Source organism: Phodopus roborovskii, unplaced genomic scaffold (genome assembly GCF_943737965.1).
Source record: "Phodopus roborovskii unplaced genomic scaffold, PHOROB, whole genome shotgun sequence".
Classification (NCBI taxonomy): domain Eukaryota; kingdom Metazoa; phylum Chordata; class Mammalia; order Rodentia; family Cricetidae; genus Phodopus; species Phodopus roborovskii.
This window is the reverse complement of record NW_026126605.1, coordinates 1,762,197-1,834,285: the sequence shown is the minus strand read 5'-3', so window position 1 is coordinate 1,834,285 and position 72,089 is coordinate 1,762,197. Positions and strand designations below refer to the sequence as shown.

The 72,089-nt window shown below is 37.6% G+C and overlaps 1 pseudogene; it reads right to left on the bottom strand.

Annotated features, from left to right (window-relative positions):
* Positions 1-37,647: 37,647 nt before the first annotated feature.
* On the bottom strand, positions 37,648-38,933 carry LOC127237560 (cytochrome b-c1 complex subunit 2, mitochondrial-like; annotated as a pseudogene).
* Positions 38,934-72,089: the final 33,156 nt, after the last annotated feature.

The window sequence follows — 72,089 nt, the reverse complement described above, 5'->3', positions numbered from 1 at the left end:
TTATTTAAGAAACTAGGGACTAGACACATACAAGCACTACTCATTGTAGACATATAGTAAGGGAAGGAAGTAAAGTAGGAATTGTAGGATATCACTTCAAATGAGTTAAGAAAGTTTCAGAAGGAAGCCAGAGAGATGACTCAGTGGTCAAGAGTACTTGCTGTCGTCCCAGAAGATCTTGTTTGGTTGCCAGCACTCTTGGGTTGACTGCCAACCATCTTTACCTCTACTTCCTAGAAATCTGACACCCTCTTCTGGCTTCCGTGGGCAATGGATACACATGATACTCAGGCATGGCACACATTAACACAAAAACCTATACAAATAAAAATAGATATTCAAAAAAGAAAGCTTTAAAAAAGTGTGAGGACTTGCCAAACCTCTGATATGTCCTGTGCATTCTTGCATCTCTTGAGGGCTTATAAAAGTCCCAATTAAAGTGAAAGCTACATGATCTTTTCCTGATCAACATCCTTGGTTGTTTTAATCTAATCAGTTCTCTGTAAACTGCTGTTTATTGAAATTTGCTTCTACTAAAAAATCTCCTGTGTTTATATTGAGTCAGGAATGACATATATAATTTATTATGTTTCATTTTTAAGGAGGTTTTAAACTTTTGATAGAGACCAGTGACTCTTTTGACCAAACAGACAATTATATAAAAATTAAAATGTGCATGTGTGTTATGATACCCTTTTCTGACTTAAATTTACATTTTTGCCTTTCTATAAGACATTCAGACTTAAATTTACATTTTTGCCTTTCTATAAGACATTCAGCCTATGATTTTATGAATAAATTGAAGCAACTTATGATTCTATAAATAAACTGAAGTAAATAAAACAAGTCCTTCTGAAGTCTCAAAATAAAATTCTTGTGTAACTCATCATAGATGACTATTGAATTGACATTAAGAAAGTTGGAAATATGAAATCTTTTGGTTTATTTGAATGGCAAGATTAAACTAATTAGTTTTTTAAATAATAGTTTTGAGAAATAAATCATCAGGTGAGTCTCAAGTCTCCCCATCATTTATTAAAGACTATCACAACAGAAATACCATGGAAGAGCTGAGGGTCTCTGCAGGCTGGTCACTTCCTGTCTCACACTTTCATTTACTTTGCAGTTTTGAAACATAGTCCTTAATAACACGTTTTAGATTTTCTTTTAATTTTCTTACATTTTCTTTTTCTTTTTATATCTGCCATTCACAAATAGAATTTCATTTTTAGTTTTCTTTTTAATAAGGAAGCCAATGTTCTTGTGAGAAACGAGGGACAAGAATGAACCCATTAGCCTTCTGATGTGCTCATTGTACGCAATAAAGCTTCACTGAGAAGGAACCAGTTAATTCAAGTCCCTCTCTATGCAGTGCAATCACTTCCTCATCTCTCTCTGATAAAGTGACAAGATGTGATCTTAACACAGAAAAGTGAGCCCATAAAAATGATTTGCTTTCCTCTTTGTATCATTAACCAATATGATCAGTGTGTACTCTTCTTAGATAAATATTGTTTTAACCTCCATCCAATTTCTAGCTGACAGGATGTTTTATGATTGGAGAAGCATCGCATTGACAAGGTCTTCCCATTTGCCTCATGAATCTGCTCAGAGCCTATCTGGGTCATCAGAAATATTTAAGGATTATTACATGGTAAGTGCTTTTAAACATGGACATAGACTTTACTTGCTGGTTGTTTCCCAGCAAAATATTAGGGCAATTTTGATCAGAAATATGAAATTTTACTGGGAACCTATTTCTTTCCTAAATTCTCCACTGAAATCTATCCTTTTAGCCAAGTGTGCAGATTCGTGTCTGCAATCCTAGCACCTATGAGGCTAAAGCACAAGAATGGCCATGTGTTTAGGACCAGGCTAGGCACCAGTTTTTAGATACTGTCTGAAAATCAAAAGCAACTCCCTCTCCTCCATACAATACTTTCCCTCAGAAGCAAAACTTGAGCACTTTTTACCATGTTTTATGTAAAATTTAATAATCACCTTGACCCATAATATATGTGTTATATTTTATTTGAAAAGCACTTAGCCAAAGGGTCATACATGTGATTATATAGTTACCTTTTTTAAAAAATTATATAAAGAAGTCAAGTAGAGATGGAGGATGAAGACATCTATGTGAAGTATGATAATAGAAGGACTGAGAAAATTCAATTGCAATTTCATGACTACCCACTTAGGGCTTTTAGAACAAAGACTCTAATTCAAATTCACAGCATGTGCATCTCTGATCCAACAGTCAAGGGCTCCTTCTATCAGACCAAGTCCTCAGATGCTGCTATGTGAATAAGACAGGAAAGTCATGTTTCCACATCTTTGTCACCAGTTCTTTAAAGGATATCACAGATCTACAAACCCATGTCTCAGAGTGTCAGTGCCTCCACCAGGATCTACCCTGTGTATGAATATGCATGACCCATCTTTTATCCTTTATTTTATTGTTGTTGTTGCGTTGTTTTTTTTTGAGACAGAGTTTCTCTGTATAATAGCCCTGCCTATCCTGGAACTCACTTTGTGGACCAGGTAGGCTCAAACTCACAGAGATCTTCTTGCCTCTGTCTCTGCCTCCAGAGTACTGGTATTAAAGGCATGAACTACTGCCTGGCTGTCCTTTATCTTTTTATTTCAATGATTTATTTAATTTTCTTGACTCCCCATTTGCTATCATAACAAGAAATTACAGTGAATGGTGGGTGCTAGGTCGATTAAAGATCAAAAGTCAGCTCTTCTCCTAGTTCTGGAGCCCAGAAGTTGCCATCAGGGTGCTGGCAGGCCTATTTCCTCTAAATTTCACTTTTGACTTCAAGGCAGCTGCCTTCTCCATGTGTCTTCCCCTGACCTCTCCTCTCTTTACATGGATCCTGGGGTCTCCTGTCTTTTTATTTAATTTAACTTTAGTTAGCTTCCTAAGAGCTGTGTATCCAAAGATTGTCACATTGAGGTCTGAGCACAATATAATTAATAATTTTGTTAGACAAATGAAATCTATTTGAAATATTTCCTTATATTGAATAGCTCTGATTCACTCTAATGTAGCCCTGGGTGTCCTTGAACTCCAAGAGATCCATCTGCCTCTGTTTTCTGAGTCCTGGGGTTAAAGGTGTGTGCCACTACTGTCCAGCTTCTATGGCTAACTTGTGTCTGTCTTTGCACTCTGATCCTCCAGACAGACTTTATTAAGTCATAAATAATGTATCAATTCAAGGAACATATACATATATATTCCCCCTTGTACACAAAGAGATTAATGCCATTAAATAGTAACTGTAAAGTTTAAAGGAAAAGAAAATGTGCTTTGAGGGTACACCAGACTGTAAAGCAGAAAAACAGAAAAACAAAAACAAAAACAAAAAAAAAACCAATTCATTTGAAAGAGAATGACCTAAAGAAATAGAGGTTTCACTGTGAAAATGGTGGTGTAGGAAAGTATTTAACCAAATTCTGCCATGTCCAAATATGAAAGCTATTACAGAAGGCAGAACTGTAGGAACAGAGTCTCCCAAGTCTAATAAAGGACAGAGATGTGATCAATAGACCCAGATGCTGGGCAAGAAGCATCTTGGTTTAATGTTTTCTCTTCTGGGTTTCCATTTGTTTTGGTCCAGTCATTCCTTCCTATACTCCATCTCCCCCTGTGAAATTGGAGTATTTACTCTACCACTATACAGTGGAAGTATGTAACTTTGTTTTTGGTACTCCGGGCACTCTGTTATGACTACTTTTAGTCTCAGAACTTTTGAATAGTATTGCCACTGTAAGACCTTGAATTTGTTTAAGTGTATTTTTCACTGTGGGAAGGCCATCAGCCTATGAGGTTGAGGATGGGAATGTTGTATAGATGTTGAGATGCCTCACAGTGGCTCAAATGTTTGAACTCTTAGTCCCTTCTGAAGACAGTGTTTCTGGAGATCATGGGGCCATTAGGAGCAGAGCTTTTTTGGGAAGTGGTTATATAGGGTATACTATGTTCCAGACCTAGTTTTCTCTACTTGCCAACTGCCAAGGCAATGTAGCTAGTGTCCTCACATGTCTGAAGATGCAGCTATGAGCCATTATCACTGCCATGTCTTCCTGTCATAATGGTCTGCACTTTACATGAACAAATGCAAATCTTTCTTCTTATAAGTGACTTTCAGATTTTTTACTATAGTGATGATAAAAGTAAACAACAACCATTATTTTTAAAAATGCATTAGTCATAGTATGTTTATACTGTCCTTGCTAGCTAAGAGGATATATATTCAATGCTTATATATCCTTATCAAATAATATCCCTAGAAAGCTATTTTCATTGTGTTCTGTGAAAGATGAAAGGGTGAGCTGTCATTTCTTACTTCTCTGCCTGCCCTATTTTAAACAACACTTTAGATACTGCTCATAGCTATATGAAGTACACAAAAATTTCAGGATGGGGGGAGAAACCCCTCTGTCAAGATTATATCATACTTGATTATAGAATGCTAGCCTGCCAAGCAGTGTTTATCCCTTACTGGAGAGCATGAAAGTCTTGTGACCATGGCTGTGACATAATAGCTGGTGCTTCTGAATGATGCACCTGGTTAAGGTGGTGGAGGGCCAATGAACTAGAAGCAGTGTGAGAAAACATAGCTTTTGTATAAGTGATTAGAAGTAACTAAGACTGTATCTTATCTTGGCATACAAGCTACATGGTGTGTATGTGTGTGTGTGTGTGCACGCGTGTGTGTGCGCGCGCGCGCATGTGTCTGTGCGATTGAGACTATGGTTTAAGAGTTAAGCTTTGAGATTTGTTTCAGTTTTCATCATCACAAGTCTAAATGCCTATCCTACAAATCACCAACATTCCATGTATAGATAAAAGAACAAGTTCTAAGTTTATTTCATATTTTAAATAATTAAGATGATTAATAAATTGTTTTAATAATTAAAAAATGTATATACTAAAGTTTCCTGTTTTAACTATTTGTAAGGCTTTGGCTGTATACTATTATACAAACACTGCTGCTACTGTCCATCTTTAGAACACTTTTGTTATATCCAACTATAAAACTCTATCCCTGTTAAATGCTAATTCTCCCATAGCTCCTTCTCTGAGCTCCCAGATGCCAACATTTTGCTTGCTGCCTCTGTGACTCTGATGACTATAGGTACCTCACATAACCAGAGTTTTATAGTATGGTTGTTTTTCTTGGTGGCTGGTTTATTTCATCTACAGAATGTCTTAAAAGATCATTCTGGATTGTATTGTGTGTCAGAACATATTTGTTTATTAGGATGAATGATATCCCATGTCATCATGGATATCTATCAATTGATGCTTGAGTAGTTTTCACCCTTTGAATATTTCTGAATAATACCACTGTGAGCATGAAGGTTTACATATTACTGAATCTTTGCTTTTATTCCTTTGGAATACATGTCCAGAAGAGAGACTGCTGATTCACATTGCTTTCTACATTTGTTTGGGGAATCATATTACTGTCTTCCCAGAATGGCTGTAACACTCTAGTTACATATTAAACGCTGAATTGTGGAGAAGCTGGGATCTCCACAATCTTACCACACTTCCTATATCTTCTGTGTTTCCCATCCTGATGGTGTTAAGTTGTAAATCTTATTGATGTCAAGTTGTTTCATCAGTTGAATATCCAAAAGGGAACTGGGAAGACAGATTGAAGGCCGTTGTATTGTTAAAGTACAGTGGAGACAAGGACATTACAATTCAGCGTTTAATTTTCTTGTGGGGAGAGGTGAATATAACATATTATTTTGCTTTGAAATATTTTGTAGAGCTTTTCCAATCTCTTGGCATTTCAAACTGACATTGTCATCTTCAAATATGCTGGATCATATTCATAGATATCCTGGGACTTACGTGACACATGGGCTGCAGATTAGGTTGCTAGATACAAGCAGCCTGTTTTTATTCAACCTCACTTGATTAAAATAAGAGAGGATATGCTTCCTTTAGGTTTCTGTAAAACACAATTTGTATCCTTATACTTCTAATCTAATAATTCAATAATGATTTACATCATTTGTACTTAATGGTTTACTGTATTAGCAGTGTAGTAGAAGTAGTTGTTCTAAACAATGACTCATGGCTTCCTAAAAATTCTTTGTAATGTGTAAATAAGACTCTGTATCCTTGAGACATAGCTAGTTGGGTTACCTGTCTTATACCTCTCTGAAAAATGGAGATATGGGCCCTAATTATCTTGAAAGATATTATCTAAGGTAAGTGAAACCTGTATATCCTCATGTAAACATAAAAATGTTAAATTACTTTATAATCAGATGTGCAAATCTATAGTCTCCAATTTCCCCTTCAATTTCATGTTATAACTCTGAGGATACATGAGGCCATCTTACAGAATACAGACCTGGGTGTTGTAGCTAAAATGGGTAAAGCAAAGCAAAGCAAACCTTTGATACTCATCAGTATTCAGAGATATAATGTTTAATGTATGAATCTATAGCATTGTTTCTATTTCATGACTATTTGCCTATATGTATATATACACATCGCTTGAATGGCCAGTGGCACTACAACATCAAGAAAAAGAGTATGGGTCCCTGGAACCAGAGTTACAGATGGCTGTGAGCTGACTGTTGAGTGTTGAGAACTGAAATGGGTTCCTCTGCAAGAGCAGTATGTGCTCCTAAACATTAAGGAATCTTTCTGTTCCCAAACTATACATGATAAGAATTTAAACAAATATTGGCAGACATTTCTAGGTAATAATTGGAAACAGAAGACAATGAGGGAACAAACTTATTCATTGTCAGTCATGCAAGACTTTCCTCTTGATTCCTTTTTTCATACTGTTGCAGTGGCTCTAGGAATCAGAAAGCTTTGTCTGAAAGAAATGTATTCATTTTGTTATCACTTAGAATGAGGGATGGAAGTGACCCTTTGTATATGTGCCTTAGAAGAAAGATGTCAAGAAATGAAGATGAGATGCACAGATGACATTATAGAGCTGTGAGGTCCTCCAGCAACCCCATGCCAGAGGGACAGGAAGAAACCACTGTTGACATTGATTTGGAAGTAGAGAATTAGAGCAAATCAGACTTTGTTATGAGTTGTTTTTCCCCACTGGCCTGGACCCACAGCTGCACCAGCTCCAAATAACACACAGAGACTCTGTATTTGATATAAAGCTGTTGGCCAGTTACTAGTTTCTTATAGGCTAGCTCTGTCTTAAATATTAACCCATTTCTATTAATCTGAGTACTTCCATGTAGTCTTATTTTACCAGAGGGAGGGGCTGGTGTTCTCTCTCCTTCCTCCATCTTGGAACTGATCCCTACTACTTCCTCTCTCCTCCTTGTCTCCTAGTCCCGCCTATCTTGCTTTCCTATTGGCCAACAGTGACTTATTCATTAACCAATAAAAGAAACATATTTATAGAATGACATCTCCCATTACCTTTTTTTATGTCTAAAATAAAAGGGTTTTAACCTTAACATAGCAAAATATATAACACAACAGTTATCAAATAAGTATCACAGTTAACAATATTTAGTTCCTTAACATTTAGTAAGATTTAAAGAAAATATTCTATTATCTTATCTTTGTGAGTCTAAAGTCTTATGTGTAGCTTATCTTTAATCTTAACTAAGGAAAACTATAACCATAACTATTTGTCTTTAACTCCCTCAAAAACCACAAAAGGATAAACTATATAAACTCTAGAAATGACAGAGACAACGTGCCTGGTCAGACACCCAAAGTTCTTTTGTAATGTTTCATCTTTAGCCTATAGGCCATAGTGTGTCTGGCAGACTCAACAAAGTAGGGAACTTTAAACTTTTATTGGCAGTTTGTCAGTCACTTTTCTCTGTGTCTTGCAGACTGTCTGACAGACTCTTCTATGATGTGGGAACCCTGTAGCAATGTCCATCACATATTAGCATTCACTTTCCTGGGGTCCTGCATGTCTAGCTTATACAACATGGAGTCAAACACTTCAGACAAGAGCAGTATCTTGTCCAAATGGCTAGTCTTGCCATATTGGAGGCAAACTCCATAACATGTTTCTTTGATGTCCATCTACCTTTCTGATGCAGGTGGTGTTGCCAGGAGCAGTTATGTCTCACTGTTAAGAAAAATCCTAAACCATTTTAAAATGCCATATTCTGTAGGTCTTTGAAAGGTTTAAAGAATGCCTATCCATATCAAATATATCAATATATATCTAGAAAACCTAACTCACCTAAGTTTTGACTATTATAAGTAACTATCTATAATCTGTACTAAATTATACATTACATTCCTAAATGAGCTACATAAGCACAACACCTAAACGAGAAGAGAAATATACATATCACAAAATTGACCTTAAATTTGTTTTTTGGTTGTTTTTTATATAACCAAGTCAATTTAAATGAAAACAAATATTTATAGACTATATTTGGGAATTTGGGCATTGTTCTTTCCAAACTACTTCCTGCTGGTAAGGGGCGCTGTCATGGGGGATTCGAAGAAGATTAAGAAATCATGGCTGTAGTCTGTCAGGCTGCTTATTCCAGCTGTTTTGAATGTAGGATCAGCTTGTACTCTGTTTCAGGTGGTCTGGCTTGATCAAACCACATTAGTCTGGAAGGAATCCAATCTTTTCATTTTCTGTGGAAACAAAAATAGAAATCCTTTTCCCCAGTAACTTGTCCTTGAACTTAAATTTTGGAGTCAAAGCATTTTTTTAATTTAATTTATTATTTTACATGTCAATCCCAGTTCCCTCTCCCTCCCTCCCTCTCTGCCCTCTCACATGCACTCTAACCACCCTCCCATCCCCAAACCCCAATTTCATATGTAGGGGAATGTCATCCAGTAGGGGTCATGTAGATCTGACAGGTCATGTGAAGTAGGGACTAGGGCTTCTCTCCCTTCTCTAAATTAAGGCAGTTATCCTTCCATGGGGAATGTCTGCACAAAGTCCTTTTGTGCTCCAGGGATACATCCTGTCTCCACTGTCTGAGGTCCCTTAGACTGCTCAGTCCTTCTGGCTGAGACACATATTCGGGGGGGGGGCCTGAGTCAGTCCCATACTGGCTTCCCAGCTATCAGTCTTGTGGCCCGTTAGCTCCTCCTTGTTCAGGTAAGCTGTCTCTATGTGTTTCTGCCACCTGGTCTTGTCCTCTCCTTCTGCATCTGAGTTCTATTTCAACTCAGTGTTTATGTATGGGTGTTTGATCATGTTTGCAACAGGCATTAGTTGAGGGCTCCATGGAGAAGTTAGTTGTTGATCTAACTCTCCGGGAAGGGCATTTATGATAGCCTTTCCAGGGAAGCTCAAATTGTTAGTTCGCAGCAGTCTTGTAGTTCTCTAGACCTTTCTTTGTGTTTAATTTTATCTTCAAGCCAATATTGGCTCCCTCTTTTATGTTCTCTCTCTCTGTCTCTGTTTCTCTCTCTCTCTCTTTCCTGTCTTCTATTCCTAACCAGGCTAAATCTTCCTGATCGCACATGTTTTCTTTTCCTCCCCCTCGTTTTCTCCTACTTCTCTCTCCATTTGCTGCCCCCCCCACTTCCCCTGAGGTCTGGGAGACTTGTCCATTACCAGTTCTTTGAGGGACTTTACATGAATCTCTTAGAATACACCTTGTATCCTAGTTCCTCTGGTGGTGTCCTTGATCTAGGTCTAAAATCCATATATGAGTGAGTACTTACTGTGTTCCTCTTTTTGTGACTGGGTTACCATATTCAGGAGGGTTTCTTCAAGTGCCATCCACTTGCCTGCGAATTTCAAGATACCATTATTTTTTTCTGCAGAGTAGTATTCCATTGTGTAGATGTGCACCATCTACATTAACCATTCTTCAATTGAGGGGCATGTAGGTTGCTTCCAGGTTCTTGCTATTACAAATAGTGCTGCTATGAACATAGTTGAACAGATGTCTTTGTTGCATGGATGTGAATCCTTTGGGTATATACCTAAGAGGGGGGTTGCCGGGTCCTGTGATAAACTAATTCCCATGTTCCTAAGGAACCGCCATACTGATCTCCAAAATGACTGTATGAGTTTGCACTCCCACCAGCAGTGGAGGAGTGTTCCCCTTTCTCCACATCCTCTCCAACATGAGTCATCATTGGTGTTACTAATTTTAGCCATTCTGGCAGGAGTAAGATGGTATCTCAAAGTTGTTTTGATTTGCATTTCCCTGATAGCTAAGGATGTGGAGCATTTTGTTAAGTGTCTTTCAGTCTTTTTGACTTCCTCTATTAAGAATTCTTTCTTCAGTTCTGTACCCCATTTTTAAATAGGGTTATTTGGTGTAGTGTTGACTATTTTGTTGAGTTCTTTATACATTTTGGAAATCAGCCCTTTGTCAGATATAGGATTGGTGAAAATCTTTTCCCAGTCTGTGGGCTACCGTTTGGTCTTGTCTACTGTGTCCTTCTCCTTACAGAAGCTTCTAAGTTTGAAGAGGTCCCATTTATTAATTGTTTCTCTCAGTGTCTATGTCCCTGGAGTTATGTTCAGGAAGCTGTCTCCTATACCAATTTGTTCAAGGGTACTTCCTACTTTCTCTTCTAAGAGGTTCAGTGTGGCTGGATTGATGTTGAGGTCTTTAGTCCATTTGGACTTGAGTTTTGTGCATGGTGACAGACATGGGTCTACCAGCAGTCTTCTACATACCCTCATCCATTTGTGCCTGCACCATTTGTTGAAGATGCTGTCCTTGCCCCATTGTATAATTTAGCTGTTTTGTCGAAAATCAGGTGTTCATAGGTGTGTGGGTTAATATCAGGATTTTCAATTCGATTCCATTGGTCTACCTGTCTATTTTTATGCCAATAGCAGGCTGTTTTCAGAACTATAGCTCTGTAGAAGAGCTTAAAATCAGGAATGGTGATGCCTCCTGAAGTTCTTTTATTGTATAGGGTTGTTTTGGCTATCCTGGGTCTTTTGTTTTTCCATACAAAGTTGATTATTATCCTTTCAAGGTCAGTGAAGAATTGCGGTGGGATTTTAATGGGGACTGCATTGAATCTGTAGATTGCTTTTGGCAAGATTGCTATTTTTACTATGTTTATCCTACCTATCCAAAAGCATGGGAAATCTTTCTGTTTTCTGGTATCTTCTTTAATTTCTTTCTTTAGAGCCACAAAGTTCCTATTACACAGGTCTTTTACTTGTTTGTTAAGCATTACACCAAGATACTTTATGTTGCTTGTGTCTATTGTAAAGGGTGATGTTTATCTGATTTTTTTCTATTTCTCTTTATCCTCTGAAAAAAGTAGGGGTACTGATTTTTTTTATTTTATCTTGTATCCTGGTAGTTTGCTGAAGGTGTTTATCAGCTGTAGGTGTTCCTTGGTAGAGTTTATTGGGTCGCTTATGTAAACTATCATATCATCTGCAAATAGAGACAGTTTGACTTCTTCCTGTCAAATTTGGATCCCTTAATCTCCTTTTGTTGTTTTATAGCGTTAGCTAGAACTTCTAGAACAATATTGAAGAGATATGGAGAGAGAGGGCAGCCTTGTCTTGTTCCTGATTTTAGAGGAATTGGCATAAGTTTCTCTCCATTCAGTTTGATGTTGGCAGTTTGTTTGCTGTATATTGCTCTTATTATGTTTAGGTATGTTCCTGTTATCCCTGACCTCTCCAAGACCTTTATCATGAAAGGGTGTTGAATTTTGTGGAAGCCTTTTTCCGTATCTAGGGAGATAATCATATGGTTTTTCTTTTTCTGTTTGTTTATATGGTGGATCACGTTGACAGATTTTCTTATGTTAAACCATCCCTGCATTCCAGGGATGACGCCTACTTGGTCATGATAGATGATTTCTCTGATGTATTCTTGAATTCGGTTTGCCAGTATTTTAATGAGTATTTTTGCATCGATGTTCATCAGGGATATTGGTCTGTAGTTTTCTTTCTTAGTTGTGTCTTTGTGAGGCTTGGGTACCAAGGTTATTGTGGCCTCTTAAAAAGAGGTTGGCTATGAACCTTCTTTGTCTATCTTGTGGAACAGTTTGAGGAGTAGTGGTATTAGTTCTTCTTTGAATGTGTGGTAGAATTCTGCATTGAATCCATCTGGCCCTGAACTTTTTTTGATTGGAAGGCTTTCGATGACTGCATCTATTTCATTGTGGGTTATAGGTTTATTTAGGTTTTTTTGTCTGTTCTTGATTTAATTTTGGTAAGTGATAGTTATCCAGGAATCTGTCCATTTCCTTTGAATTTTCAATTTTTGTGGAATACAGATTTTCAAAGTATGACCTGAAAATTGTCTGGATTTCCTCTCTGTCTATTGTTATGTTCCCCTTTTTGTTTCTGATTTTGTTAATTTCATGTTCTCTCTCTGCTTTTTCATTAATTTGGATAAAGGTTTGTCTATGTTGTTGATTTTCTCAAAAAACCAACTCGTTGTTGCATTGATTTTTTGTATTGTTTTCCTGGTTTCTATTTTGTTTATTTCGGCCCTCAAGTTGATTATTTCCTGGTGTCTACTCCAAAGGGGTGAATTTTTTTCTCTCTGTTCTAAGGCTTTTAATTGTGCTGTTAATTCTCTTATGTGACTATCCTCTGTTTCCTTCATATGGGCACTTAGTGCAATAAACTTCCCTCGTAGCACTGCTTTCAAAGTGTCCCATAAGTTTAGGTGTGTTGTGTCCTCATTCTCGTTGAATATTAGAAAGTCCTTAATTTCTTTATTTTTTTTCTTTGACCCAGGAGTGGTGCTATTGCACATTGTTCAGTTTCCATGAGTTTGCAGGTTTTCTGCTATTTGTGTTGTTATTGAATTCCAATTTTAAAACGTGGTGGTCTGATAAGATACAGGGGACTATTCCTATTCTCTTGTATCCGTTGAGGTTTGTTATTCTACCTAGTATGTGGTCGATTTTAGAGAAGGTTCCATGTGGAGCAGAGAAGCAGATATATTCTTTTGTCTTTGGATGGAATGTTCTATAGATGTCTGTTAACCCCAGTTGAGACATAACTTCTGTTAATTCTTTTGTTTCTTTGTTGAGTTTCTGATTTGTGTTCCTGTCTAGTGTTGATAGTGGTGTATTGAAGTCTCCCACTATAAGTGTGTGAGGTTTTATATGAGCTTTGTGTTTTAGTAGTGTTTCTTTTACCAATGTGGGTGACTTTGTATCAGGGGCATAGATGTTCAGAACTGAAACTTTGTGTTGATAGATTTCTCCTGCGATGAATATGAAATGACCGTATTCATCTCTTTTGATTAATTTTAGTTTGAAATCTAACTTGTTAGATATTAGGATAGGTATGCATGCTTGCTTCTTATTTCCATTTGATTGGAAAATCTTTTCCCAACCCTTTACCCTGAGGTAATGTCTATGTTTGAAGCTTAGATGTGTTTCTTGTATGCAGCAGAAGGATGGATTCTGTCTTCGTGTCCATTCTGTTAGCCTGTGTCTTTTTATAGGTGAGTTAAGACCATTAATGTTGAGGTGAATAAGGACCATGGATTGTTAATGCTTGTTTGATTTAGGTTTGTTGTTGGCAGTGGTATTGTGAATATATTAGTTCTGCTTTACGGTTGGTTTCTGGTGTAGTTAGATTATCTGTTGCCTACATGTTTGTGGGCGTAATTACCTTCCTTGGGTTGGAGTTTTCCTTTCAATACTTTCTGTAGGGCCGGATTTGTAGATACGTATTTGGAAAATCTGGTTTTGTCATTAAATATCTTGTTTTCTGTTTGGCTCCACCCTCTGTCCCAGTGCTCAACTAGAGTGGCAGGAATGTGGGCAGGGTAGAGCACAGGGTAGGGGGGGCAGTCTCTGGGTGGGGATGGGTGGGGGTGTATCAGAGCTCCAAGGGTGTTCTCGATGGGGACAGGAGACAGGAGCCTTGACCTTAAATTTGTATCAATAAATGAAAATCCATTCCAAAACAAAGTATTCATATCTATACCATAATCCCCTTTTTACCTTTAAAACATTGTTTTTGGTCATTAACCATTTATAACCAACTCTATTTAAAAAGTAAACATTTATAAACAATATTTGGGAATTTGGGCATCATTCTTTCCAAACTGCTTCCTGCTTGTGGGGGGGGGGCTGTCATGTCTCTGTTCTTTCATTACCAAAGCCCCTTCTTAAGCGTTTGTTAAGGTTTAAGTGGAAGTTCTTCAGTCTACGTTTGATGCCAATATGTTAAGAGTATGTTTCCCCCCAGCTGCTGTGCTTCCACCGCCGTGCCAGCACCAAATAACACATAGAGATGCTGTATTAGATACATGCCTACAGAAATTGGTAGGTTTAAGGCCAACCTTACTTGCAGGGAAGCCTGATCAATAAGTGAGATTCTTTATGGTATTACAGGAGTGAGCTGAACATCTAACTAAAAAGAAATAAATCTTAGTATATAAGTCTTAATTTTTTCATTATGAAAGACCCTTTGTATAGTCATTCCACACCATTTTATTTCTTTGGAAACTAATATATCCTATTAGATTTCTCAATAATAATTGCCCAGTTGTTCTGAAATACCCTCAGGTGGGAAGGACATTTGAGAAGCATGAGGCTCCTGGGTGTCAGTAATGGCGTTGGCAGTGCTTCTACTTATGTGGCTGCCAGTCAAGTTATGCCATGATTATTAGTGTGTGTATAAGCTAGTATGTGGTTGTTTCAAGCATTGGGAGGATGGCACTGGAAGTTGTGTACAGAGAACATTTGAGCAGTTATTAGGTGAAGGAAAGGAACAGGTTGTGCATGCCCTGGGGAGTCACTGCCTTCCCCCACCTCCTGGGGAGCTAGGTACACTTGTTCTCTAGTAAAGGAACATTAACTAAATTTCTTAAAAAGTAATGAAAGAGAACAAACTGTAAAAAGGCAGCCAAAAAAGGCAAACATCTGTTACTGAGCATGTCTCTCTTGACTTCCTTTTAATGTTCTTAGGAATAAATTCATGAACCAGGGAAGGTTGAGCGCTAATTAGCTTGTTTTCATCAAACAAAATGCACCAGACATGGATGTTGAATATGAATGAAAACTTTAGTAGTAATAGTAAGTAGCTAAAGTGTTGGCAGAATGGGTGAGGGCTGCAGGAGGCTTGCAGGAGGTCAGGGTGGGGGCTGCAGGAGGCTTGGGTGAGGGCTGCAAGAGGATTGCAGGAGGTCAGGGTGAGGGCTGCAGGAAGCCAGGGTGAGGACTACAGGATTTTGATTTATAGCTGTGAAGCTGTGTGTCGATTTAAATGGTTGTGATTTACTTTTTTTAATGGCCAGAAAAACAATCTCTAAAAAGTTGTATATTTGATGAACAATGGATGATTAGGAAAAGACCTTTCTTCAGTCATGCACCTGCAGGCTCCAGAGATTTTAGAGTGATTTGGAACTATAAAAGGAGAGAAGTTTGTAGCACAAATGGCAACAGCAGTAATAAGAGTGTCTTTTGGTAGTTATACAGATACTTCAGCCCAAAAATTTTCAGGGATTAAGAAAATTTTGAGTTTTAGAAAGGTAGAAAAGTGAGTGGCTCAGAAAATTTGTATCAGTTGTGCAGATATTTGCAGTATGGCTCCGGGCTATTCTCAGTGCAGAGGGGGCAGAGGCCAACACAATGGCCTGGGCTGATTGAAGTAGTTCCAGTAAGACATCAAAATTCAAATGGCTGAGGGTTTGTTCTCATATGTGCTAACAAAAATGTGTTGGTTTTGTGAACTTTTCAAATTTCAGTCTCAGATGAGAAAATATTTACATATTTATAGTAATAGTGGTAAAAGGAGTAATAGTGGTAAAAGGAGTTCATGGAGGATGGAGAAAATAAGATATACACTACACATATATACTTATATACACACTCATGTACCCTTGCATATATACACACACACATACACACATATACACATATTCCCCCTGCACATACACACATCTGTGTACACTCATCATATGAATATATATAAATACATACACAAAACCCTTACATACATACACACATATGCATACATACACATATGCATACACATATACAGATATACTCCCGGCATATCTACACATGTGGACACATGCATTATATATAATATACATATGTAACACATACAAACATATATGCACATATACCACCTTCATAAATATGCACATGTCCACATATATATATATACACATCTGCACAATACACACACATATATGTGTATATATGTGCATACACATATACACACATATGCAGAAATTTCTACATATTACATATCTATGTACTCATAGCTACATATATTCACAAACATATACATAGAAACATATGCAGATATACACATGTACACACATATGCATTCATATGTATATACACAAACACATATACAAACACACACATGGAGCAGCAACATTGTAAAGCACAGCTATGATACTGATACTAAAAAAAAAGAAAATGGGAAGAAACTGGTTTAAGTATGTCACAAGTGTTTACCTGAAAAACTCTTTTTTCCATATTAGCCAAAATGATGCAAATGCCCCTAAATATTTGTAATCTGGAATGGACTTACTCTCATTCCTGTTCTGTGGAGCCAGCACTCATTCTCCTTTTGCCAAGTGATTCTCACTTGGCCACACTTCTGGTTCCCTGACGTTATCTAGACCTCATTAGAAAATGTCTTGGACTTAGCACGGGGCATGCTGTTAGAACTCTCACATTTGGTTTGGAGCACAAATCCAAAACCTTGAGTCTGAGAAAATCCTAATAGCAAAGAATAGATCACAGTGAGACCCAGCTAGAAGTAGGGAACTATATTCTATTTGTTGCTGGGATCTTCAAGCAGTGGAGGTGGTATTCAAAAGAAAGTACTGCTTTGGTTACAGTATTCAGTCTCAGTGAAAGATTCAAGTGTTATTCTTGTATCATGAAGAATATTTTGTTTTTTGTTTGTTTATTTGGGTTTTTTTGTTTATTTGTTTTTTTTTTTTTTTTTTTTTTTTTTTTTTTTTTGAGACAGGGTTTCTGTGCGGAACCCTAGCTATCCTGGAACTCACTCTGTAGACTGGCTGGCCTCAAACTCAGAGATCCACCTGCCTCTGCCTCCTGAGTGCTGGGATTAAAGGCATGTGCCACACATGGCATGAGATAACGTTTAACTTCAGCTTAGTTCAATGCTTTCTTTCATGTCTATTCCTACACCTATTACCAAATCTTTACCCGTTTTTAAAGTTTTTAAAGGCTTCTGACACTTGCCATTTATCATGTTAGGATAATTTTGTACATCATGCTTTCAATGCATATATTTTGAATAAAATTCAAGTGAGCCAAAAAATAAGGGTTGTGTTTATTATAATATAATATAAATGTCTTATAGCCTTATTTTCTTACATAAATACTTCCTGAATAATATCTTTCACAGGAATATGTTCTATTTACTTATGAAAATCAACAGCAGCAGTACTGCATTTATGGATGGAAATTATTAAAAATTTTATCATTATAGCATTTTAATGGAACTAAAAACTTAAGATTAAGTTTTAGCGATTTCTAGTTTTTTTTTTTTTTTTTAGAAGAAATTGGTGTACTTTGCTCTATTTTATATTTCTCTTCATCATATAATGTTGAGTCACTATTTAAAGAAGAATTGGTTTTGGATTTTTGAAAGTATTCATTGCTTCAGTTTAAGAAACAAAATCAGAAAAGAAAAATGAATAGCCAACTAGAAGAAGACAATCACATGTGAAATAACAGAGTATTGCAGTAAGGACTTGATGAATAATAGCTGCTATTAATGTCATTAATTTGTTCAAGGATTTCTTAATTCCTTTTGTAGAGAATTTAGCATGGCATATAAAAATATTTAACATGACATATGTAAGTAAAGATATGAGAGTAATTGAGAAATTAATAGTTCATTAAATATACAGATTCACAATTTGATAAATTAAAAGATAATTGTACCAGAAATTTAGTTTTTCATATCCACACTTTATCATCAAATAAGAGGCAATCTTATTGGTCACTCACTTGAGTGATTATATAAAATGAGAGCAAATCAGAAGTCCCCGATGTAGCTCATAATGAAGGTCTTGTGATGTGACATTATTGGATAGTGTACTCACAGCACATTTGTGATCCTACCTTATCATAAAACAAGAACACTCGCTGACAGAAGTTTCTGTCCTGCCCATTCCCACTGCTACTTAGTACCAAATAATCATACAAAGACTTATATTAATTACAAACTCTTTGGCAATCATAAGACTTCTTATTGGCTAGCTTTCTCTTAATTATTAACCCATTTTTTTATTGATCTGTGTATCCCCACATGATCTTGGCTTACTTTTGGTGCCCAGGCCTCTTTCTTGGTTGACAGCTACATGCCTGCTTTCTCTTGACCCACTTTCTGTGTTCCTCTTCCCAACCTTCTCCTAGTCCGTTAGTCATTCCATTCTTAACTGGTCTAAGTAATAGAACCCAGAGTCATATATAGAGAAAAATGCTGAGAGATTAGAGAGAAGGAGCAAACCATGGCCACACATTACCTCCTTATGTCTCAGCAGACAACAGAGGGAGATCCTGTTTCTTTTTGTTTATATTCTGTTTCTGCCCAGCTAATCTCACTTCCTGTCTGTCTGTACAGACCTTCAGACCTCTATGGTTAGCTAATGGCAAGCTCCATTCTCTGGCCTTCATACAGGCTTTTTGTGTGTGTGTGTTTGTGTGCAAGAAAAATATCATTCCATATCCCCCTTTTTTGTCTAAAAATAAAAAATATAACTAATATAAGAATGTATATACAGAAGTACAATAAGTATGTACAGTATATACAGGTAATAAGTATATTAACAATGTCTAGTCCATTAGCATTTGACAAATTCAGAGAAAATATTCCATATCTATTCTTTCTTGATGAGTCCAAAGTCTTATACCTAATTTACTTTCTATTCTAATTTGTATTATCAAATTATCTTTTAATGTCTTTCAAACATATCACACTAACACATCTTTAGTGAGTTTCTTTAATGAATCTGGTAAACAAGGGAAACTATAACTATACTATCTAGTCTTCAATTCCCTCAGAGACCGGAGAAGGAAATAATATTAACCAAGTAAGCAGGAAGTGTGAGCAAGCAACTTCCGAAAAAATGTGAGAAGTAAGGTTGCTCTGTATTGTTGGGGCATCCATTTTCAAGTATAGTGTCTGGCAAACTTTTAAATGAAGTAGGAAATTTGAAGATCTGTTCTGTCTTGTATTGTTAAAGTTTGTCAGTTGTTTTCTTCTGTAAAGCAGGAACCCTGAGGAACCATCCAGTCTCTTGACAAGGTCAGCAGTCACTTTCCTTTGTAACCTGCTTGTCCAATTTGGACAGCATGCTTACTGTCAGCAGTTGAGGTTAGGGCAGTTCTTTATCTAATAGGCCAGTTTCAAGTTTCTTCCATGCCCATCTTCCTCTCTGATGTAATTGGTGTTGCTAGGAGCAGTTGGGTCTCATTGTCAAGAAAAACCCTAATAAATCATTTTGAATGCCATATTCTTTGAAAGGGTTTGAAGAATACCTATTAATTTGGAAATATATCTCTGTATAGCTAGAAAAACTAAGTAATATGACTATAAGTTTTGACTAATATAGATGACTATCTGTAATCTGTATTTAATTATATATTGCATTTTAAAAGAGCCGTATAAACACAACACCTAAACATGAGTAGAAATATGCATATAACAAAATTGACCTTAAATTTGTATCAATAAACCAATAAATAGCAATGCAAAGTATTTATTTCTATATCATTTTTTTTTGTTCTTTAGAAAGATATTGATTGGGATCATTAACCATTTATAATCAACCACATTTAAATGAAAACATTTATAAAGGATATTTGGGAATTTGAGTGTAGTTCTTTTCAAACTACTTCATGCTCTTTGTGGGTGCTGTAAATTCCATGGGGATCCCAAGAAAACCCAGAAAGCTGTCTAAGTCCTGGCTGCATGGTCTCAGCTGTTTTGTATATTGGATCACTTGGACAACTGCTTCAGGGGGTCTTGTATGATCAAACTGTATTTGTCTGGGAGGAATCCACAGCTTTTCATTTTCTGTGGAAACAAAAGAAGAACATTTTTTTTTCTAAATTAACATGTCTTTAGACTTAAATTTTGAAGTCAAAGCATTTTCAAAATAAATATGTACGATTAATCCAGAAGCATTTATAATCAAATCTCTGTTAGCAGCTGTTGCTCCTTCCTCAGCAGTCAAGTGATTAAAAGATAACACAATAACTTACAGTATCCAGACTCTGTATATTTTCCATCTTTACACAGCTTTTTTCCTCTATTTCTTTTATTTTTAATTTATTTTTTATTTTTTTGAGACAGAATTTCTTTGTGTATTTTTGGCTGTCTTAGACTCACACTATATACCAAGATGGCCTAGAAATCATCGAGATCCTTACCTCCAGAGTGTTGGGATTAAAGGTGTGTGTACTACACGCAGCTACTCTGTTTCTTTTGTACAGACTTTCTCTATCCTTTTTCTGTTTCTCTCCCAAGCCTACATATATTTTTAAACACACTGTATACTACTTAGAGGTTTTGTTTCTCTGAATCTGTGTTTACTATATATCTCTATCTTTTTCTGACCATGTGAGTCTTTAATCTGTTAAACAGCATGAATAAGATTAAAGCAGCAGATGGCCCCACTCTATTCTTTGGCTTTCTGAGAGTCTAGAGTCATTTTGGAGGTACTGGTGGGAGCCATGCTTATTGCCACAACTTTGTGGAGTTTCTAGGTCCTTGTTACCACCAAGAAACATGACATTGGCTGCTCATAAACTTACTTAATTGTTTGGTAGCAGGACCTCTAAAAAGAGTTGTGCAGTTTCTGCCACTAACACAGTCAGGAAGCCTCTCTTAAAGCATCTGTGCCTTTGTTTGCCTCTAGCAAACAGAGACCGCCAGAGAAAATGATGCCTCCAAGAAGCCATGCTTGCCTCTGTTTAAAATCCCTTCCCAAGCTCTCTCAGGATTTATGTGGATATAGTTGCTAAACCTGGGCATAATTTGTGGATGGAAGTTTCTGTCCCACCCAGTCTCACAGTTGTTTAGTCCCAAATAAACACAGAGGCTTATGTTAATTATAAACTGTTTAGCAGAAGGCTCAGGTTTCTTATTGGCTAGCTCTCTTTTAATTATTTACCCATTTCTATTAATCTGTGTATCTCCACATGGTCTTGGCTTACCGGTGATGGCTGAGTGTCTTGCTTTCCTGGCAGCTACATAGCATCTCCTCTCGACTTCTCTCTATGTTCCTCTTCCAGCATACCCACAGTCTGGCAGCCCCACCTATACTTTCTGCCGGGCTATTGTAAGAACAAGGTAAACTGGAGAGGATGGAGTTAACTTCATCCTCAGAAAAAGCCACCTTGAGAAATTTCCTGCATGGCACAGAACTGATTCAGCTTCAGTCAAGGAACCATAAACAATTCCAAATAGCACCAAAACTGTGCCCACCCCAGTCAACGTGAGCCTATCCAGGTAGTCAAGCATTGACTAATTTTGGTAAATAATATCTTCTGACAAACTGTCCTTGTGGCAACTGTTAGTAACAATTTTGAAATTCCCCTAGCCCCCAAGTCAGTAAATCCAATGGTCACGTACTCTTATCCAATCCTGAACAGCCAAGGCACGTACCACCCTGCTTTCATTCTTTTCCTTTACAAACCCCTTGCAATTGAGGCCAGGCACCTTTTCCTGCAGCTGCTGTGCCAGTTTGTTGGATAGGGTCCCTGCTGAGGCTTGTGGCTTAATAAAGCTTGTGCATTTGCACCAGTGAGACAGCTCCTTGATGATTATTTTTGGGGTCGCATGAACTTGGCATAACAGCTACATCCTCCTGTCCCATTGGTCGAAATAGCTTTATTCATTAACTAATAAGGGGAATATATATTCACAGCATACAGAAGGACATCCCCCCATCAAGTAAACTTTGGTGAAAACACTTTTATATGGCAGATAGCCTGGGATCATGGAACATGGTGGAGATGCTGTGAAAGGAGTATGTCCCCTGTACTCATCTTTCTGTGACTTCTCTTTAAATAAATACATTTTAAGTATCCTAAAGAGTGTAGAAATATCTTCCCAGCCCTTCTCTCTTTGAGGCCCATGTGTCCCAAGCACTGTTAGCATATGGAAATGTAGATTCTCCAATAACAACCCCAGATTTATTGAAGAAGAACATGTATAGATATTTATCAGCATATTAGTATGTGATGTTAGTTTTTGTGAGTTTTTGAGACAGTGGTGATGCATGCAGACTGTTTTCTGACAGATACTGAAATGTACTATTCTATTCTGATTTAGTTGTGTGGTGGCATAGGAATGCATTTTCTTTTAAAAGTTGATGAGTGGGGTTATCTCTCATCAAATGTGTCAAACCCTATTGTTAGATAATGACATATAATTGTAATGAGTGTCAAAGTTTATCTGGAAAATATGCTAATTGCTTTGGTATAGCAGTGTTTTTACTTGTGTGTTATCCTCGACAGAGTCAATAAGATGATGTATCCACCCAGGTAAGCATGTCTATGTCTTGAAACAAATCCATAGTGATTTATAAACATGTTAAAATTTGAAGAGCCCTTTTCCAGATCATTTCTTATCAATGTCCTCCAAAATGATAGCTCAGTTGATATAATTTCCAGTTTGAAATTCCAATGTGGCTAAGTCTTGGAGACTTGTAAACAAACTAAAGATGGACAAAAATAAAACTACTTAGTACAGATAAATTTAAAATCTAATACAAACAATAATATAATGCCCCTTTGAAAGATGTTCTGACTTAGTGTCATAAACTAAACTTAGATTGGAAAAGAACTCTAAAGCTATTCCTTTCTTCAGATGACAGTATTCTGTACCTTAAAATCCTCATGGGATTCATCCCAAACCCCATACAAAATTAACTGGTTGCCTTTATGTACAGCAAGAACAAACTTGCTGAGAAATAAAACAGGAAAACATATCCAATTCACAGTAGCTTTACCCTGAACAAAAATCAATTTCAAACTGGATTCCACACCTTAATTTAAAATCGGTATCACTGAAACTGCTAAAGGAAAACATAGAGGGAAAACTTTTGGACATAGCTATAGGCAACACATTTCTAAATAAAACCACAATAGGAAAGGAAACAGAATTGACATATGGGATAGCATGAAATTAAAAACCTGTACAGTGAAAAAACTGCCAACCAAATCAACAGCCTACAGAATAGGGGAAAATCTTTTCCAGAGGTTAATAATAATATCTATAATAAACAAAGGGTAGCAGAAATTAAACATCAGGAGAGAAAATCTGTCAACCAATAAAAGAGCCAATGATCTTGAGAGAGATTGATCAGTAGGTGCAAGAATAGCATTCTGATATGTTACTACTGCACAGTATGCTGTATTTAGGTAATAGTGATAAATTGTGTACTTCAAGAAGCTAGGAGAAAGGATTTTGAATGTTATACATTATAATAATGATAGATGTGTGAGGAAACAGATGCATTTTCTCTCACTTAGAGACTAGTGTTGAATCGTCATGTAGCATCCCACAAATGTATGCAATTCTTATCCTTTATGTATCAGTTAAAAATAACTACAGTTTAGAAAAAGCTAAGAGAGTAACACATTAACTCAAGGTTTTAAAAGAAATTAATAGATTAGAAACAAAACAGGAAGACAAGACTCTAGGGACCAGAGCAACAGCAGTGGTCTCAGGATGACTGTGTTAGTCACCTTCCTCACATCTGTGACATGACTGAAACGACTTTACAGAGGAAGGCTATTTTTTTTTTTCATTTTTGCTCACAGATTTAGAGGGTTCAGTCTCTTGTATGAAGAAAGGTACAATAGAGCACAGTAGTTCACATCAGAGAAACAAGAAAGGGTCAAGTCAGAATATAGCTGCAAGAATGTCTTCAGTGGCCCATGTCTTCCAACAAGGCCATATTCTCCTCTTACATTTTACTGTTCCACTGATACCATCCAATTATGAATCCATCAAGGGACTAATTCCATTCATATTTCAGAGTCATTCAGAATCATATAATCTCTGGTCGCTGAAAGCCCATCATAGACTCAGAAATATGCCTCTTAATCTCCTAAGTATTTCTCAGTTCAATCAGGTTTATAATCAAAATTAACTCACAAGCTTCCAAAGAGACAGGCTCCAAACTCATAAATCACCATTTTGTTGCTTTTAATTAGAATGAAATTCTGTTGCTTTTCCATCAGCTTAGTCATGTATTAAAAATATAGTTCAGTTTTATGTTTTTAAAATCATTTTTGTATGGTGCTAGGGTTTATTATTATATACACACTCCTGGAAATGGCAGTCCCCTTATCTTTTTTACAGATAACAAAGTCCTTTGAAGAATTTAGTTGGGAAGCAGTCACTTCTTCTCCCTTTCAGCCTTTGTATCTAAGTACTCTGTTTAAAACCTGTGCTAGAGAGGTGTGGCTTGGTGATAGAGTACTTTCCCGGTAGTGCAAGACCCTGGCTCAGTCTCCAGAATGGCAAAATAAACAAGCAAAAATCCCATGTAAAGGAGTAAATTCCTACTTTTGATTCTTCAGGGAGGTTAAAGTGATACTTTGCTGGGTCATCTTATATAATTTTCCGTGTTCTGAAAGACAAATAACTCCTGCAGAATTATCAGCTTCCTGTAAGGTGTACAGTTTTTCTGCCTGCAGCCGCTGGTCTTGTCCCGCCGCCGCACCAGCCCCAAATAACACACTGAGACTCTGTATTAGATATAATTCTGTTGGCCCGGTTACTTGTTTCTTATTGGCTAGCTCTGCCTTAATTATTAACCCATTTCTATGTATTTCCACATGGTCTCCTTACCGGGGAGTGAGGCAGGCGTCTGGTCACCCTGATCTCTCCATGCTGTCTCCTCCTTACTACTTCCTCTTTCCTCCTTGTCTCCTAGTCCCTTCTATCTTCCTTTCCTATTGGCCAACAGTGCTTTATTTATTAACCAGTACGAGAAACATGTACAGAATGACATCTCCCATCAGCTTCCTCTTTGGCAATGGTGCTTTTCTGGAAAAATGCAAAGAGGAAATGCTGAAATTGAGACTACCTTTAGTACAGAGACTACCTTTAGTACAGTGGGCTCTCTGGGCAGGTTTTCTGTGGGGACATGTGGTCTTGAGTACTGTAGCCCATTGAAGGTGCTTGTATACTTTCAAAGCTCTTCTGTTGTTTGCATGAATTCTGAGACACTCTTAAGTTCAAGAATTCAAAGAGAATGGCATATAAAAATTGCCCAAAATACATTTGGTAACTTTTGATTCTACATGTGTGTCAACGATTGGCATTTCTTACTGTCCTAGTCATTTCTCAGATTGAAAACAGTAGTGGCATAAGAACTGCTCACTGCTTCTCACGCTGCTAGAGGCATGGCTGACTTCCACAGAACAAGCTCTGCTTTTAATAGTCCAGCCTGGCAGGAAATCTTTGCAGTTGATTTCACATGTTTTAATGTGTAACTTTTGATGTCATATGTATATACTAGAAATGATCTCCTTTAACACTTGCTTCTTTGAAGACTGATCATTTTACCTTTGATATACCATGTTATATATGTACTCTGGCAGTGACACAAGACTGTTTAAAACTATGAGAATTTTTTTATGACTTATAGAATACCTCTTTAACCACATTTGGGGGTGCAAGGGAATAGCATGTTTGAAAGACAAAAAAGTAAAGTTAAAGAAACCCCCCCCCACTTGAAATGAAGGACAGACTAACCTGGAAAGCTAACCCAGACCAATATCAGTTCCTTGGAATTTGCTAACTTCCCCTCATAAGGCCCTGAGATAACAAGATACCAAGAATTCACACTGCCCTTCCTTTCTTGTGAGTCAGCAGGTGGTGAATAAAGTCCTTAAGAAACAAAGAGATAACTGTACTTCTGGTTTGCCCAGACAAGATTAATTAGCACACCCTGAGGCCCTAAGGTCTATTGACCCTAATAGACTATCTGGCCTCAAAGGGTCATGTACTAAATGGACAGAGGGTCCCACCCCCTCCCTAAGCTTGTGGGTTTTGCCTTTAAAAACACCTGTGCCCAGGAGATGGGGCTTCTCTCTAGCCTGCCTGCTGAGGGAGCCCATTTGCGCAAATGTTCCCTGTGCATTAAAGCCTCTTGCGTGTTGCAGCAACTGGACTGGACATTGAGTTCTTGGGGGTACTGACCGAAACTGGGAGACTCCTCATTCTGAGGGTCTTACAGGTAATTATAGAGTACCTTTTTATGGGAAATATATTTCAGAAAGTCACAGCAGTAGAGTGAAATAGCAATCTGTCTAGCAATAACATGCAAAATGAAAGGCTTGAGAAGTTCTATAGTTAATCAGTGTAAGAGTTTAATTATTATACTATGAGGATCTGTCAGAAAGGAAAAAAATAACAAATTTGGAAAGAGGATGGGGATTAATGGATTAGACAGCTGTTTTTCTAAAATGAAGACTGGGGTGTAATAATATTGTGTAAATTCCAGAAGCGAGTCCCTAGTTAATTCTGATATTCGAAAGAATATGTGGGGGAAGGAGTCTGGGAAGTGATGTGAGATAAATCTATTCAGGTTGTTAAAAAAAAAATAATTGAAAATGTGTCAGGAGAGTTTTATTAGTAGTTTATATATTCTTCAGCCAAATGTTTGGGGAACAGAAAAACTGTTTCTAGGCAGAAAGACGGAACTCATGGAAGTTGGAAGAAGGTAGCAGCTGTGTAAAAAAGAAACATTTTAGGACAAAATGCAGTTGAAATATAAAGGTACAGTGGACTTGAGAATTGAACATAGAAGTCTGTAGAAAGCTAAGTTTAAGGGGAAATACCTTTTAAATGAAAAGTGGCATTCACTTTGCAAAATGCAAACCATAACAAACAACAAATATATGAGAAAACAAAATAAAATCCCAAATCTATTCTGGCTAAGTTAGTAAGGAAGGGGTAGCAGTGGAGAAAGGGACCCCAGTGAGTTTGCAGAAGATGAAAGGGAAAGAAGGAGAAGATTTCATCTGAGAGAAATATAATATAATCAAAGCTCAGCTTGGTAAATAACAGCTATGATTTTAAAGAAACAGCCTATGTCTTAAATTGAGTACTTTTTTTTGCAGCACATCTTTACATTTCATCTTATGTTGTTTTTTATATTTTCAGAGAATTTATATAAGATATGTTTGGCTTCTGTAAATATGAAGAGAAAGGACACATTTTCTGAGCGATGTGCATGTGCCATATTATCACATACCACAAAAACTTCCATTACCTGACTTCATTGAATCTGAAAGAGACAACTATCCACACTCCTTTTTATTTTCACTAAGTTATCAGAAAGATTTAAAATTGCTTATCCTTATTTTTCCAAAAGCTATTTTGTACAAAGGGATCATCATGAAAGATTATAAAGTGGATGAAATGGATCAGCTTCACCTTTGGCTCACATTACTCAGAGAGGCAACGGCCAGTTATTCAGAGCTATTATGCAATTATCTTCCCATATAGTCTCATCATTGATTAGTACTAAGGCATGTATAAGAAAAAAGTGCATAAGAAAACATGGTTGTATAATCGTTGAGAACAGTGCAGGCATTTTACACCAGGGTTGTTCTGAATGACATATGGAAGACATTTTTCCCTGAATGTAAGTTGGTTTCTCCTATTGAACTCTTTTCGTAAGTGTTTTTACATCAGTCTTCTAGGGTTCTAGTATCAAAACACAGCAATGTATTTGACCTAACCAGCAGAATTAATTATCTCATAATTCTGGAGGTTCAAAGTCCAAGCTTAAGCTGCCAGCAAGAGGATTTTTTCCTCCTTAGTTTGAGATTCTATTTCTTTTTGGCCTTGTTCTGGAGTCTCTTCCTATTTATATGAGTGGCAGAATCCTGCTGGCCTGGCGCCAGAGTGATCACAACTAGCCTTAATTCCAGCTGGGCTAAACCTGGCCTTGCTCAGCTGACCCAGCACCTAGTCCTAATCCATCCTTTGTTGAGCACATACTTTTTGTCCCCAATGTGAACCATGTCTGTGAGTTCCCCAAGGATACAAAGTTCTATGCAACACTTGGTTTGGGAAACTCAGAAAACTTGATGGTCGACATTTTACACTTGGCATTGAGTTTTTGGAAGCTTCATTCAACTTGTTCTGAGCATATGGTGATCAACTAGCTAAAGTGTAAGTATAGAGAAAAATAAAAATGCCCTGGACATAGAGAACGTGCTTCAGTCCCAAGGGTGAACACACCTGCAGTGGATAAAGGATAAGTTCATTCTTAAAAGTGTCTCTGAGTCTTCTTTTGGGAGACCCACATAAACCCACACCCTCACTGTAACATCAGTGTGACATGCGAGAGCATTGTCCTGTTGGATTAGGGCCTCACCTTTGAACCTCACACTTATCTGGAAGCCTTTGCTAAAAATATAAACACACTGGGGATTAAGCTTTCAGAATTTGATGAGAGTGTATTTTAGTCCATAAGTTTTTGACAGCTAGGAATTTGATAACCAATTCTGATAGACATACCAAGTCACACCAGGATATATTCCACAACATTCTTCTATTTACATTTTCCCATTAACCTGATTTAAAGTTATTTTCACTTTTCATAGATGGTGTTATTTTGTGAAATGTTACATCAGTTTTTTTGTAAGGCACACCCAAATAAATAAATTCTTATCTATATTAAATTTATTAAAAAAAACTTTTTCACTAGAATTATTACTTGGAGTTATATTTCCAGGTACAAAAAATACTGAAGAAGACTTACTTTTGAGCATACCTACATATTCATATGGATATCTTGGTTTATGATATGTATTATGAATACAAATATACATTTTCTTTGTAAAGATTTAGTGTCTATTTGAAAATATAACAGAACACAATTTAAAATTGTACAGGTAGTCATTATTTTCTTTTTAACTCTTTCCAGAAACCCTATAAGAAGAAAGAACTACAACCTATCAAGCCAGAACAAAAGCCAGAAAAAAGGTAGATATTTTATACAACAGAAGAAAAACATAAATCAGCATGTTTATTTTGTTTTTGGCAACATACCTTCTGACTTTCATACTGAAGTATAAAAAAAGCATAGATTGTTGAGAACTTAAATGTATGTTTTAAATGCATGTGAGTATGTGAATCTGTATGTATGCATACTGAGGCCAGATTAGGATGTTTCAACTGGACTTGTTGGGGGTGTCTTTCTGTATATGCTTCTACTAGTGGTTGATGAATAAAACACTGATTGACCTAAGTAGTCAGGCAGGGAGTATAGGTGGGGCTACCAGACAAAGAGAATTCTGAGGAGAGGACTCAGAAAGAGGTGGCCAGAGAGATTCCAGGAAGACAGAATGCTGGGTATTCTCTGGTAAGATAAGGCCATGTATAAATACATAAATTAATAGTAATAGGTTAATAATTAAGAGAGAGCTAGCCAATGAGAAGCCCAAGCCATTGGGCAAACAGTTTATAATTAATATAAGCATCAGTGGGTTTATTTAGGACTGAAGGGCTGTGTGTGGGACCAGGTGGAACAAGAAACTCCATCTACATAGACTGGCTGACCAGTGAGCTACCTGTTTCTGTGTCACAATGTGACATGTGACTTTTTATATGGGTGCTGGGGGATTTGAAATCATGTCCTTTGGCTTACAGAGCAAATTTTCTGAAAACGTCAGTTTCCTTAGTATGATATATATGGATCACATTCATTCATTCATTTATTAGCATTATTGGAGAATCTGGGGCTGTGGAGTAACTGGAAACTGATTATGGAATCCTCTAAAAGAGAAAAGTCCAGAGAAGGAGTTCTGGGTCTGAATGTAAACTCTTCTCAGATACCTAGCTGGCCTCTAAACTGTGCACATGCAACATGCAGAACAAACCATGGAGTCCAGTTAAGAGCAACTTGCCCAATTAGTTTTTAATTGGTTACCTTAAAAGGAGAGGATCAGAGCTGAGAAATTGCTCAGTGGTCATGATCATATATTGCTCTTGAGAGAATATTGGTTCAGTTCCTAACACTCATGTCTTGTGGATTAGAATTGCCTGTAACTCCAGCTCCAGGGGATCTGATGTCCTCTTCTGGCCTCCATGGGTAACAAGCCACATATGCACAACCCCTTCCCTATACACATATTTAAAGATAAAAAAGTTAAAGGACTATTGTGTGTATGAAGAAGATGTTTATAAATATAGGCCTCTCCAATGTAGAAAGGGAAGTTATTAAAAATAATGAACAAAATTCTAGACATAAAAGATTTAAAGAGAAACCATCAATTGATTTGACCAGTGGAGGTATATACAAGGTCACATCGAACAGCTGTATAAAACACATTCTTAGGAAAAAAAAAACCAAACAAACAAAACAAACACAAGCCGCATACATTATTAAAAAAAACCCAAACGAAAATATGAAATTTAATATTAACAATAAAGCAATAAAGAAATCCAAAATTTAGTTCTTTGAAAAGACAAATGAAACCTGTAAGCTACTATCATATTTGGTTTTTCAAAAAGAGAGAGGAAACAAATTGACATCAAGAATGAAAGAAAGGGTATCATTCTATATCGTGTGGACACGAATAGGAAAATAAAGCAATGTGTAAAAAACTTCATGACAGTTACATTCAGCTAAGAGACAAGAATTAAATTTTGCATTGAAGAAATTGTGACATAATTGAAACAAGAAGAAATAGAAAATCTAAACAACCCACACCTGTTAATTGGATGCTATTTCAACTTCCCATAAACTTGTTTTAAAAATAATAAATTTTAACTTTCACAAGTTAATTATTTCTCACAAATATTCTTCAGCTGGTTACTTTGATTGTAAAATCCCTTTTCTTTGTGTTACTAAATTAAAATTGTTGTAACTCTATTAATAATAAGGAACTATACATTCTCATATATTACCACTTGTACATCTTTGCCTAGCTAATATGAATTCTCAACTTGTGGGTTATGACACCACAGGGGTCATGTATAGGTATCCTGCATATCAGATATTCATGACAATAGCAAGAAGAATGGTTACGAAGTAGAAATAAGTTTATGGTGGGGGTCCATACAACATGAGGAACGCTATTAAAGGATAACAGCATTAGAAAGGTTGAGATCCACTATGCTAGAGATATAAAGAACAGTGACAGTGTTGTGGGAAACTCTGGCTGCTTTATTGATAGCATTTCTTACATAATTTATAGGATGATGACAGAAAGGAATTTTGGACATAAATTGTACCGTTGCGTTTGCTAATGAAAAAAAATCAAGATTTAAGAAGCTTAGGGAATTTTACAGGCTCACAAAGGGAAACAGTTTACGAGTAGATAAGACTCTTAAAGTTCCTGGCATGCTGTTGTTAAATGTCAATTGTATTTTAAATTTTAAGTCACTCTGATAATTCTGAAAGCTAGCAAACCAGCAAGTTTAATGACTACAGTGATTTTAAAATATATAATTTAACTGAGTCATAGAGAAACACTAAAAGGTGAAACAATGTAAAACATGCACATGTATGTTTGCATATGTATACACACAATATATATGCTCACAGACAAGTATGAAATATATTTAATTTAATCAATACCAAAGTCCTATAATTATTTCAAATTCTTTACTTTTATCTGAAAAATTCCATGAAAATTTCAAATCCTTATTCCAGGACCCTTTATAACTGGGCTCAGAGGTTTTATTCTTCTTAGAAGTTTTCCCTTATTTTCAGTAAGTCATTTTCTTTCAGTGAGCATGAGTTAGAGTGCATTATATACAGTTCATTACAACTTCCCACCAGATGTCAATTAAATTCAACAAAGTATTTGCCTGTCTATAGTACTTTTACATTTCAAGGTAAAAATATGTCACACACATGCATTGCTACTGCCATCATCCAGTAAATAACAAGTGTCTGTTACTCTTAACTTCTTTTTTTTTCCCCACTTATTCAACATTTTATTTTAAAGTCAAACATGACAAAAATTACACACTCAAATATTTAGAGTGAAAAGGAAATTCTGAATTTTCAACAACTGGTGTTGTATTATATAAATAAAGCAAAAGATGGTTAACTTATTACAAAATATACAGAAAAATTAAATACAATATCTTATTTGTGAAATATCTGCCTTGAAATACAGTACTTTATTCTAGTGAACATCTGCTTTTTGCATTTTAGTAATTATGAAAAATTTGATCAACAGCAAATAATGATCATCTTTATTTTAAAATTAAAATAATAATCACTTTGGAAATGAAAAGGGGGACATAACAAGAGGTACTGAGGACATCCAGAGAATCAACAGATTGTACTTTGAAAACCTGTATGCCCTTAGCATCTTAATTATAGAAAAAAAGATATTTATAAACATCCACAAGTTGGAACCCTCTGCGTTCACTCTGATGTATTTTGTGAGGAGACAAGTCACTTGGCTGTGAGGAGATGGGAGTGAGGAAACTAAGCAAATAGACAGCAAGGCTGCAGGGCTTGGGTAGGAATTCCTGCTGATGTGAAACCCACTCCTGTCTAGTAGAGTGGTTGGGACCCTGTACCTTATATGCTGTGATGGCAGCCCTGTTTGTTATGTCTGGTCGCTGATCAAAATCACAAAAGGCAAATCTTCATATTCATGTTGCTGTTGTTGTTCAAATTCTTGATTTTTTTAGACTTCAATGTCTTCATTATTTAGAAAGGGAAGGAAAAAGGTGCTATATTGCATAGGAACATGTGTACAGTTATGCAAAAATATTCATGGACAGCTTCATCATCACATTGTTAAATATCTAAAATCCCACACATTTGGGGTGACTTAACTAGGCTATAGATATTTGCACAGACTAAGCACTAAACTGCACAGTAGATATTTGATTTGATTTTGGCATTCATATATATATATATATATATATATATATGCACATGTATATATGCATATGTGCATATATACTTATATCTAATATTTATTTAAAATACATTTCATTGATGAAATTTTACAGGATCAAAATGTTTAATATGTAAACAGAAGTTTAAAAATGTATGTCTGTATGTATCTATGTATGAGTGTGCATGAGTATGAAGTTGCTTGCAGAAGCCAGAGGAGGGCATCAGATCCCATGTAGCTATAGTTATAGGAGGTTATAAGTCACTTGACATGGATGCTGAGCACTCAATTTCAGTCCTTTGAAGACAAGCAATTTTACTTAAATTTCTGAGCCATCTATTTTTCTTTACAAATTTACAATATTTTTATATAATACATTTTTGTTATGGTTCCCACTCTCCTTTCCAGCTAGTTTATGCTCTTTCTCTCTCTTGTGAAAACAAAACAAAAATATAGAAAAATGAAAATCAAAGCAAACAAACAAAAATGCAGTAATACATAATGTGCCCAATCAAAACAAAATAAAAGAAAGAGGAGTTTGATTTTGTGTTGTTCAACTTCTGGACACAGGGGCTGTCCTCTGTCCTCTAGTGTTGTTGATATATCTTTTTTTAAATTTTTATATGTATTAATTATTTTTCTTATTTTACATATCAATCCCAGTTCCCTCTCCCTCCCTCCCACCCAAGCTACCCGCCCCTTCCCATCTCACTCCCCACCCCACTCCACAGGGAGGGTGATGCCTTCCAGGAGGGATCATCATCAAAATCTGTCAAGTCATTTGAAGTAAGGACTAGGCCCTCCCTCCTGCCTCTAGGCTAAGGGAGTATCCCTCCATGGGAAATGTGCCCCCAAAGTCCTTTCCTGCACCATGAATACATCCTGATTCCACTTTCAGAGGTACCATAGACTGCCCAGTCTAACTGAGACCCATGTTCAGGGGTTCTGAGTTGGTCCAATGCTGGTTTTGTAGTTATCAGTCGGGGGGGTCCATAAGCTCCCCCTTGTTCAGGTAAGCTGTCTCTGTGGATTTCTGTAGCCTTGTCTTGACCCCTTTTCTTATCACTCCACCCTCTCTGCAACTGGATTCCAGGAGTTCAGTTCAGTGTTGAGCTGTGGGTGTCTGCTACTGTTTCCATCAGCTATCCATCAGATGAGGACTCTAAGCTGACATACACTAGTTATCAATCTCATTATCAGGGAAGGGCATTTAAGTTAGTCTTTCCACTGTTGTTCAGATTGTTAGTTGGGGTCATCCTTGTAGGTCTCTGGACATTTCCCTAAAGTCAGTTTTCTCTTCAAACCTATAATGGCTCCTTCTATTATGGTATCTCTTTCTTTTGCTCTCATCTTTTCATCCCCAGACACAATCTTCCTAGTCCCACATGTTCTCCTCTCCTCCCGTTCTCTTTCTCCTAACTCCCTCTCCATTCACCCCCCTCCCAAAATGCTCAAGAGATCTTGTTCCATTCCCCTTCTGTGAGGGACCTTGTATAGAATTTCTTAGGTTCCTCCTTGTATCCAAGTTTCTCTGGCAGTGAGAATTATAGGCTGATGATCCTTTGCTCTATGTCTAAAATCCATATATGAATGAATACATACTATGTTCCTCTTATTGTGACCAGTTACTTCACTCAGGATGGTTTCTTCAAGTTCCATCCATTTGCCTGCTTATTTCAAGATTCCATTGTTTTTTATTGCTGAGTAGTATTCCATTGTGTAATCTTTTTTTATCCATTCTTCACTTGAGGGGCATATAGGTTGCTTCCAGGTTCTTGCTATTACAAATAATGCTGCTATGAACATGGTTGAACAGATGTCTTTGTTTCATGGATGTGGATCATTTGGGTTTATGCCTAATAGTGGAAATGCTGTGTCCTGTGGTAAATTGATTCCTATTTTCCTGAAGAACCACCAAACTGATCTCCAAAATGGCTGTACAAGTTTGCAGTCCCCTTTCTCCATATCCTCTCCAGCATAAGCCGTCATTGTTGTTTCTTATTTTAGCCATTCTGACAAGAATAAAATGGTATCTCAGAGGTGTTTTGATTTGCATTTTTTTCTGATGGCTAAGGATGTTGAGCACTTTCTTGTGTCTTTCAGCCATTTTAGATTCCTCTATTGAGAATTCTCTCTTCAGTTCTGTACTCCACTTTTTAATAGGGTTATTTGGTGTTTTGATGACTAGTTTCTTGAGCTTTTTGTATATTTTGGAGATCAGCCCTCTGTCAGATATGGGATTGCTGAGGATCTTTTCCTAGTATTTGGGCTGCTGTTTGGTCTTGTCAATTATGTTCTTTGCCTTAAAGAAGCTTCTCAGTTTGAGGCGGTCCCAGTTATTAATTGTTGATCTCAGTGTCTGTGCTACTGGTGCTATGTTCAAAAAAGCAGTCTTCTGTACCAATTTTTTCAAGGATACCTCCCACTTTTTCTTCTAAGAGGTTCAGTGTGGGAGGATTTAGGTTGAGGTCTTTTTTTGATCCATTTGGACTTAAGATTTGTTCTTGGTGATAGGCTTGAGTCTATCGATCTGCAGTCTTCTACACACTGTCATCCAGTTGTGCCAGCAGCATTTGTTGAAGATGCTTTCCTCTCCTCATTGTAGGCTCTCAGCTGTTTTGTCAAAAGTCAGGTGTCCGCAGGTGTGTAGGTTAATATCAGTGTTTTCAATGTGATTCCATTGGTCTATCTGTTTATTTTTGTGCCAATACCAGGCTGTCTTCAAGAATACAGCTCTATAATAGAGCTTGAAGTCAGGGATGGTGATGCCACCTGAAGTTCCTTTATTATACAGGGTTGTTTTAGCTATCCTAGATCTTTTGCTTTTCCATATAAAGTTGAGTATTTTCATATTATCCTTTCAAGGTCAGTGAAGAATTGTGCTGGGATTTTAATTGGGATTGCATTGAATCTGTAGATTGCTTTTGGAAAGATTTTTTTTTTTTTTTTTTTTTTTTTTTTTTTACCGTGTTGATCTTACCTATCCAAGAGCATGGGAGATCTTTCCATTTTCTGATATCTTCTTTAATTTCTTTCTTTAAAGACACAAAGTTCTTGCTATATAGGTCTTTCATTTGTTTGGTAAGCATTGCCCCAAGACACTTTTTGTTGTTTGTAGCTATTGTAAAGGGTGATGTTTCTCTGATTTCCTTCTCAGTTCCTTTGTCGTCCATATATAGTAGGGCTACTAAATTTTTTTGAGTTAACCTTTTTTCCTGTTAATTTGCTGAATGTGTTTATCAGCTGTAGGAGTTCCCTGGTAGAGTTTTTCGGGCCACTTATGTAAATTATCATATCATCTGCAAATAGTGACAGTTTGACTTCTTCCTTTCCAGTTTGTATCCGTATCCCCTTGATCTCCTTTCGTTGTCTTATTGCTTTAGCTAGGACTTCAAGTAAAATATTGAAGAAATATAAAGAGAGTGGCGGCCTCTTCTTGTCCCCAATATTAGAATAATCGCCTGAAGCTTCTTTCCATTTAGTTTGATGCTGGCTGTTGGTTTAGTGTATATTGATTTTATTATGTTTAGGTATGTTCCTGTTATCCCTGATCTCTCCAAGATCTTTATCATGAAACAGTGTTGGATTTTCTCAAAGTCTTTTTCAGCATCTAGTGAGATGATCATATGGTTCTTCTTTTTCAGTTTGGTTTTTGTTGGATCACATTGATAGTTTTTCGTGAGTTGAACCATCCCTGCTTTCCTGGGATGAAGCCTATTTTGTCATGGTGATTTCTCTGATGTTTCCTTGGATTTGATTTGCCAGTATTTTGTTGAGTATTTTTGCATCAATGTTCATGAGGGTTTTTTGTCTGTAGTTCTCTTTCTTAGTTGTGTCATTGTGTGGCTTAGGTACCAAAATAATTGTAGTCTCATAAAAAAAGTTTGGTAACAAACCTTCTGCTTCTATTGTGTGGAAAAATTTGAGTGTTCTGCACCGAAGCCTTCTGGCCCTGAGATTTTTTTTTTTTTGGTTTGGGAGGCTTTTGATACTTCTTCTATTTCATTAGGGGCTATAGGTCTATTTGAGTTGCTTATCTGTTCTTGATTTAATTTTGGTGATAGCTATCCAGAATTTTGTTCATTTCCTTTGACTTTTGAAATTTTGTGGAGTACAGGTTTTCAAAGTATGACTTGAAAATTGTCTGGATTTCATCAGTGTCTGTTGTTATATCCCTTTTTTATTTCTGATTTTATTGATTTGCATGTGCTTTCTCTGCTTTTTGGTTAGTTTTAATAAAGGTTTGTCTATCTTGTTGATATTCTCGAAAAGCCAACTCTTTATTGCATTGATTTTTTTTTTTTTGTATTGTTTTCCTGGTTTCTACTTTATTGATTTCAGCCCTCAAATTGATTATTTCCTGGTAACTACTCCTCTGGGGGTGAGTTTGCTTCTTTTTGTTCTAAGGCTTCCAGTTGTGCTGTCAATTCTCTAATGTGACTATCTTCTGTTTTCTTCACATGGGCACTTAGTGTAATGAACTTTCCTTGTAGCACTGGTTTCAAAGTGTCCCATAAGTTCAGGTATATTGTGTCTTCATTCTTGTTGAATTCTAGAAAATCTTTAATTGCACATTGTTCAGTTTCCATGAGTTTGTAGGATTGCTGCAGTTTGTGTTGTTGAATTCCAACTTTAAAGAATGGTGGTCTGATAAGATACAGGGGACTATTCCATTTTTTTTTAAACACTTAGACACAATGCTTTATTTGTTCTAGGGCAGCTGGAAATAACTATTCATATTTATGCTCTTAAGTCCTTCTTTGAGAAAAACGTTGAATGTTTAATTCAGAGACCTGACTTGATGTGTTTGCTGGGCTGGGCTGAGAAAAAGCTTAGCCATTTCCACTTGAATACACTGTGTATATACCAAGTTTCCACTTGCTGCCAAAAGTGGTTGGTGACATGTAAGAGCCAGCAACTAGAGCCTGTGACCCAATCTCACTCAGGAATCCCTCTGAAGTCTCCACAGACATGAAGTACCCAGCTTTCAGCTTGTTCTTGGCAGCTTGGACAGTTTCCTTGTACTGGAAAAGTTTCCTTGAGCAATTGTTTTTACTTGGTTGTAGGTAGCCTTAATAACATCACCAGCAGCTGCAGCTTGGAAGATTGTATAAATTCCAATGAGCCCAGAATCTGTGTAGCTGCCATTAAATGGGGAAACATCTAAACGCTGGTAACTTCCTTTGGCAACACTCTGTCTCAGGATGCTGGTGTTATTTTTGCCCCTTTTGATATGTGGTCCAGCACAAAGAAGATGCTGAAGTACACTTAATACATTTGCTTCTGTATTTTCAATGGCAGCACTTTCTGCTATAATAGCAGCATGGACCATGTTGTCTCCATTTTGCTTCCAAATTTCACCTCCATGGTATTTGTGTTTTGCACCAGATAAACCAAGGCCACCCCTCATGTTCAGAAATTGTTCAGTAACTTGTTTCAAGACAGAATGACTCACACCAAGTCCAACCAAAGCTATTCTTGCACTTGTGAAGTGGTTCTTAACAAAGTAATGTAATTTCTCAGATGTTACTTTCCCCAACCTATAGTCAGGACATTGCAAGGAATTAGCCAAGGTATTCTTTCAGGCAGCATCCTGCCAGTTCTCAATGACACTAATCTGTGAATTCTGAAAGGAAACAGCATTGTCGAATTTCAGCTGAGTCTGAAGAACAGCTACTTTCCAATTATGCTCTAGTGACAATGAGCAGGAACTCTACCAGGATTTCAATATCATTTTGCATGCCTTCTATAGTGTAAGCCATGTTTTCACACTTAATTTACTACCAACTGCTTCATTTCCAAGGGTTATCTTGAAAGACAATGCTCCTTTGATAGTCAAATTAGATGCAAGATGAGGGGTTCCTATGTTTTTTTGGAGTCCTCATATCTACTGCCTGCTTTAATGAAAAAGCCAAGTCTTGATAAGGGAGCATAGTTTTTCAGAGAAGCAATCACCAAACCATTTGGTAATTTGGTAAACTCAAGAACCTTAGGCTGCAGAGTTACTCCTGCAGGGACCGCTGGAATTTTAAACTTTGGGGCAATTTTGAGAGAATAGAATCTCGAGAAGGACCCGGCCTTGCTGAGGAACTTCATGGCTCTAGCATATGCCCTTTCCCACAGTTACTGCTACCAGTAGTGAAGCAAGATGGTATCGTAGGACCAAGATTTTCAACAGTCCCAATTTTTTGTTATCTGTTGAGGTTTGTTATGTTGCCTAGTATGTGGTTGATTTTAGATACGGTTCCATGTGGAGCTGAGATGAAGGTATATTCTTTTGTTGTTGATGGAATGTTTTATAGATGTCTGTTAACCCAATTTGGACATAACTTCTGTTAGTTCTATGTTTCTTCAGTTTCTGTCTGATGGTCCTGTCTAGTGGTGAGAGTGGGGCGTTGAGGTCTCCCACTATGAGTGTGTGAGGCTTTATGTGAGCTTTGAGTTTTAGTAGTGTTTCTTTTACAAATGTGGGTACCTTTGTATTTGGGGCATCAATGTTCAGAATTGAGACTTTGTACTTAAGGACTTCTGTGATGAATATGAAATGACTTTCTTCATCTCTTTCAATTGATTTTGGTTTGAAGTCTAACTTGTTAAATACTAGGATAGCTACACCTGCTTGCTTCTTGGGCCTATTTGATTGGAAGCTCTTTTCCCAAACCTTTACCCTCAGGTCATGTCTATCTTTGAAGATTAGCTGTGTTTCTTGTATGCAGCAGAAGTTGGATTCTGTCTTAGTATCTATTCTGTGAGCCTGTGTCTTTTTATAGGTGAATTAAGACCATTAATGTTGAGGGAAAGTAAGGACCATTGATTGTTAATTCTTGTTTGTTTTAGATTTGTTGTTGGTGGTGGTATTGTGAATATATTTGCCCAGATTTTTCTTTTGGGTTCTGCTAAAGTGGGATTATCTATTGCCTATATCTTTGTGAGTGTAGTTAACTTCCGTGGGTTGGAGTTTTCCTTCCAGGACTTTCTATAGGACTGGATTTGTGGGTATGTATTGTGAAAATCTGCCTTTGTCATGGAATATTTTGTTTTCTCCATCTATAGGGATTGAGAGTTTTGCTGTATATAGTAGCCTGGGCTAGCATCCATGGGCCCATATTATTTGTAGATCATCTATCCTCGACCTTCTGGCCTTCAGAGTTTCCATGGCGAAGTTAGGTATAATTTTGATAGGTCTGCCTTTATAAGTTATCTTACCTTTTTCCTTTGCTGCCCTTAATATGTTTATTCTGTATGTCAGATGTTTTGATTATTACGTGGCTAGGGGACTTTTTTTTTTTTTTTTTTTGGTCCAGTCTGTTTGGTGTTCGGTATGCTTTTTTCTACTTTCAGCATGTCCTTCTTCAGATTGGGAAAGTTTTCTTCAATGATTTTGTTGAATTTGTTTTCTGCACCTTTGAGATATGCTTTTTCACCTTCTTCTATGTCTATCATTCTTAGGTTTGGCCTTTTCACAGTGTCCCACATTTTCTGGATGTTTTGTGTTAAGGGTTTGTTGGATTTAAGATTTTCTTTGGTCGATGAATCTATTTTCTCTAGTTTATCTTCAGTGCCTGAGATTCTCTCTTTGATCTCTTGTATTCTGTTGGTTATGCTTGCATTCGTAGTTCTTGGTTTTTTTTTTTTTACTCAGTTTTTCTATTTCCAGAATTCCCTCAGTTCGTGGTTTCTACATTGCCTCTATTTCAGTTTTCTGGTCTTGAACTGTTTGAATTGTTTCCTTCATGCGTTTGATTGTTTTTTTCTTGGCTTTCCTTAGGTTCCTTAAGAGATTTGTTCAATTCTTGCATTTTTTGCTTGGTCTTTCCTCTATTTTTTCCAGTTTTTTGTTTGGTCTTTCTTCCATTTCTTTAAGGAATTTTCTCGTATCATTTTTGAGGGCCTCTATCATTTGTATGAGGTCTCTCCTTCAGCAGAGGGCAGGTGATGGGGTCCAAAGATCATGTGGGTGCAGCCTCAGGGTGGTTCCATGTGGATAGGAGGGTCCAGTGTGCACAGAGCAGACCCAGGAATTTCCATGGTGGTAGAGGGGTTTGGGGGCCCATATTTTGGCTCAATGCTCACCTGGAGCAGCAGGCCAGCAGGAAAAATGGTGGTGGTGGTGGTGGTGGGAAGTCAGGCTCTGTGTGGTATATGGAGCAAAGTACCAGGGCTATATTATCCAGGGCCAGCATACAGTGGGGAGTGAGATGCTCAGGTAACCCAGGGAGTTCCCATGGAAGGATATGTGTGTGTGGGGGGGGTGGCCTAAACTTGTCTCAGACTCACCTGTGGCAGAGAGCCAGAGGCAATGGGGTCCATAGATCAGGGAGTGTGGCCTCAAGGTGGTCCCACATGGATAGGTCATGTATGTTCTAAGCAGACCCAGGAAGTTTCACGGAGGTGGAGGGGTTGTTGAACCAACATCCTGGTTCAGTGCTCACCCGGAGCATCTTGTTGATATATCTAATGACAGTTTATTAGAGAAAACCAAGTTTTCCTTTGCTAGCAGGTATCTAGTGCAGATAGTTTCTTGGTTGGACCCCATGTTCATTTCCCCAACTTAGTGCTGGGACCTGAGTGGAACTCCTTGCCCATATCCCCAACTCAGTGCTGGGACCCAAATGGTACTTTTTGCCCACCACAACCTCAGTGCTGGGACCCATCTTGCTAGAACCTGTGCAGGTCTATGTGTGCTGATATGGTCTCTGAATTTGTATGTCCTGTTATGGCTCTCTCCCCTTCTTGGAAAGGGTTTAATGAAGACATCTTTATTTCTTTAATATTTCAATTTAAATTATAATCTTTGAAAGCTTTTAAGTTCTATGTAAGTTTCAGAAGACTGTTGAAAATTGATAAGATTAAGATACGTTTGAGAAATCCCAAACCATTTTTAAGGAAAAAGAATAAATAGAATTGCCCAATTAATATTGTTGGGATACAATTAACATTTAACAACAAAATGACCAGGAGCTTTAAGAGTCTTATCTACTCACAGAACATTTCCCTTTGAGACCCTATAAAAGTCCCTAAGCTTTTATTTTATTTTGTTATTTTATTTTTTTGATCTGAAGTAAGTAATGTTAAATACATTTTGAACCTCCCCACAGTCCCAATTAAACACAGAGAGGCTTATATTCATTATAAACTGCTTGGCAGATGGCTCAGGCTTCTTCTTGTCCAGCTCTCTCTTAATTATTGAAACATATCTATTAAGCTATGTATTTCCACATGGTCTTGGGCTTACAGGTGATGCCTGGTCCCCTTTCTTCCTTGGCACCTACATGGTGTCTCTCTGGAAGCTCCTCTCTACATCCTTCCCTTAGAATTCTCCTCTGATAGCCCTGCCTTCACTTTCTGGCTGCCCTCTGGCCAACTAATGTTTTATTCATCAACAAATAAGGGACACACACACACACACACACACACACACACACACACACACACACACACACACACACACGCAGAAAGATATCCCCCATCATTGAGCATGGCAGCTGTATGTGGTGATACAAGGTACAAGCATAGTGGCTGTGTGTGGTGATGCAAGCTGCAAGCTTGGTGGCTCCGTGTGATGAAGCTAGCTACTCACCTCCTACCTAGCAGCTAAGGATCAAAGAAACAAAAGAAAGGAGGTAAGGCAGTCACTGAAGTCTCAAGAGGACACCTCAAAATGTCCCAAAGCCTCACTAGATCTCACCACTGAAAGTTCTCCTCAACTTCTCATTGCATGCAACTGAAGACTGAGTCTTTCCTGCTTTGACCTCAGGGACATTCTAATTAGGAACTGAGGTGACAGCACAGAACCTACTTAGGACATACTTGAAATCTCCAGGGATGACAAGAACCTGCATTTGAGTAGCAGCTGACTTGATTCAATGACCACATTGATTTTCAGAATGCTTTCAGTATTAAACAGGGTAGTCTCCTGGACCACACAGTCCAGCTTTTCCTTCTCCATGTTTTCTTTCTCTTCCTCTTTTTTGTATGTATTAATTGTACAAACTAGTGGTCTTCATTGTGACACTAAACTTCTCAATACATGTTACCAATTTTCTCTTGTCCTATCCCTCAACCTAGCTCAAATATTTACATATGTAAAAGAGTCTGTAACACTTTTAACACTGTCTTTAGAAAAATGAGACAAGATTTTCCCAACTGGAAATTATAAAGCTTTGAGTTGTGTGGACATGCATTCTTTGTCTTTGCTCAGTGAAAATCCATGTGACTCAAGTAGTGGATTCGGGATGCTTTCTTCCTTACATTTTCAACCTCTGCAATTGTCTCTGCTTAGCTTCAATGCCTTCCTGTAGTTTCTTTTCACATTGCTAAAAAAAAAAAAAAAAAAAAAAAAAAAAAAAAAACAGCAGGCTTCCAAAACCTTTAATTCATTTCCTATTCTCACCACAAATATGCTTATTTCTAAGAAAGTGAAACAAAATAAAAATAACAATCCCACAGAAGAAACATCCCTTAAACAACAAAAATAAAATAACAATGCTATGGATGTCTCCAAAGCTTCTGAGACATGACCATTCCTAGATAGATCATGTAGGACTCCACGTGACTGGAGTCCCCCATCCCCAAACATCAAAGGGCAGCACCATACAGAAGAGGAACAGATGTCCACCATGGTTAAAAACAAACTTAGAAAGTGTAAGGCTTCTGAAGCAGCACTGGGTTTCAGACATAACTTCACTAGCTATAACACAGTATAGTGAGGTGCAGTCTTATACTTTAGAGACCTGTTCATGAAGCTGACATTTATGTTAGCTTAGGGGCTAACATCTCAGGGGAAGTAGCTTGTATTGATATGAATTTTGGTAAGAAAAAGGAAATAAATTCTGAGTATTGTTCAAATAGTTTATCCTTATTGTATTATTTTCTTATTTTTTCTTCATTTTTGTTGTCTGTTCCTTTACCTGTTATACAAAGGAAAATAGTTGTCCTCCATGAATTTGGAAATGGAAAAAAGATATACCTGGAGATAATTATAAGATAGTAATAATTATGTAACTGCAATGGTGGGAGTCAAGTATTTGTGATTAGCTTTAATTGTCAAAATGAATGAGTCTACAATTATTTGGAAAAGAGGCTTCTGGGCAAACCAGTGTGGGGTTATCTTGACTGCATTAGTGGAGGCTGGAAGACTCATCCACTGTGGGTGGTACTAGTACCTGGCTGGGATCGTGGAAAGCATGAGTGGAGACAGTAAGCTGATTGTGAATATGACTTTAAGCCTGCACTGTATTAATTACCCACCATAATGGACTGCACCTTCCACTGAGATAAAATAAGCTCTTTCTCCCTCAAATTGCTTTTGTTCAAGTGTTTTTATCACAGCAACAGGGAAGGAGAACTAGACAGCATTGAACATGTAACGTGCCATTAGAATAAGAGCACAAGGGCAGAGGGATGTGCCTATATTCTGTTTGTACCAGTGTATCCTCATTGCTAGAGACACAACTTGCACCTTACACCCTAAGTAAATAGCAACATGAACAAATGAATACATGTTCAATACCTCAATCAAATTTTAGGTCCAGGTGTTATTTGGGAAGCCACATTGTTTTGAGTTCATGAGTAGAGATTCTTCCTCATACACAGATGACCCAGTCTCACAGCAAATGTGATCCTGAAATCTTCTAACCTTCCCATTACTATTCTTTAATGGCTCCTGAGCTGTAGGTAGTGGTTTTGTTATATATATGTATAAGAAAGTTGGGCACCCCATGGTTAGGGGTTCTCTGCATTTTGATCAGTGTGGGTTTTGTAATTGTCTCCATATACTGCAAAAAGAAATCTTCTTTAAGAGGTTCAAGAGCTACACTTATCCATGGGTATGGGAATAAGCATTAAAAACACAGTTAGAGATTATACTGGTTGGAGAAAGTGCTAGTAGTAGGTTCTCCCCTAGGTCCCATGGTCTGACCAGACCTGAATAGTTGGGTAGGTTTACAGTGCCAGGCATGAATTCCTTCCTATCAAGCTGGCCTTAAGTCCATTAGATAGCTATTGGTTAATGCCTAGACATATTGCCATTTTTGTAAATATCTTGTCCTGGTCATTGTTGTAGTTTATAGGACTATTATTTACTTTTCTCCCTTGGTAGCATGATTATACAACTTTCTAGCATTATGAAAGCTAATCCTATGGGAGGAGACTCTGGGCCAGTATGATTTTTCTAAGTCTTGTGTCTAAATTGCATGGTGTCTTCAGCAAAAGGTTCTCACCTTCAGATCCTGATAGGAAACCAAAGACAGCATGCATAGAAAGTAGAAACTACTTTTTGGCTATTTTCATGGGAATATTTGATAAATGTGTCTCAAATTTAAAATAGTTGCATCTTGTTTCCCAGGATTCTTTCCAATGCCCTTTCTCTCAGTTTGTGTCATCATCCATCTATTGACCCGCAGACTAACCAGCCACTCTACGTTTCCCCACCAAAATGTTTTGTTTGTGAAATTGATTAAAGAAATGCCTAGGGATTAGTGACACACACCAGTGAGTATACTTAGGAGGATTAAATGAAGAGGTAATACTTGCCATGAATGTGATAGAATCATACCATGGACTAGGGCCAGGGGCTGACTGGATAGGGGAAAAGGAGAAAGCCAGCCAAGTATCTATTTCCCTTCCTTTGTTTCTTGTTAAGATATGAGGAGTCATTCTAGATGTCTTCCAGGATAATTCTAGAGTGACAGAAAAGTAAACCATATGGGTACAAATACAAAGCATTGTCAGGTGTTTTCATTGTAAATAGAATTTTCATAAAGCAGAGCCTTGCACAAAAAAACCTTGAATCAATTTGAAATGAACAGACAGCAACCTCCTTTAGCTCTCTCCTGTGAGCTCTGTGCAATGATCTCTTGCTCTAATTCATAAGCTATGCTCTTCTAGACTGCTTCTCTAAGGTGGAAGAAATGATTATAGTGTTTGAAATAAATTTGGGGTTCAAAATTTGCTATTGTATTTTGAGGAAAAACTATTGGAAAATATAATGTGAGCAGCAGTAATTACAACAAACCCTAATTGTGGGCAGGGGAATTCTCTCTGACTTGTGTCCCCCTCACCTCTCTTTCTTTCTTTGGTTGCCTTCAGCCATTTACTGTCTGAACTGTACTAAAAATACATTGAGGTTTTAAAAAGAGTACCCTGTGCAGAAATTGAGACACTCTTAAAGACCCTATATAGGATATCAGCCTCCATCTTTCAATATGGCCATGCTAAAACAGACTATAGACCCATGAGTAGCCAAAATTAGATTGGCAATTTGGGGGAATCACAGGGGACAAGTTGGGCAGCATTATGAACAGTAATGGTGACAAGGAGAGAAGAAAGCTAAGAAGAAACACACCTCATTCTGGTGTTTTAAAGTGCTTTAAGATCATGCCTAAATTAAAGTGACATTATCTTCTACTTCAGGAAGATTGCATCTCATTAGAAAGTCCCAGGAATCTCCTTTGATTTCTGAAGTGAGCAGGTTTTGATGGCATAAAGTACTCAACCCTTGGAGATATCTGGAAATGGATAATATGGAGACAGAATATTTTTCTCGAAGTCATGTTGAATTCAATGCACTATTTTCCTACTAAGTAGACCTTATTTAGGGGATTAAAGTATGACACTAACTTATTTGGCGCATCCCAGGTTGCTTTCAAATCCCACAATTAAAGCATGAGGCATCACATGTCTGTCATTCAAGAACGCACATTCAGGAAATGAAAGCCCTCAACACAGCTTGGTAGCAGAAGATCCAAATCAAAGTAAATTGTGTAAATTATAACTCAATTGCAAAGCATTTGGACAAAGCAGGCATGCTAGTCTAATCAGGCAACTTTTGATATTTGTTTTATGTTAATGCAGGTTGGAAGGGGAATTGGTGGGGGTTGCATCAGCAGTCTCTCAATGTATTTCTGAATTTGGCAACCTGGACTGGTTTTATCATGTGTTTGCAGCTTAAATAGTATTTGAATTTAACACAGCCAAAATAAGTACTCTTTAATCATATTCAACCTATGAGCAGATGGGCAAACAGCACTTTTTCTAAATGGGGCATACACAAGACTTGCATATCAGCCAAAATTGGTTAATAGCAATATCTAAACCAACCTCTAAAACTGATTTAATGTTTAATATGTTATCACATAAGCATTAGTAGTTGAAAGAAAATTCCCAATTCAATTGTTTGTCAATCTCGGGGTCTATAATGTTTAGATAAATTAACTTACTAATTATTTTTTTGTATATTTTCTCACATGCAATTTTACTTAATTGTTTCTTGTGTCTTTGAAACCTAATTGATTTGATACTTCGATCATATATTTGTCAGCTTTAAGTAAAAAAAATCCATGTGCTAAATGCAGCCATGGCACTTTGGTCTTTACACTTTCTTGTAGTAAGGTTGGATTATGGGGATATGCACAGACAAACAAGGTTATTGTCATGATGAAATCTCGTTTTATATCTAACCTCATATTTTTACTATTATAACGATAGTTATAGAGACTCTTTGGTGAACAAGAATCTCCATGAAAACTGACATTTTTCCCTTTACCACAATTTTCATGAGACATGATAAAGAGAGATTAATTTCACAATTTCATTTGGATGGTAAACCAAGGCTGGCTTCTGTGAATTCTTTAACTCAAATGGGGTCCTTTGGTGGTCACAAGATAGTGTCCATACATCTAACTATTCTTCTTGGACCCTGAATGAACACTCTGTGACAGACCATGTAGGTGTGATGTGGATGCATCTTTTATGCACTATAAACGGAAACAATCAGATGGAAATCCAGTGCTATTTTGTTGGCAAGCAGAGCTTTGTCCCCCTGTGATTTTTATCACACAGAGCAGGAGGACACTGAATTTTGTCTTTGTGAGGTTAGAAAAGTCACCAGATTTCTCTCAGAAATCAGAATAGAAGTTACTTCAAGATAACTATTTTTAAAATTGTTTTGTATATAAGTTAAAAACAATCTCAGTTTATATATCAATCCTAGTTCATTCTCCCACCTGTCTTCCCATTATCTCCTCCAACCTCCCATCCCACCCCTATCCACTTCTTAGGGAGGGTAAGGCCTCCCATGGGGGATCAGCAAAGTCTGTCATATCATTTGGTTCAGGACCTAGGCCTTCCCTGTGTATCTAGGCTGAGAGAGTATCCCTCCATAGGGATCCCTCCATACTGAGCTAGGGATAAATGCTGGTTCCACTGTCAGAGGATCCATAGACTGCCCAAACCCTCAAACTGACACCCATGTCCAAGGGGCCTAGTTCTGTCTTAAGCTGGTTCTCCATCTGTCATTCTGGGGTCCATGAACTCCCACTTTCTCAGATCAGCTATTTCTGTGGGTTTTCGTAGGATGGCCTTGACCCCTTTACTAATCACTTCTTCCTCTCTACAGCTGGATTCTAGGAGTTCAGGTCAGTGCTTAGCTGTGAACCTCTGCTTCTGCTTCCATCAGCTACTGGAAAAAGGCTCTATGATGGCATTTAAGATAATCATCTATATCATTACAAGGGAAGGACATTTAAAGTAGCCTCTCCACTATTGTTTAGATTCTTAGTTGGGGTCATCCTTGTGAATTCTTGTAGATTTCCCTAGTGCCAGGTTTCTCATTAAGCCAGTAATAGCTCTCTCTATTAAGATATATCTTTCCTTGCTATCCTTCTCTGTTCTTGTCCTAACTCAACCTCCTGATCCCTCATATTCTCCTCCCACTTACCTTCTCCCCTCCTGTCTCTCTCCTACCTCCCCCAATCTCCCCATGCTCCCAATTTACACAGGGAGTCTTGTCCCTTTCCCCTTCTCAGGGGTCCATGTATTTCCCTCTTAGGGTCCTCCTTTTTCCTAGCTTTTCTGGGGTTGTAGATGGATTGTAGGCTGGTTAGCTTCTGATCTATGTGTAATATCTACTTATGGGTGAGTACATGCCATGTTTTTCTTTCTGTGTCTGGGTTACCTCACTCAGGAGGTTTATTCTAGTTCTATCCATTTAACTTCAAGATTGTATCCTTTTTTGTGTGGTTTTTTCCCCTCTGCTTGCTTACTACTACTCCATTGCCTAAATGTACCACATTTTCTCCATCCATTTTGTGTTGAGGGTCATCTAGGTTGATTCCAGGTTCTGACTATTACAAATAATGCTACAGTGAATATAGATGTCCTTGTAGTATGAATGAGCATCCTTTGGGTATATGTCTGAGAGTGGAATTGCTAGGCCTTGAGGTAGACTGATTCTCGTTTTCCTGAGACACCACTATACTCATTTCCAAAGTGGCTGTACAAGTCTGCACTCCCACCAGCAATGGAGGAGTGTTTCCCTTTCTCCACAACATCTTCAGCATGAACTGTCTTTGCTGTTTTTGATATTAGCCATTCTGACAGGAGTAAGATGGTATCTCAGAGTTGTTTTCATTTGCATTTCTATGGTGGCTATGGATGTTGAGCACTTTCTTAAGTGCCTTTCTGCCATTTGAGACTCCTCTATTGAGAATTCTCTGTTTAGATCTGTACCCCATTTTTAAATTTTATTATTTGGTGTTTTGGTGACTAGCTTTTTGAGTTCTTTCTATATTTTGGAGATCAGCCCTCTGTCAGGTGTGGGGTTGGTGAAGATCTTTTCCCATTCTGTGGGCTGCCAGTTAGTCATGTTGACTGTGTCCTTTGCCTTACAGAAGCTTCTTAGTTCGAGGAGGTCCCATTTATTAATTGTCAATATCAGTGTTTGTGCTACTGGTGTTATGTTCAGGAGTGGTCTCCTGTTTCAATGCATTCAAGGGCACTTCCCACTTTCTCTTCTAAGAGATTCAGTGTGGCTGAATTTCTTTTGAGGTCCTTGATCCATTTGGACTTAAGTTTTGTGCATGGTGATAGATATGGATCTATCTGCACTCTTCTTCACTCCAGCATCTATTTATGTCTGCATAACTTGTTGAAGATGCCTTCATTTTTCCCACTGTGTAATTTTAGCTTCTTTGTCAGAAACCATGTGTTTGTAGGTGTGTGAGTTAATATCAGGGTTTTCAATTTGATTTTATTGGTCTACCTGTCTATTTTTTGTGCCAATAACAAGCTGTTTTCAGGATTATAGCTCTTTATAGTAGAACTTGATGTCAGGGATGGTGATGCCTCTGGAAGTTCCTTTATTGTACAGGATTGTTTTGGTTATCCTGTTTTTTTTTTTCCATTTAAAGTTGAGTATTGTTCTTTCAAGGTCTGTGAAGAGTTGTGCTGGGATTTTGACGGAGATTGCATCAAAGCTGTCGATTGTTTTTGGTAGGAATGCTATTTTTACTATGTTGATCTTACATATCAAAGAGTATGGGAGATCTTTCCATTTTCTAATATTTTCTTTCTTTAAAGACTTGCCATACAGGTCTTTCACATGTTTGGATAGAGTTATTCTAAGATATTTTATGTTGTTTGTAGCTATTGTGAAGGGCAATATTTCTCTGATTTCTTTCTCAGTCCATTAATGGTCTGTATATAGGAGGGCTATTGATTTTTTTTTTTGAGTTAATTTTGTATCCTGCCACTTTACTGAAGGTGTTTATCAGCTCTAGGAGTTCCCTGGTAGAATTTTTAGGCTTACATATGTAAACCATCATATCATCTGCAAATAGTGAAAGTTTAAAAGCAAGCCAAGAGCCAACATCAAACTAAATGGAGAGAAACTCAAAGCAATTCCTCTAAAATCAGGAGCAAGAAAAAGCTGTCTACTATCTCCACATCTCTTCAATATTATACTTGAAGTTCTAGCTAGAGGTATAAGAAAACAAAGAAGTCAAGATAACTATTTTAAGGGTTAAAGGAGAAATTGTGAAGTTAAGGCTTAAAGAAATTGACTATTGTTAATCCTGTGAAATATGTAACTAATTATATTTATCTTTGAAATCATGGATTGTATGCTGGCCTGTCTCAAAAGACCTGGGGGAAAAAAACCTGAAAACAGATTAATGGAATATTTGTCTTCTCCCTGAGGAGTCTAATCCACCTGTGATTAGGAACACTGCTAATACACTGCAGTAACATTTTGGCATGTTGCTTCCTACTCTTGTTTATATACATTTCAAACAAAAGATTATAAGCATTAATGTGTATAGTTTATTCTCTAAATTTTGAAGTTATAAGACATTATTATATAATCATCATTGGTTTTGTGACTTTATTATTAATTGATTACATCTAACAACTAACTTAGATATTTATAAAATCATTCATTATAAATGAAGCCATGGTGGATATTTTCATGTATGCAGCTTTTCCATAATTTTCAGAAAGGGTAGTGACTTGTTTTTATTCTCATAATAGCAAATTATTTTCTTGAATAGTCTATGCAGTAAAGAATAATGTTGAGATTATTTCTTTAATAAAACTGTTTTAGAAAAGTTGAAAATAAATATTTCTCTCATACAATGCAACCTGACCACAGTTTCTGCTCCCTATAGTCCTCCCAGTAACCTCCCACTCCCCCTCACCACCAGATCCACTTTCCTGCTCTTTGACTTGAGAAAAAAAGCAGGCCTCTAAGACAATAACCAGACATCATAAACAAAGATACAAGACAAGGCAAAAGTTCTCTTATTGAGCTGGACAAGGCAACACAACAGGAGGAAAAGAATCTCAATAGCAGGCAAGAGAGTCAGATATATACCCCTCCTGCAGTCAGGAGTGCCCCCCAAAATGCAAAATGTAAAAGCCATAACATATATGCAGAGGACCTAGTACAGACCCATGCCCTGTGCTTGATACTTCTGTCTCTGTGAGGCCAAGTGAACCCTGATTAGTTGATTCTGTGGAATGTTCTCCTAGTGTTCTCCATCCCCTCTGACTCCTGCAGTCTTTCTGTTCCCTCATCCACAGGACTCATCATCTCTGAATGGGGGACCCAGTGGAGACCTCCAGTTTATACTCTTCCTTTGCATAATGTGTGGCTGTGGGTCTCTGCACCTGCTCCCAACTGCTGTCGGAGGAAGCTTTTCTGGTGATGACTGGACAAGGCACAGATCTATGAGAATAGCAGAATTTCATTAGGTGTCACTTCATTTTTTTTTTTTTTTTTTTAATGTTTGGTTCTAATTTAGACTTCTGGGCTGTGCCGTCTCTGATTTATACTCATGCAGGCAGTGGAGATTGTGGGCTGTGAAATCTCTGATTTATGGTCATGCAGGCAGTAGAGAGTTGCAGGCTCCCTCTTGTTGGGTGGTCCTCAAGTTACACCAAGCACTGGTTGGCCACTCCCACAAGTTCTGTGCCTCTGTTACTTCAGCACATCTTGCCCATAGGATAGATTGTAGTTTGAGAGTTTTGTGACTGGGTTGGTGTCCAGGTTTCCTATACCAAAGAGACTAAAGCCTTTAATAAAACTTTTAATTAAAGTTGTATAATTTCCTTTACAATTTTGAAAATGAAAACAATGATGCCATATTATTTCTATTTTAACAAAGTTGTTAAAACATTTTTCTTATGTTTCTCATAAAACTTTTAAAGAACCATCATTATGTTTTGATTAATGACAAGAAAACTTTATTTGAGAACATGATAAGCTCTTCAAGGCAGTCTGTTATGTAATCGGAAACCAGGCTTAGAAGTCATTGTTTCTAAATCAGGATACATAAAGAAACATAATGCACAGTATGCTTGGTTTTATGAGAATATATCACTTCTTAGAGGTGTATTTCTTTTGAAATTAAGTTATACATACTTCTATGAAGACAGATTTGTATACTAGAAAGTAAAAAATATAGCTATTAATTTTTCTTTTAGGAAATGAGTATAAATTTGAGATATATGAAGGTGGTAGCTGATTCCTTTTGCCTGTGTGTACACTATTCTTGTGTTAGGTAGATAGTAGTTAAATGACTAAACTTTGAATTTATATACAGGTTATAAAATTTAGCATTAAATGAGTTAAGACAATTTTTTGATATGGATTCAGTGAAAGTTTACAGAAAAGAATTTAGGTTCCAATTACTTTAGGGATATTTGTGCACTTTGCAGATGAAGATTCATTCATTTGGCACAGTTTAAGGCACATAATCTTGTTCAGCAAACCACGCTTTAACACTGCTTTATTGGAACAATGTTATTATCATATGAAGAACAAGGAATGTAGTAAACACAGAAATATATATGCGGAAGCATGTTACATCACACGACAATAACTAAGGCATCAGTAACTTCTTTCTAGAAGGTTGACATATCCTTTAGTGTCTCATTAGGTTTTAAAATAAATACTTTTAAGGGTAGCATACAAGGTAATGGGTTTAGCATGTCATTTCATATGTATATGTCATCTTTTTTTCTCATTGACTCTTGTCTCTCCAGCAGGTACCTCTTCTTTAGTTAATTTTGGTTCTCTTGTGTGTACCTTGGCCTCATATTTGCCAGAAAATTTGCTAGAAAATAAATAGCAATTATAAATTAATGATCTTCATGATGATGTGGAGTTAAGAAACTTCTGCTTCTGGATGAGAAATCATCCTGTCTTCCTGGTGAATCCTTTTGCCCCTTCTAGCACATGCATAGTTGTAACAGCAGCTTTAGCCTATACCCATAAGTCCTTTCTCTCTGGGAGAAATTGCTTAGAAAACACAATCTTCATAAAGCTATCATACTTTTGATGTTCCTTTCAGAAAACACAATTGATGCCATGTGTGAACCTTATCACAGGGCATATGGTAAAATGGGAAGGAATGGCAAGATTGGTCTCTTGGTGATTGGAATTAGAGGCATTAGGTATGTTCACCAGGAATTCCCAATAGCCAGTTTCTTTACATTAATTCCATAGGGATGTAGCCATTTATCACTTGGAACTACAAAAATATCATTGACCCCCCAAGGGCAGTGGCAAACATCATGGCTTTATAATATCATCCCATGTAGGGCTTGTAGCTTTTCTCAAAGTAAATTAAATAGTAATTTGGGCTTAAATGATGGTAAATAACAGGGGTACCACATTTTGCAAAAGTCAATTATAAAATTATAAAAAGGAAAGAAATGATTTACAAACACTAATAAAATGAATGTGTTTTGTTTTGTTTTTGTATCAGAAACTATTTTTCTTATCTGGGGAAATTATATTAAAGGCATGAAAAAAGTCCTTCACTGCTAAATTACTTGTTGGTCTAACAGAAAGGATTTCACATTGAATTTTGCTTTCTTTTTACCCAAACTGTGTGACATTTATGATTGGTTTTCCAGTGTTGGGGATCAGTTTCACAGCCATGTACATTCTAGACTCTTGCTGAGTTAAATTCTCTGTATAGACATGAATTTGTAAGCTTTTTGCCTATGTTATTATTGTCATCATCAAAATTCATCTGTCACAATTTAGTATATTTTGTAGTTTCTTTTCAAATTCTTTATTTGTGAGAACAATTCATGATGTTTTCCAGCAAGTCCCCTATAAATTATTCCATCTCAACTTTCATTGCTTTAAATACTAGTTATTATTCATCAATTACTGACTGGATGTTTGTATGTTTAGGCCCTAAGGTAAAACTTTTCTTTCTCAGTTGTTTAAAAAAAAAATCAATTCCGACACATTTTAAACGATTGCATTTCTCAAAAAATTTCTTTATAACATTATATATATATATATATATATATATATATATATATATATATATGAGCTCAGCAGCCACATTACTACTGCCTCTCCCCAACTCTTGCTGTGACCCACCTCCTAAATCATGATCTCTTTAATTGTTACTATTGCATGCAAATACACATGTGAATCTCTCTCTCTCTCTCTCTCTCTCTGTGTGTGTGTGTGTGTTGATCACTTCATTGGATGACTTATGTGGGAGCTTGTTCTTGGAGGACACTTTCTTCTTCTGTCAGCAGCCATTAACCAACTCTAACTCTTCATCTAGTGGTGGTGTCTTGAGGAATTTCCCCTGTTCACACAGGCAGGTCATTTAGTGTTGCCATTATGCTTGTTTTGCTCAGGCATTCATATTATTGGGAATTCATGAGTGTATTTGCCTTGTCACTATCTAGCAGCAGGTATGTCCTGGGCCTCTGGCTCTTAAATTCCTACTCTCTCAGAATCTACTGACTGGGGTTCTTTATCTAGGATTGAGGTCTTGTGAAATTTCCCCCATCTCCATTGGCATGTCCACTGATGTTGTCATTATCCAAGTCTTTATGCAATCATACTGCTGATATTTCATGAGTGTAGTTACCTGCCATGGTGAGAAGACACTATCCAGCTGCTGGTGCCCTGGTCCTCTGGCTCTTAAAATCTAGGGATGATATTCATTCTAATTTTTCTGCAGAATTATCTGTGAATGAAGTTGAATCTCATTCACAGAATGATGTAATACTGGTATTTCTGTGATATACAAGACAGTGCATTTTAGAAGATAACAGAGCCTTCAACACAAACTGTAGAAAAATTCAAACAACAGATTTGAGATTCCTGGCTATCTGCTGGCAACCAAGCTTTGATGGCTATGTAGATAACAAAATCAGACTCTCAGATTTTCAGATACCATAGGAAGAGAAATAATAACATGTAAAGCAAGTGACTTGCTCAAGAACACACTTAATTGCAGAAATAAAAAAATAGGTTAGAAAAAAAAATAAAACAAAACCACAGTTAGTTCGAGATTTACTCTGAGAATCAAGAAAAGTGGATATGAAATTCCGAGGCCTGAGTACTGGAGAAGGGGTAGGTCTAGTGAGTGGGCTGCCTATGGATCTCCTTCAGATATGTGACCAGGAGATACATGATAGTTCTGGCTTTTAGTTTCTATATGCTAAGAATTAGCAAAAGAAGTAGACTCTGAGAGGCTTTGAGAAACCAATCTCCATGTTTAAAAAAAAATCTATGATTTCTGTAGCTACAACATTGCTAAGGTTATATACTCATAATACATACAGGCTCACAGCAGAGAACTAGCAGTTTTCTTTTCTGCATATCATCAGTACTACAGGGCTACTCACTATGGTACTGAAGGCTGATCACAGTTTCCAGTATGATCCCTCTGGCTTATCCTGTAGCCCATGATTCTGCTTGTTGCGCTGCTGCCCCTCCCAGATCTAGGATCAGAAGTATTTTTCAGATGACGCTGGGTTTGCATATAAGTGACAAATTACTGGGTATTTAGCATAGAATAGTAGGAACATGAAAATTATTTGGACTAACCTTTCCTCTTTCAATAGTTGTGGATAAGTTTGAAAGAGTCACATCTTTTAGATTTCCTTCCTTTGGAAGTTTAGTGTTATACATGGTGTATTGATTCCAGCATTTTCAGCCTTTGGGAACTTTATCAGCATAGTTAAGTGAGGTGTTATCTTAATTCCTATGCTTAAGTCATAGTACATGTTTTGTTTCAATATATGTATCACTGAAGGCTGACCTAATCATAAAGTGCTGTAATCCCAACTTCTCTAGAGGTTGGGACATGAAGTTCATGAGTTCAATATCTCAAAGGATACAGTGAGTTCAAGGACACTTTGAGCAACCTGGTAAGACTACGTGTCAAATTAAAAAGATACAAAAGAGATGGGGATGTAGCTCAGATGTAGAGTGCTTGTACAGGAGGCCATGGATTCAGTACTCAGTACTAAAGTATTTGTGTGTGTGTGTGTGTGTGTGTGTGTGTGTGTACATTCATCATCTAACGAATTTAAGGCTATATATATATGTTTATTTTTCTAGTTATTTCTAAGAAGTTTTAATATTTTATTTTTTAGGTTAAAGTCTGTCGTAAAGTCTGATAAATTGGACAGTAAAGTTAAAAGAATTGGACCACACATAGAAATTTACCAAGTATTCCAGGGAGGAAACAAACTCGTATTCACTAAAAGAATTATTAAACTGATCATCATCACACAAGCATTTATCAGGGGATGGCTTGAGCGCAAAAGACTTCAAAGAATAAAATCTAAGGTAAGAAACACCTCATAGACAAGATGGCTTTGGATTTTCTTATATGGATCCAATTACAGAAAATGCAATAGTTCAATAGTTTGCCTGGAAATGGCTGTGTAGTTTTCTAACAAGATTCTATCTACACATTTTTGATTAAGAAAATGAAATGAATAATCTGCACTTGGAAGAGTTTTGTCATTTGAGAATTTGAACATTGAACAAAACACTAGGCTGGCCCATAGCTTGGAAGTTCTGGAACCAGAGCAAACTGTTGTTTTGATTTTTGTTATTTGTTCCCTAGTTAGAATACCTGGAAGCTTTCTGCTTCCCACACCTCTGGGCATTCTTTCAGTGTGTCAAATGTTTCCTTTTGTAAATAACTGTGCTTCCCCTAATATTTCTACCTTGGCAACTTCTAGAAACAGCAATCCCAACTTTCAGAATAAACCACAAGGATCCCTTTTGGCTGCCCCAATACAATAAAAGCCCAAATAGATGGTTCTTGGTAAAACTGTAAAAACATAAGACATGTCTTCATATTGAAGGCTAAAGGTTGGGAAAGTGTGAAGAATAAAGTGAATTAGAAGTACACACATTTCTCAGAGTAGCCTTCTGCAAGGGACTTGCTGTTGTGCCCCTTGAGTAGCTATGTGTAAAAACACAGCTATCTGCTTGTTCATAAGTATAAGTGTATCCATTATATTATCATTATATATGAAATATATCATATATGTAATTATAATACATATCAGTATGTATATTATCATTATATACCATTCTGATATTAAATCTAATGTCTTATAAAAAGTGAACTCTTATACTTAACCCATCACTAATTCTGTTATGTAGCTGCTGTATCTGTTTTGTAAATGAAGAAATCCAAGCTCAGATACATTAAATCAAATGCTCAGAGTTGAGTAAAACAGATGATGAAAACCTGACACCAAAGACTGTGCTTGTTCTGCATATCCTGTCACCTACTTGAACTTCATTGGGCAAGAGTATTTCTGAAAACAATCAAACTATATCATAGACCTTTCTCTGTAGCTCAAAACCAGGCATTACATTGCCTTCTTGAAATTTCCATAGTTAGGTCACACTTCATATAGCCTGAAATGAATTCATTTTCTTACTTTCTAAATACTTTATCTCTTGCACTACCTATGCTGTACACTACCTAAAATTGATTGCATTTTTGACATTTTTATTACCATACCAAATTGCTATGAGTTTCACATATTTTCTTATATTCTCTTTTTCTCTGTTCCTCCCTTCAGATTTTATTTTAATAGCTCTCACATGAGTAAGCACAGAGGACTTCCAGCTGACTTCCTTGACTATGGGCTCATTCTCACTTAGTCTCTATAGTATATGCCATATCTTATAAACTCTTAACACTTTCTCTACTTCTCATGGTCTTATGCTGCCTTACACTGACTGGACAGGAAGTGTGAACTTCATGACATGGACAAATGATCTGTATCTGTTCAGAACAGCACATGGCACTCTTTCGCATATTCTTTAAAAATTAGTAAACTCCAAATTTTGATTATACGCTGTTATCTTGTAGTTTTGATAAAAAAAAAAATACTTAGCCAGGAAAACTCTATCTCTTGCTTCTTTTCACGAACTCCAAGTTATCTAGTCAACCAACCCTCCCATTCCCTGGACCACAGTGCAGAGAGGCAACGAACTCCCACATTTCCTGGGCCATAGTGCAAAGCTGGCATCTGCACTCTTTTATCCATTTCTCTACATGATGATCTCTATACTGTGTGTATAACTGCCACTGGCTGTGCAATGCTTAATACTGACAAGATGACAGGATGTAGACTCACCATGGAAGAAAATCTCTGGGCATGTCAATGAGGATTTACCTAGATTGAGATGGGAAAAGCCACCCTAAATGGAGGTTGTAAATTTATGGGCTGAATCCTAGACTTAATAAAAAAGAAGAAAGCCAGCTGAACACTAGCATATATCCCTCTCTGGTGCAGAACTTAGGGCAGATTGTGATCAGCCTCCTCCTGGTACAATTATTGTATCTCCTCTGCCACCATGGACGTTATCTCATGGGACTGTATAATAATAATGATGATAATAATCATAATAATAAAATGAATACCCTCCATATGATACCTTGCTTTTTCCAGTTATTTGGCAATAGCCAAGAGACAACCAACTAATACAGGAAGCAGAATGGTTATAACTTAGTTGAGAGTATGTAGTATTTATTTTTGTTTTCATATCACCACATACTACCTTAATATATAATAAACAGTCTCTATCATTTCAGCTATATTTTACTATTCTATTTTTTAATTTATTTTATATAACCAAGTCCATGTAAATGAAAACAAACATTTATAGAAAATATTTGGGAATTTGGGCATCGTTCTTTCCAAACTACTTCCTGCTGGTAAGAGGCGTTGTCATGGGGGATTCGAAGAAGATTCAGAAATCCTGGCTGTGGTCTGTCAGGCTGCATTGACCAGCTGTTTTGAATGTAGGATCACTTGGTACTCTGTTTCAGGTGGTCTGGCTTGATCAAACCACATTAGTCTGGAAGGAACCCACATCTTTTCATTTTTCTGTGGAAACAAAAATAGAAATCCTTTTCCCCAGTAACTTGTCCTTGAACTTAAATTTTGGAGTCAAAGCATTTTTTTAATTTAATTTATTATTTTACATGTCAATCCCAGTTCCCTCTCTCTCCTTCCCTCCCTTCCTCAATCCCTCCCTCCCTCCCCTTAACCCTCTCTGCCCTCTCACATGCACTCTAACCACCCTCCTCTCCCATCCCCCACCCCAATTCCATATGTAGGGGAATGCCATCCAGTTGGGGTCATGTAGATCTGACAGGTCATGTGAAGTAGGGACTAGGGCTTCTCTCCCTTCTTTAAATTAAGGCAGTTATCCTTCCATGGGGGATGTCTGCACAAAGTCCTTTTGTGCTCCAGGGATACATCCTGTCTCCACTGTCTGAGGTCCCTTAGACTGCTCAGTCCTTCTGGCTGAGACACATATTCAGGGGGGCCTGAGTCAGTCCCATGCTGGCTTCCCAGCTATCAGTCTGGTGGCCCATTATCTCCTCCTTGTTCAGGTAAGCTGTCTCTATGTGTTTCTGCCACCTGGTCTTGTCCTCTCCATCTGCATCTGAGTTCTATTTCGACTCAGTGTTTATGTATGGGTGTTTGACCATGTTTGCAACAGGCATTAGTTGAGGGCTCTATGGATAAGTTAGTTGTTGATCTCACTCTCTAGGAAGTGCATTTATGGTAGCCTTTCCACGGAAGCTCAAATTGTTAGTTGGGAGCAGTCTTGTAGTTCTCTAGACTTTTCTTTGTGTTCAATTTTATCTTCAAACCAATATTGGCTCCCACTTTTATGTTCCTCTCTCTCTCTCTCTTTCTCTCTCTCTCTCTCTCTCTCTCTCTCTCTCTCTCTCTCTCTCTCTCTCTCTTTCCTGTCTTCTATTCCTAACCAGGCTAAATCTTCCTGGTCGCACTTGTTTTCCTTTCCTCCCCCTCATTTTCTCCTACTTCTCTTGCCATTCGCTGCCCCCACCACTTCCCGTGAGGTCTGGGGGACTTCTCCCTTACCGGTTTTTTGAGAGACTTTATATGAATCTCTTAGAATACACCTTGTATCCTAGTTCCTCTGGTGATGTAAATTATAGGCTGGTGATCCTTTGATCTAGATCTAAAATCCATATATGAGTGAGTACATAATGTGTTCCTCTTTTTGTGACAGTGTTACTTCTTTCAGGATGGTTTCTTCAAGTGCCATCCACTTGCCTGCGAATTTCAGGATACCATTATTTTTTTCTGCAGAGTAGTATTCCATTGTGTAGATGTGCCACATCTTCATTAACCATTCTTCAATTGAGGGGCATCTAGGTTGCTTCCAGGTTCTTGCTATTACAAATAGTGCTGCTATGAACATAGTTGAACAGATGTCTTTGTTGCATGGATGTGAATCCTTTGGGTATATGCCTAAGAGGGGAGTTGCCGGGTCCTGTGGTAAACTAATTCCCATTTTCCTGAGGAACTGCCATACTGATCTCCAAAATGGCTGTATGAGTTTGCACTCCCACCAGCAGTGGAGGAGTGTTCTCCTTTCTCCACATCCTCTCCAACATGAGTCATCATTGGTGTTTCTAATTTTAGCCATTCTGGCAGGAGTAAGATGGTATCTCAAAGTTGTTTTGATTTGCATTTCCCTGATAGCTAGGGATGTGGAGCATTTTGTTAAGTGTCTTTCAGCCTTTTTAATTTCCTCTATTGAGAATTCTTTCTTCAGTTCTGTACCCCATTTTTGAATACGGTTGTTTGGTGTTTTGTTGACTAGTTTCTTGAGTTCTTTGTGTATTTTGGAGATCAGCCCTTTGTTGGATATAGGATTGGTGAAAATCTTTTCCCAGTCTGTGGGCTGCCGTTTGGTCTTGTCGACTGTGTCCTTTGCCTTGCAGAAGCTTATAAGTTTGAAGAGGTCCCATTTATTAATTGTTTCTCTTAGTGTCTGTGCCCCTGGAGTTATGTTGAGGAAGCAGTCTCCTATACCGATTTGTTCAAGGGTGCCTCCTACTTTCTCTTCTAAGAGGTTCAATGTGGCTGGATTGATGTTGAGGTCTTTGATCCATTTGGATGTGAGTTTTGTGCATGGCGACAGATGTGGGTCTACCAGCAGTTTTCTACACACCCTCATATAATTGTGCCAGCACCAATTGTTGAAGATGCTGTCTTCACCCCTTTGTATAATTTTAGTTGTTTTGTCGAAAATCAGGTGTTCTTAGGTTGTGGGTTAATAACAGGATTTTCAATTTGATTCCATTGGTCTACCTGGTATTATGCCAATACCAGGCTGTTTTCAGAACTATAGCTCTTTGGTAGAGCTTAAAGTCAGGAATGGCGATGCCTCCTGAAGTTCTTTTATTGTATACCGTTGCTTTGGCTATCCTGGGTCTTTTGTTTTTCCATATAAAGTTGATTATTATCCTTTTTAGGTCGGTGAAGAATTGTGGTGGGATTTTAATGGGGACTGCATTGAATCTGTAGATTGAGTTTGGCAAAATTGCCATTTTTATTATGTTTATCCTAGCTATCCAAGAGCATGGGAGATCTTTCCGTTTTCTGGTATCTTCTTTAATTTATTTCTTTAGAGACACAAAGGTCTTGTTATATAGGTCTTTTACTTGTTTGCTAAGCATTACACCAAGATACTTTATGTTGCTTGTGGCTATTGTAAAGGGTGATGTTTCTCTGATTTCTTTCTCTGTCTATTTTTCATCTGAAAAAAGTAGGGCTACTGATTTTATTGAGTTTATCTTGTATCCTGCTAGTTTGCTGAAGGTGTTTAATCTGCTGTTGGTGTTCCCTGGTAGAGTTTATTGGGTTGCTTATGTAAAATATCATATCATCTGCAAATAGAGACAGTTTAACTTCTTCCTTTCCTATTTGGATCCCCTTTATCTCCTTTTGTTTTCTTATAAAATTAGCTAGAACTTCTAGTACGATATTGAAAAGATTGGAGAGAGAGGGCAGCCTTGTCTTCTTCCTGATTTTAGAGGAATTGGCTTAAGTTTCTCTCCATTCAGTTTGATGTTGGCAGTTGGCTTGCTCTATATTGCTATTATATTTAGGTATGTCCTGTTATCACTACTCTCTCCAAACCTTTATCATGAAAGAGTGTTGAATTTTGTCGAAGGTTTTTTCAGCATCTAGGGAGATAATCATTTGGTTTTTCTTTTTCTGTTTGTTTATATGGTGCAACATGTTGATAGATTTTCATATGTTAAACCATCCCTGCCATCCAGGTATGAAGCCTACTTGGTTATGGTGGATGATTTCTCTGATGTATTCTTGAACTCGGTTTGCCAGTATTTTATTGAGTATTTTTGCATCGATTTTCATCAGGGATATTGGTCTGTAGTTTTCTTTCTTAGTTGTGAATTTGTGAGGCTTGGGTACCAAGGTTATTGTGGCCTCATAAAAAGAGTTTGGCAATGAACCTTCTGTTTCTATCTTGTGGAACTGTTTGAGACATAGTGGTATTAGTTCTTCCTTGAATGTCTGGTAGAATTCTGGATTGATTCCATCTGGCCCTGGCCTTTTTTTGGTTTGAAGTCTTTCGATGACTGCATATATTTCATTGTTGGTTATAGGTCTATTTAAGTTTTTTGTCTGTTCTTGATTTAAATTTGGTAAGTGATAGTTATCCAGAAATTTGTCCATTTCCTTTAAATTTTCAATTTTTGTGGAATACAGATTTTCAAATATGACATGAAAATTGTCTGGATTTCCTCTCTGTCTGTTGTTATGTTCCCATTTTCGTTTCTGATTTCATTAATTTGCATGTTCTGTCTTTGCTTTTTTGTTAATTTGGATAAAGCTTTTTCTATCGTGTTGATTTTCTCAAAAAAACCAACTCTTCGTTGCATTGATTTTTTTGTATTGTTTTCCTGGTTCCTATTTTGTTGATTTCAGCTCTCAAGTTGATTATTTCCTGGTGTCTACTCCTGCGGGGTGAATTCGCTTCTCTCTGTTCTAAGGCTTTCAGTTATGCTATTACTTTTCTTATGTGACTATCCTCTGTTTTCTTCATATGAGCACTTAGTGCAGTGAACTTCCCTCGTAGCACTGCTTTCAAAGTGTCCCATAAGTTTGGGTATGTCGTGTCCTCATTCTCGTTGAATATTAGAAAGTCCTTAATTTCTTTCTTTATTTCTTCTTTGACTCAGGAGTGGTGCAATTGCACAATGTTCAGTTTTCAGGTTTACTGCTATGTGTGTTTTTGAATTCCAATTTTAAAGCATGGTGGTCTGCTAAGATATGGGGGACTATTTTTATTCTCTTGTATCTGTTGAGGTCTGGTATGTTACCTAGTATGTGGTCGATTTTAGAGGAGGTTCCATGTGGAGCAGTGAAGATGGTATTTTCTTTTGTCTTTGCATGGAATGTTCTATAGATGTCTGTTAATCCCAGTTGAGACATAACTTCTGTTAGTTCTTTTGTTTCTTTGTTGAGTTTCTGATTTGTGGTCTTGTCTAGTGTTGAGAGTGGTATATTGAAGTCTCCCACTATAAGTGTGTGAGGTTTCATATGAGCTTTCAGTTTTAGTAGTGTTTCTTTTATGAATGTGTGTGACTTTGTATTAGGGGCACAGATGATCAGAACTGAGACTTTGTGTTGATGGATTTCTCCTACGATGAATATGAAATGACATGTATTCATCTCTTTTGACTAATTTTGGTTTGAAGTCTAACTTGTTAGATATTAGCATAGCTACGCCTGCTTGCTTCTTATTTTTTCCCAACCCTTTACCCTGAGGTAATGTCTATGTTTGAAGCTTAGATGTGTTTCTTGTATGCAGCAGAATGATGGATTCTGTCTTCGTGTCCATTGTGTTAGCCTGTCTTTTTTATAGGTGAGTTAAGACCATTAATGTTGAGGGTGAGTAAGGACCATGGATTGTTGATGCTTGTTTGATTTAGGTTTGTTGTTGGCTGTGGTATTGTGAATATATTACTTCTGCTTTACCCTTGGTTTCTGGTGTAGTTGGATTATCTGTTACCTACATTTTTGTGGGCGTAGTTACCTTCCTTGGGTTGGAGTTTTCCTTCCTATAATTTCTATAGGGCTGGATTTGTAGATACATATTGGGAAAATCTGGTTTTGTCATTAAATATCTTGGTTTCTCCATCTATAATGATTGAGAGTTTTGCTGGATATAGTAGCCTAGGCTGACATCCATGTTCTCTTAATACTTTTAGAACATCTATCCCCAGGACCTTCTGGCCTTGAGGGTTTCCATGGAGAAGTCAGGTGTAATTTTGATAGTTCTGCCTTTATATGTTACCTGTCCTTTTTCCTTCGCTGCTCTTAATATTCTTTCTTTATTCTGTATGCTAGGTGTTTTGATTATTATATGTTGAGGGGTCTTTTTTTCTTTTGTCCAGCCTATTTGGGGTTCGGTATGCTTCTTGTACTTTCATGGGCATGTCCTTCTTCAGATTAGGAAAGTTTTCCTCGATGATTTTGTTGAATATGTTTTCGGCACCTTTGAGCTGGGCTTCCTCACCTTCCTCTATGTCTATTATTCTTAGGTTTGGCCTTTTCATGGTATCCCACATTTCCTGGATGTTTTTTGTTAAGGATTTGTTGGATTTATGATTTTCTTTTGTCGATGAATATATTTCTTCTAGTTTTTCTTCTGTGCCTGAGATTCTCTCTTCCATCTCTTGAATTCTGTTGTTTATGTTTGTATTTGTAGTTCCCAAGTTTTTGCCCAGTTTTCCTATTTCCAGCATTCCTTCAGTTTGTGTTTCGTTTATTTTCTCTATTTCAGTTTTCAAGTCTTGAACCGTTTCTTTCACCAGCTTAATTGTTTTTTCTTGGCTTTCTGTACTTTCCTTAAGGAATTTGTTCATTTCTTCCACTTTTTGTTTGTTTTTTCCTCCATTTCTTTAAGGGATTTTCTCACATCTTCTTTGAGGGCCTCTATCACTTGTATGATGTAACTTTTAAATCGTTCCCTTCTGCTCCCTCTGCTTTGTTGTTGTGTTCCATTCTAGTTGGTGTAGATTCCCTAGATTCTGTTGGTGTCATGCTTGTCTTTTTGTTGTTAGGTGTTTTCTTGTATTGCCTTCTTCCCATAGCTTCTTCCAGCAGGTGTTGGTGGGGTCTTCCCTTCTCTATATGGTACTACCCTGGTGGCCTTATGCAGGTCAGAGATTCAATATCTGTGGCTTTGTGTGGTCCAAGCTCTCCAGGAGGTCTCTCCGCAGACAGGGACCCAAGGTTGGGGTCAGGGCTGAGGATCCAGTAGAAGATGCCATGAGCCAATAGCTCTAGCCATGGCTGGCAGAAGACAAAGGCTGAGATGAAACTTGGGAAGGTTTTGCAGGATAGTTGGCTCTCACTGGAAACTGGGACTCTCCACCTGAGGCCTCTTTCTTTAGTAGAAGCCCGGATTTGGGGTCAAGGATCTTGCCAGCAGGAACTCAGAGTGGACCTGCAGAGATAGGCGGATCTCTGAGAGGGGCCTGGTACTCCAGCAGAGGACTGGAGGTGGGGTCAGAGACCAAGCAGGTATAAATTATGGATGGTCTCGTTTGGACAGTCAGGTCTCCTTTTTTCAGAGTTGCTCTGAGAAGTTTGAAGTAGGGTGGACTGTTGGCTCCACCCTCTGTCCCAGTGCTCAACCAGAGGGGCAGGACCGTGGGTGTGTAGTGTAGGGCACACGGTAAGGGGGGGCAGGCTCATGGTGTGGATGGGTGGGGTTTTATCAGAGCTCCAAGGATGCTCTTTATGGGGACAGGACACAGGAGCAACAGGATCAGGGACCCTCAGCTATATTTTTCTTATTCATTATCTCTTCATGTGTTTATATTGGGTTAGAGTATTACCTCTGATATGTTTGCTACTATTTTTAAATACAACAACTGGTAATCTATAGTATTGCTCAAAAGGTAACTATGATGAATAAATTGATTCAATGAAACATTATTTTAGAAGTTTACTATGGTACCTTAATGCACAACTTTAGCGTTCTACATGCCCAGGTTTTAATATATAATGCAAATGTATTATTTCGAACTGACAGAAAGATTGGAGGTCAATCATGACCAATGGAACAAAAATGGCTCCAGAAATTTACCAAAACTATAACTAGTATGAGGTTTAAAAGAAGAGATTGGTATGGAGAAAGTTGAATTTTTTGGTGGCTGTAGAATCTGAGATGAAAACAATTAGAAACACATTTAGGGGATCAGAACAAATAGAAAGATTGTAGACTTTTATCGGGTTATAAATTCTGTTGTGGTCATTGATTTTTTTTTTCCATCACTGGCATCGTATTTTGTGAATGAGTTGGTTTATGTGGTTAAGATTGTTTTGCCTACTGACAAAATGCTAGCGGGACAAACTTGTAGTGCAATAAATGATGGTTCTAGTACCATGGCTATGTGAAGAGTTGCTGCTAGTGGAATTTTTGATAGAAATTCTGTTCTAGAGGCTGCACAGCAAATCACTGGATAATTGACAGTATTGTGGAATTTCCTCCACTGGGAGACTTCCAAAGTCATGTTGCTTGGCTTCCCCTTCAGAGTTCTTTGCTTTGGATAGTGTCTACTACAGTGAATATCCAGTTTCTGCCATTGCTTTTGGAAACCCTCTCAGTTTGGATATATTTATAAATAATGAAGTGGTGTTCAATTATCTTAGCAGTCATAAAACAAAAACTAATTATGATTGCTATATTTAGCTGCTAGCATAAATTTACCATTGAAAGGCTTTTTTATTGAAAAAAAAACCTGCTCACTAATAAATGATTTTGGTATAACAGTTTTAAATCTTTTAATGATAGAACATTAATTTCTTGAATATAATCTCTAAAATTTTACTTAATATTAATATTTTACTTATAATTTTAGTTAAATAATTTTGGTCCTTGGGTGATGTTGGTTAAATGTTTAGAGTTAGGTTAAGAAAGTATTTAAAATCTTAAAAATCCAACTTTCAATGTTCCTTTAGCAATGTACCACAAATAGGTCAGAGGTCTTTTATATGTAGGAGCTTGCAAAAATCCTTTGAAATCTTCAAAGAATATTAATCACCTCTCATTGTCATATGTTAAAATTCATAGCAACAACAAAGTCTCCATCCTATTCAGGTCTCTCACATTGGCTTTTTAAAAAATATTTTTAAATATTTTTATTATGTTTTCTTATTTTACATATAGATCCCAGTTCCCTTTCCTTCCCTCCCTTCCTCCTTCCCTCCCTCTCTCCCTCCCTCTATCTCTCTCATCCTCCCTGGCCACCCTACCATCTCATCACCCCCTCCCCAATCCACAGGGAGAGTGATGCCTTCCAGGAAGGATCATCAAAATTTGTCAAGTTATTTAGAGTAGGGATTAGGCCCTGCCCCCTGCCTGTAGGTTAAGGGAGTATCCCTCCTGGGGAAATGTGCTCTCAAAGTCCTTTTGTGCACCAGGGATACATCCTGGTACCACTGTCAGAGGTCCCTTAGACTACCCAGACCTTCTAACTAAGACCTGCATTCAGGGGTCTGAGTCAGTACAATACTGGCTTCCCAACTATCAGTCTGGGGGTCTAGGTTGGTCCAATGCTGGTTTCCCAGCTATCAGTCTGGGGGGTCCATTAGCTTCCCCTTGTTCAGGTCAATAGTCTCTATGGTTTTGTGTAGCCAGGTTTTGAGCCCTTTTCTTATCACTCCTCCCTCTCTGCAAATGGATTCCAGGAGTTTGGCTCAGTGTTTAGCTGTGGGTGTCTGCTTCTGTTTACATCAGCTACTCGATGAGGGCTCTATGATGGCATATAAGTTAGTTATCAATCTCACTATTAAGGAATGGTATTTAAGGTAGCCTCTTTACTATTTCTTACATTGTTAGTTGGGGTCATCATTCTAAGTCTCTGGACATTTCTCTGGAGTCAGTTTTCTCTTCAAACATATAATGCCCCCCCTCTATTATGGTATCTTTTTTCTCTCTCTCCCATTCATCTCCCAACTCAATCTTCCTGGACCCACAATTTCTCCTCTCCTCCCCTTCTCTTTCTCCTAACTCCCTCTCCACTTACTGCCCCTTCCCCCACTCCCAATATGCTCCTTTCACCTTCTGTGAGGGACTTTGTATGAATCTCTTAGATTCCTGCTTGTATCCTAGTTTCTTTGGCAGTGAGAATTATAAGCTGGTGATCCTTTGCTCTATGTCTAAAACCCATATATGAGTGAATACACAGCATGTTCCTCTTTTTGTGAATAGGTTACCTCATTCAGATTGGTTTCTTCAAGTATCATCCATTTCCCTGTGAATTTCAAGATTCCATTGTATTTTACTGCTGAATAGTAATCCACTGTGTAAATGTGCCACATCTTTTTTATCCATAATTCAGTTGAGGGGCATCTAGGTTGCTTCCAGATTCTTGCCATTACAATAATGCTGCTATGAACATGGTCAAAATGATGTCTTTGTTGCATGGATGTGGATCATTTGGGTTTATGCCTAATAGTGGAATTGCTGGGTGCTGTGGTAGACTGATTCCCATTATCAGATATCTAAAATGGCTGTACAAGTTTGCACTCCCACCAGCAGTGTAGGAGTGTTCTCTTTTCTCCACAAACTGTCCAGCATAAGGTGTCATTGGTGTTTCCAATTTTAGCCATTTTGACAGTAGTACTATTGTATCTCAGAGTTGTTTTGACTTGCATTTCTCTGATGACTAAGGATGTTGAGCACTTTCTTAAGAGTCTTTCAGCCATTTGGGATACCTCTATTGATTATTCTCTATTCCCGTTCTGTACCCCAATTTTAATAGGGTTATTTGGCTGTTTTGGTTACTAGTTTCTCAAGTTCTTTGTATAATTTGGAGATCAGCACTCTGTGAGATTTGGGGTTGATGAAGATCTTTTCCTAGTCTGTGGGCTGCCATTTAGTCTTGTTGACTATATCTTTTGCCTTACAGAAGCTTCTCAGTTTGAGGAGGTCCCATTTATTAATTGTCTGTGCTACTGGTGTCTTGTTCAGGATGCAGTCTCCTGTACCAATTTTTCAAGGGTACCTCCCACTTTCTCTTCTAAGAGTTTCAGTGTGTCTGGTTTTAGGTTGAGATCTTTGATCCATTTGAACTGAAGTTTTGGGCATGGCGATAGACATCCAGTTGTGCCAGCACCATTTGTTGAATATGCTTTCATTCTCCCATTGTAGACTTTTAGCTGTTTTCTCAAATATCAGGTATTCATAAGTTAATATCAGGTGTGGGTTAATAACAGGAATTTCGGTTTGATTCCATTGGTCTACCTGTCTATTTTTGTGCCAATACAAAGCTTTTTTCAGGACTATAGCTCTATAGTAGAGCTTGAGTCAGGAATGGTGATGCCTCCTGAAGTTCCTTTATTTACAGGGTTGTTTTAGCTATCCTTGGTCTTTTGGGTTTTTTTCCATATAAAGTTGAATATTGTCCTTTCAAGGTCAGTGAAGAATTGTGCCAGGATTTTAATGGGGATCACATTGAGTCTGTAGACTGCTTTTGGCAAAATTGCCATTTTTACTATGTTTATGCTATCTGTCCAAGAGCATGGGAGATCTTTCCATTTTCTTGTATCTTCTTTAGTTTCTTTTTTTAAAGACACAAAGTTCTGGCTATATAGGTCTTTTACTTGTTTAGTAAGCATTACCCCAAGACACTTTATGTTGTTTGTAGCTATTGTAAAGGGTGATGTTTCTCTGATTTCTTTCTCAATCCCTTTGTTGTCCGTATATAGTAGGGCTACTGAATTTATTTGAGTTAATCTTTTTTCCTGTTAATTTGCTGAATGTGTTTATCAGCTGTAGGAGTTCCCTGGTAGAGTTTTTTGGGTCACTTATGTAAACTATCATATCATCTGCAGATAGTGACAGTTTGACTGCTTCCTTTCCAATTTGGATCCCTTGATCTCCTTTTCTCGTCTTATTGCTTTAGCGAGAACTTCAAGTAAAATATTGAAGAGATATGGAGAGAGAGGGCAACCTTGTCTTGTTCCTGATTTTAGAGGAATCGCCTTCTTCTATGCCTATTATTCTTAAGTTTGGCCTTTTCATGGTGTCCCACATTTCGTGGATGTTTTGTGTTAAGGATTTGTTAGATTTAGGCTTTTCTTTGGTCAATTAATCTGTTTGCTCTAGTTTACCTTCAGTACCTGAGATTCTATCTTAGTTCTCATGTTTTCTGTTGGGTGTGCTTGGATTTGTAGTTTCTGATCGTTTAATTAGTTTTTTTCTATTTCCAGCACTTCCTCCATTTGTGTTTTGTTTATTGTTTCTATTTCAGTTTTCAGGTCTAGAACTGTTTGAATTTTTTTCCTTTTTCTCTTTGTTTGTTTTTTCTTGGCTTTCCTTACTATCTTAAGAGATTTGATCATTCCTTTTTGTTTGTTTTTTTTTTTTCTTCCAGTTCTTTAAAGGATTTTCTCATTTTTTTTACGAAGTTTTTTTTTTTTTTTTTTTATTTTTCTTTCTCTTCTGCTTCATTGGCTTTGGTGTGTTCAGGTCTAGTTGGTGTAGAGTCTCTAGATTCTGGTGGTGTCATACTGATCTTTCTATTGTTGGGTGTTTTCTTGTATTGCCATTTTCCCAGTGTTTCTTCCAATTGGAGGAGATGGAGTCTCTCTCTCTCTCTGTCCTGCTCTCCCTGTGGGTATAGGTGCCTCAGGATTTCAATGTCTGGAACTCTGGATGATCCAAGCTGTCTTTAAGGTCATTCCTCTGGCAGAGGGCAGGCGATGGTGTCCAAATTCATGTGAGTGTGGTCTCCAGGTGGTCCTGCATGGATAGGCTGGTGCAGTGTGCTCAGACCAGACCCTGAAGTTCCATGGACGTGGAGGCATTGTTGGACCACACTCTGCCCCAATGCTCACCCAAAGCAGCAGGCCCAGAAGAACAGAATGTGGGAGGATGGCAGGCTCTGGGGTGTTGTATCTCATATTGACACTCTATATAATAGTTTGCTATATAAATGTTTGGATTCTAGGTACCTGGAGAGCTTTCATTTACCTAAGGATATACTCTCTTTATTTAATATTTATAATAGAAATATATTTATATCAATTCAACAATATATATTTTTAAATGTAAGAATAGTCACTAAATCATGGCTTTAATTAATTTTCTGGTATATGACTTCATAGAGCACTCATGCCAGTTGGAAGTCCAGATGACTCTGGTACTGTGTTGATACTTAATTTGACAAGGTCAGTCACTTAACCCAAACAACTATGTGTGGTGCAGTGGTTGGGCAATACCAATATACTGAGATATAGAGTTCTGTTTTGTCAGATAGCTGTGGAGGCACAGAGGCACAAAGAAAGACCATATTAATGGGCCTTGGGTAAGATGGAACATTTAGAGGGCTGGTTGTCTTGGGCAGTAGAATTGGAGGAAACTAAAAATAAAGGGGTTCTTAAAAGTCATGTTGAAAAACAGATTATTGCCCCCCTGTGTCCTGTCCCCAGTGAGAGTGCTCCTGGTGCTCTGATCCTCAAATCTCCCCTAACAGAGTCTGCCCTGCCTCACACCCTGTGCCCTACCTAGCCCACTACACCACTATTTGGGTTGAGCACTGGACCAGAGGGCAGGTCCAGCAGTCCCGCCGCCTCTGGGGAGCTTCCTGGCTCTGCTCTGAGCACACTAGACCTGCCTGTTTATGCAGGACCACCATGAGTCCCTGCCTGCCTAATCTTTGACCCCCATCATTGGGCCTCTGCTGGAGGTGAGTCTGGGACCAGTTCAAGTCACATCCCCTGCCCCACACTTCCCTGGGAACTCCCTGGGTTAGCCCCAAATCTTGTTCCCCTCTATATCCTGTCTCCAGCGAGAACACTCCTGGTACTCTGATCCAAA